Source organism: Dipodomys merriami, unplaced genomic scaffold, assembly GCF_024711535.1.
Source record: "Dipodomys merriami isolate MVZ:Mamm:240054 unplaced genomic scaffold, mDipMer1.0.p SCAF_2, whole genome shotgun sequence".
NCBI classification, from domain to species: domain Eukaryota; kingdom Metazoa; phylum Chordata; class Mammalia; order Rodentia; family Heteromyidae; genus Dipodomys; species Dipodomys merriami.
In genome coordinates this window covers 2,056,911-2,117,858 of record NW_027203381.1, presented here as the reverse complement: position 1 = coordinate 2,117,858, position 60,948 = coordinate 2,056,911, and the positions used below count along the sequence as shown (strand labels likewise).

General features: G+C 51.2%; 3 protein-coding genes across 4 annotated transcripts in view; 2 read left to right on the top strand and 1 right to left on the bottom strand.

Moving 5' to 3' along the window:
• Positions 1–1,159: 1,159 nt before the first annotated feature.
• Dipk1c (divergent protein kinase domain 1C) lies at positions 1,160–18,961 on the bottom strand. The gene is made up of 4 exons (XM_070028600.1): positions 18,779–18,961; positions 10,736–11,407; positions 5,494–5,658; positions 1,160–2,167 (listed from the first exon to the last, which is right to left on the bottom strand). Exons 1-4 carry the CDS (start codon positions 18,959–18,961, stop codon positions 1,958–1,960), a joined length of 1,230 nt encoding a protein of 409 aa, XP_069884701.1. The 3' UTR covers positions 1,160–1,957.
• Positions 18,962–31,364: 12,403 nt separating this feature from the next.
• LOC138832636 (E3 ubiquitin-protein ligase TRIM52-like) lies at positions 31,365–32,252 on the top strand. Its single transcript, XM_070030913.1, has one exon. It carries the CDS (start codon positions 31,365–31,367, stop codon positions 32,250–32,252), a length of 888 nt encoding a protein of 295 aa, XP_069887014.1.
• Positions 32,253–41,099: 8,847 nt separating this feature from the next.
• Positions 41,100–60,948, top strand: part of Cndp2 (carnosine dipeptidase 2) — a 20,028-nt gene continuing 179 nt past the window's right edge. Inside the window, exons 1-12 of one of the 2 annotated variants that reach the window (XM_070028952.1) lie at positions 41,100–41,177; positions 45,704–45,794; positions 47,079–47,222; positions 51,209–51,371; positions 53,278–53,366; positions 54,173–54,373; positions 55,279–55,363; positions 55,934–56,094; positions 56,943–57,107; positions 59,170–59,311; positions 59,547–59,694; positions 60,466–60,948. The exon at positions 60,466–60,948 is cut by the window's right edge and continues 179 nt beyond it. In XM_070028952.1, coding sequence (XP_069885053.1) covers positions 45,735–45,794; positions 47,079–47,222; positions 51,209–51,371; positions 53,278–53,366; positions 54,173–54,373; positions 55,279–55,363; positions 55,934–56,094; positions 56,943–57,107; positions 59,170–59,311; positions 59,547–59,694; positions 60,466–60,535 — 1,428 coding nt within the window. In that variant the 5' untranslated portion in view covers positions 41,100–41,177; positions 45,704–45,734 and the 3' untranslated portion in view covers positions 60,536–60,948. Of the gene's footprint in view, positions 41,178–41,205; positions 41,356–45,703; positions 45,795–47,078; positions 47,223–51,208; positions 51,372–53,277; positions 53,367–54,172; positions 54,374–55,278; positions 55,364–55,933; positions 56,095–56,942; positions 57,108–59,169; positions 59,312–59,546; positions 59,695–60,465 lie in introns of those variants that run through there. The other variant, XM_070028950.1, reaches the window with a different exon arrangement.

The following is a 60,948-nucleotide window of genomic DNA, read 5'->3' as shown; positions in this document are numbered from 1 at the left end:
CAAAAACGTTTGCTTCCAATTCTGTTGGAATGCAAACAAATGTTTTTCCTTGAAGCTGGCTTTGCTGCCTGGCCTGTGAGCTCGGCGCCACCAGTGAAGAGCTGTCACCCGGGGTCAGCCCACGAGCCACCCCTCTAACCGCCTGGTGCGAAGGCCAGGCCTGAAGGAGGTGGGCATTGAAGCCCCAACCTCCTCCCTGGGCCTCTGTTGCACACTGGTCTTCATCCAAGCCTTCCACTCGTAAGAACCTGCCCAGCAGAGACACAGACATACCAGCACCACTCTGGGGAAAAGGTAGCCTAGCTCCACAGCCCACGCCAGTCTCCTGGCTGAGAAACCCTGTGCTCTGACACTGTGCCACAGGGCTGACAGGAGCTCCTGCCAAAGCATGCGAGAGCAAAGAAGTCTTCAGCTACAGGAGGGGAGGAGACGAGGCAAAACGCAGTGTGGTTTGGCAGATAACCAGCGGGGAGGCTGACGGGAGAACAAGGCAGGTAGAGGACGAGCCCTCGAACAAGTCTTGAGCATCACAGAGCTGAGCCCTGCCCAGCACCAGCTCACAGCTGGAGAAACGCACTACCTTGGGGTGTGCTTCCTTTCCAGATTACAACAGGAGTGTTGCCGGGAGGGGAACATGTAGAATCTGTGAATTGTGCATGTTTTTAAACTTCAGGCTTAGTTGTTCTATGTGCAAGCCACCAACTGCCCTTCCTCATCTTTTAAATGTCACGCCTTTCTCACATGATTTGAGGAGAGGATTCTGTGCATGCTCACAGGTCCAACTTGAGGAGACATGGAGCGGCTCTACTGTGAAAGGCTCACAGGTTGCACGGGGTTCTCGTTTGCCGGAGCAGTCCAAAGCATGGCCTGCTTCCTGGGGGCCTGCCCATGCAGAAGAGCTGCGTTCAGGAATCCACAGATGAGAATGTGGTGCCGGAGCATGGCCTGTTGTCCACGGCTCAGTCTCCAACCAGGTGAGAGAAAGCAGCTGACCCGTCAGCACCAGGGTCAGTACCAGCCCAGCCCTCACTCTTGGTCATCTCTCTTGCGTGGAGAGACCACACTGTGCTCTGCAGGCCCAGGGCTCCATACTCAGGAGGAAGATGGATTGCGTAAGTGGCAAAGTGCATCCTAAGACACAATCTATTAAATCAGTTCTGCAAAAACAGAGAATACTAAAAGCTGCCACCTACTCTCCAATGCAAACCACACTTCCTGAAGATGCACACTTTTATTATATTTACTTCCAAGAGAAAGCTAGCTAGCCAAGCTTCTGCACAGAGCACGCCAGACAGCCCGCCTCCCAACACCCCCTTCATGTCCAACTGCTCAACTTGTCTGTGTGCGTGCACATGCACACTCATGCACTCACAAGCAGACATGCACACACATGCACACCCAGTGCACTCACAGGCAGACTCATGTACACATGCCCCCAGTGACGTGTGCACATTCATGAGCACACTCATTCTTGAGCACAATCACGCACGCATTTTCGCAGCCGTGCGCACATGTGCGTGTACACACAGGAACACACTTGTGTGCACGCATTCCCATGTGCACACACTCACTCATGCTAGTCTACATACACACACGTGCACCTCGGGAGCGTGTGTGCACCCACTCCTTTGTGAACACATCCACTCGTGTGCACACGTGGCCGTGGGCCGCTTGTCCGATGGACGCGGAGGGGACCGCGTGCTGCGGCTTGTGTTTTCTGTCTGAGCGCCTCCTACCCCAAAGTCATGGTCTGAACCTCCTGCTCGCTTCATTTCTGAGGCAAGGGGCTGACAGGGCAGAAGACAAGACCAAACAGAGGGGCTCAAACGGGGGCTGGGGGCACCCATCGCTCCAGGCGGCACCACAGACCCGGGCACTCGCGCATTCGCAGCGCCAAATGGCTGCCGAAGGAATGACTTGAAGGTCCTTCCCTGTGTGCAAGAGTCAAGGCGAAGAGCTACTTCTCTGCTTCCTGCAGCTCCTTCAGGATGGCCTGAAGAAGCCACTGAAGCTTCCAGAACACGTGAGGGGCCACTCTCCAGGCGCTGCCGCCTGCGTCTGCGCACTCCTGCACGGCCCGCAGGAGCTGCAGCTCCAGCTGGGACGAGATGACAGGGCTCCGCAGAGTGGAGGAGAACCAGGGACGAAATATCTTGTCACAGACGACCTAAGGAGAGGGGGATGGTTAATCCAGGCCTGAAAGAACCCCCACGGCCCCGCCCCCTGCGGACTCCGCCCCCGCGGCAACGCCCCCACGGCCCCGCCCCCCACTGACTCCGCCCCGCGGGCCCCGCCCCCACGGCCACGCCCCCCACGGCCTCTGCCCCCGCGGGCTCCCCCCGCGGGCTCCACCCACCGCGGGCTCCCCCCCCCCCGCGGACTCCACCCCCCGCGGGCTCCGCCCCCCGCGGACTCCGCCCCCACGGCCCCCGCCCCCCGCGGGCTCCCCCCCCCCCGCGGACTCCCCCACAGGGGCTCCACCCCCGCGGACTCCACCCCCCGCGGACTCCGCCCCCCGCGGACTCCGCCCCCACGGCCCCCGCCCCCCGCGGACTCCGCCCCCACGGCCCCCGCCCCCCGCGGACTCCACCCCCCGCGGACTCCGCCCCCCGCGGACTCCGCCCCCCGCGGGCTCCCCCCCCCCCGCGGACTCCACCCACCGCGGGCTCCGCCCCCCGCGGACTCCCCGCACGGCTGCGCCCTGCTCCTTCAGGGCGGGGCCTCCCCTTGGCTCCCAGAAGCTCCTCCCTTTCCTCCCCACGCATCACCCATGCTGTCATTTGACCAACAGATGAGTAACAATGATTTCCTTTCCATTCTTCTTGCTTTTCAGTCAGGTGAAAAGCTATGTGTTTCCTTTTCAGCCTGTTTTCTTTCCTTGTATCATTTATCCAAAACGCTGTCACGTGGACCGTCCTTTTCTATATTGGATTGCAGATGCTCTTTACATCTAAAGGCCATCGGTGCTTCCTTACAAAGGGATTCTGCATGCAGGTATTTGTTGAGGAGTCTTTTGGGGGGCAGAAGCGGAGGGGTGGGGCGCTGTACCTGTGCTCTCCTCTTCCCCCCTGACTAGAGGTCCCCACAGAGAAGTGGATGTAACCTTTGCAAAGAAGTTCTGGTGGTGAGGTACAGACACCCCCAGCCCCCCAGAACTACTGTGAGCCCATCCCCCACACTCTCGGCCTGTAAAGCAAACGACAACGATTTTAAGTTTGCTCACGTTTTTTTCTGACTTTGGCCAATAGAGACGTGTTTTTCGTAAAGACAGTGAACTCTGTCGGCTGCTCTTCCTTTAGCTTCTCAGCCGTGTTCCACAGCCTGATGCATACCAGGACAATATTTACAATTCTCCCAAGGTTGGTCTTTGATTTTTTTTTTCTTACACTTTTAGGATTTTACTTTTTGCAAGGACTTGAGCCACCCAGAATTTGGCTTGACAGAAGGAGTGAAGTGTGGAAGAAGCCTGACCCTCTTGCTACCGCCACCACACTCCATCACCCAGCTTCCCCAGGGCCACAGGGCCGCCTTTTACCATTAGGTCTATTTCTGAAATCCAGTTGTATTCTGTTTCCTTGGTTTGGGAATTTGGGCACAAAATGTAAGTTGGAAAAGTAGAAAATTTACAAGATGTAAGAAAGAGAAAGAAAATTAAAAAAAAAAAAAACTACCTGTGATCCTATTTCAAAGCAATAGCTTTCAACACTTTGGTGTCTGTCTTTCAAATAACATTCCTACTCAACAAAAACAGCATCATACTGTAATACTAAATTGTAGCCTGCATTTTCCCCCTACTGACTGCTTCACATGATTTCATAGTCTTAAAGAAAGTGTAATTATACTTCTGGGGCTTTATTTAAAAGCAGTAATCAGACAAGAAGATATGTAAAAATCTTCAGCTAGAGAGCCTAAACCCTCCTAACACCCCCATACTCTCAGAGATGCGCTCTACAATCACATTAACAGTCCAGACAACCTGCAGCTTCTGTGAGGTCTCAACCATTAATAGCATTTCAATGACTACTCCCAATTTGCAGAAGAACTGTATTGTCACTGGATGTTAATGTGCATGTCGTCAAATGGTAAGATGAGATACTTTTTCCAAGTTTTGGTCATCTGGAGTTCATCACTCTGGTATCTTGTACCTGTTGCTTCTAGCTACTTTCTTAATGAATCCACCACAGCCTTTTTCTCCTCAAGATGTAGCCTTAGCCTCTCTTTCACTCACTGCAGGGAGTAGGCCTGCTCCCATTGGGTAGAAGGGATTAGGAGGCAGTGGATGCTCAGATAAACATTACCCTGTCCCAGCCAGGCGCCGGTGGCTCACGCCTGACATCCTAGCTACTCAGGAGGCTGAGATCTGGGGATCACAGTTCAAAGCCAGCCCAGGCAGGAAAAGTCTGTGAGACTCTTATCTCCAATAAACTACTCAGAATATTGGAAATGGCACTGTGGCTTAAGTGGTAGAGCGCTAGCCTTGAGCTGAAGAGCTTAGGGACAGCTCCTAGGCTCAGAGTTCAAGCCCCAAGACCAACCAAGCCAAGGCCAGGGATTCCAAGCAGATCTATGGGGTGGGGAGTCCACAGAAAGGAGGCTGGCTGGCACCCCGATACCAGTCCTCCTTAAAGGGGAACAGCTGAAATTCTGGAGCTCAGCCCGAGAGTACCAGCAGACTCTGAGGCAGAGAAACCAAGGCTTCTGTATGGCCTGGCCTAGATGGGTCAGATGGACAGCACCCTAGTCCTGGTCTCCCAAAGCCAGTCCTCCCCACGGGGATGGCCCCGCGCCGCACTTCCCTGGGCCTCTGCTGGAATCCGCACTCCTGGGGTGCCGTGGGATCCCACCCAAGAAGGACAGGGCTCAGGGGAGGTGGGGCTGGCGGAGTGGCTGACCGCAGGCACCAGGCGCTGGGGAGGGAGACAGCCTAGCCCTCCACCCTCCCCGCAGAAGACTCACACTTCCTCCCCATTCTAACCAGGCCCTGTGAGCGCCATTCTCCCCCATCCACCAGAGAGCCTCGGGTGAGGGTGGGCAACCGAGGACATGATCTGCCACTGGTGGGCATCCTGAAGCCCAGAACCACTGGTGACTCCTCGCAGATCTGGCTGGAGCTTCTCCCCCCGGGCTCCCAGCCACACTGAGCTGTGTGTCCAGCGCTCCTGTCTGTCCACGCTTTCTAGGTGGCCCTTTTGCAGTCTCGGTGACTGCTCCGACCCGAGGAATCAGCAGGGTTCTCACTCCCTGTGTCGAGAGGCATTGCGTAGCTGCAGAGACTGGACCAGAGCAAACAGGGCGCTAGCCCCTTGGCTGAGCCCAGCTACGGGAAGAAGACATCCACCAGGCTTTGCCAGCATGTGCACCCATCAGATCCCAGTGTCAGCTGGACCAGCTTGACCCCGGGGGTGGCGGAGGCTTACCTGATGGGTACCCCCTCAACTCCGCGGGAGGATGGGCCGGCTGGGGGAAGGACAGAGGCCCCAGGGGAAAACTCACCTGTAGGTTGCTGTTGACTCGCTGAGCTCCACACTTGTTCGCTCGCAAATCACACCTTGAGAAACAGTCAAAGAAATTGCAGTCCTCATCTCTGGTGCAATTCTGCTCAAGAATCTCCCTCATTTTAGGTTCAAAAAAGGCCATGTCAACGTCGATCGCCACCACCTGCAACCAAACAGCACAGGCCGTCATCACAGGACACAGAGCTCCGGGGCGGAGCCTACGTTCCACTCCTTTCCCAGGCCTGGGCATCTGTGTCCAGGTTACAGACGATCTCAGGACTCTGACCAAGACCGAGAGCCCAGGCCGCACCCGGGGGAGTGACTGGCCTTCCCAAGGACTTCACGTATGTGTTGCTTGACACAGCAAGCTTCACAGTTTTAACTTCAAGAGAAACTTTGTTGTTCAGCACTAGAAAAAGCCTGAGATTTGGGACCACAAGTATCATTTTTCATCTGTGAACATTTTCTCAGTGTTTAAAGCTGAATCTTGGCTGGGACTCATGCCTGTAATCTTAGAGGCAGGGATGGGAAGGACGATGGTTCAAGGCCAGCCTTGTGAGACACCCCAACCTTAACCAGTAAAATGTGGGTGCAAGGGTTCATGTCTCTCATTCCAGTTATGTAAGAAATAGATAGGAGGCAAAGGGTCCAGGCAGGAGCTTCATGGTCTAGGCCCAGCCCAGGCAAAGCTCGAGAACTTATTTGAAAAATAATTAGAGCAAAAAGGGTTGGGAGTATGGCTCAAAGGGTAGAATATCTGCCTTGCAAGTGTAAAACCCTGAATACGAATCTTATTCCCACACACACAAAAAAGTACAAAGCTTTCTTGGGGTGGGAGTAGTAGCTCACACCTGTAATCTCCGCATGGAGGAGGCTAAAGCAGAAGAGAGTTTAGAGGCAGCTTGAATGACATAGTGAGCCCTCATGTTAAAAAAAGAAAAGGAATCTCTGGAATGTCGTAAAGATAAATTTTTCTTCTGTTGCTCTATCACTTTGGTCTGGTCTCTGATAACAAAACCAAAGAGAACTCCTTCAAAGAATCCTGACACCTATTTGGAGAACACAGAACGTTGCCAGGGGAATTCACGTGACGTGAGGGACGGGAGGAAGAAACGGGGAGAGAGCAAAGGAAGAAAGAAATGTACTCGTGCCCTGGCTGGTGTGACTGCACCTCGCTCATCCCCTTACAATAACAAGCTAAAATTTAAAAAAGAAAACAATGGCATATTCAGACTGTGGGGCAAGCAGCAGTGTTAAAGACAAAACTTCCGATGATGTGAAGCATTGCTGTGGTTCTTGTCAATGATCACTGCCAGGCGCGGCAGCAGTCCAAGGTTGTGTAGACTTCCTGCACAAGCAGCTTCCGGGCCCGGCTGCGGTGCCCAGGGCAGGCGTGTGTCAGTCAGGACAGGCGTGTGTCAGGGACAGAGGTGTGTCGGGGCAGAGGTGTGTCGGGGGCAGAGGTGTGTCGGGGGCAGAGGTGTGTCAGGGACAGAGGTGTGTCGGGGACAGAGGTGTGTCGGGGGCAGATGTGTGTCGGGGCAGTTTTCCCGGGCAGTTATTCACAGGCAGTTGTGTGTAAGAACTCCCTTTAGCTTCCTGGATGGATTTACTTTTTGTTGTTGCTGTTGTTAGAGTTGCACATGCTTTCCCATTTCTCATACCTTCCAGAACCAGGCTTACAAAAGGTGGGAGAGAACTCATCCCCCGGCTGCATGCAATCAAAAGAATGCCGTGATAGAAATGGGCAGTGGCTTCAGGGCTCGGCTGAGGGCACATCTGTCACCCCAGTGATGGAACAGAGAAAGGGCAGCACAGGTTAGGACGGATACAGAGAGACCCTGAACCATCAACTACCGAGTTCCACTATCAGAGCAAGAACTTGGTAACACCACCCCTCCGCCCCTGTGGAATTTCAGACTTCTCTCCCTGGCTTCAAACCAAATAGACTTCATAAGCCGAGGAAGAGTAACTTCTACATTATGCAGATTTTCCTCAACCACCACCTGGATATAACAAGGAGAGAGAGAGAGAAAGAGAGAGAAGAGTGCAAATCTGCAAGAGCCTGGAGTGTGCCCAAGCAGTTCCTAGCTCAGAGGTCTGAAGACGCGACGCGGAGATGTGATCGATGGACCAGGATGGCGGCATCCCACAGGCCTTCACAAGCCAGGGCCAGCTCCGGCTTCTCTGCCCCTGGGGGAGTCTTGCCCTCAGAAAAGGAGCAGGCTGTTCCTGTCATTCTGTGCAGTGTTGGGGGGCACAACCCCTGGCTCCTATTTTTTGTCTTTCAGTTAAGATTGATGCCTGGAAGGCATTAAGGTTTCTTAGGGATTATTTAGTAAAACAGAGCATGTGGAAACATAGTTAATTTATTCCAATAGATGTCCAGAATAATGAAAATAAAGAACAGAGAACTTTTCCCTGTTTAAAGGGTTTTGCCCAATAATGGATTCAAGGAAGACAAACAATCTGTTATTTTAATCGATCTTTTTATCTTGTTATTTTGCCAAAATAAATCACTAATTCTATTATTTAGCCTGGTGAATATACTAAAAATAAATGAGGACTATGCTGATAGGCCCATTATCCATCATTTCTTGTTGGGGCTAGAAGACCCTTCTCTTCTTAAATACTTTCTGGCAATCTTCCCAGCTTCTCCTGAGCTCCTAGATAAAATTTCAACTCCTCCGTCCCATTTCTGATGGGGTTTTTCTCCACTCCTGGAAGAAGCCAGATTTATTACTTATTACACCTCCTGGAAGCCCACCTCTACGTAACTGAATAGTCACAAAACAAAAAGAAAAGGGAAATCTGCCCGATTTCTTAGCACGTAGAATTATGATGAGCCTGCACAATCCGCCTTTCCCTACCATCTTCAGCTTCCTCCTGACGCCCCATGGAAAGCCGGGCCAGAGTCCTTTCCTATTCCTCTCCCACTTTCCTTAGCTAGAGTAGGTCCCTAGGTTCATTTGCAACCAACCACTGGAAAAATTCCTAAACCTGTAGCCAAGTGGGGGACAGGACCCCCTACCCCTGACTCTGCAGGATAGCTGGGGAGCCCAGCCTGGAGGCCAGCAGGGAGGCAGGGAACCTCCCTGGGTGAGCCTTTACCAAACCTGAGCCAGTGCCAGGAACACCCAGGCAGTAACCTTTTTTAGGTTGGTTTTAGACAGGGTCTTGCTAGGAGTCCAGGCTAACCTCAAACTCATAATCCTCCTGCCTCCCAAACTGGTCTTACAGGCTTGCGCTACCACACTTGGCTGGGAGGTAACAGGTTTTCAAGCACAGCTGGCAGAGGCTTCTGTCCAGATTCAGTTGTTCTGCAGGAGAACCTGAGAATTCGCACTGCCAACAGGGTCTCTGACCATGTGGATGCTCTGGCGTTCGTGTCACATCACAGAATTGCAGGTAACGCCATGGACTCCTTGTGCCTCAGTCTCAATGAGAAGAGTAAAGAAGGATGGGGTAGTGAGGAAGGCCCTCCCCTCCCCACCCTGCCCCTCTCCGCTCCAACAGGACTGCGGAGAGCAGGGGCCCGGCGCCGGCCCTTCCCACGCAGTCTGGGAGTGTGGTGAGGGAGGATACAGGGAGGACGTGTTCTGTGCCTCCTGGACCCCAGATGCCCAAGGCACAGCCTAGACATCTCCCCACAGCACGGTGTCATCGGAACGGTGCACCTGGGAGCGTCCCTCTTCACCCCCACAGGGGGGCCAGTCAGCCCGGACCTTCACGGGCAGTGCGGGAGCCTCATCTTCTCATCTCTCACTTTCGTCACCTGCAGAGCGCCATCCAGTGATACCCACAAGAGCCCGCTGGATGGATGTTGGGCCCAGGACTGCCCAAAGCCAGCAGCTGGAGGTGACGGTCCAGCCCTCAGCACGGTCGGAACCCGGGGACTCCGGGTGACATGCCCCCACCCCGATGGTGGTCCGAGCATTCCTCCTGCTGCTCACTTCCCGGGAGCCCGCCCCAGGGCGGCAGGGTCACCTCTGCTCTAAGAAGTAAGCTGCGGGAGCGAAGGAAGAGGTGACGTCCATGAAGCAAGGTACTCATTACCCTCTGTACACCACCTTTAGAACAACCATGACACAAAATATAAAACACTAAGCCGCAGGGTGGAATGCACACCCCGACAGCTCAGGACTTCATCTAAGAAACAAGACAGGGTTCGCTGCGAGGGCAAACGGGGCCGTGCTTCCACAGAGCTCCTTGCCCCGTGTGCAGGCCCTTCTGGAACCTCCTAGGACCTTCTGGAGCTTCCTAGAATCTTCTGGAACCTACCAGCACTTCCAAGCATGTACCCTTCTACACTGGAAGCCACCCCTGGCTTGCCACCTTCTCCAGGGCAGCTAGAGCCAAGCATGAGGACAACACAGCAAACCCCGGCAGCCCATGCGCAATAGCAAGGGTCCCTCCCTTCTCGGGGTCCCGAGCTCATCCAGCTCCGCGGCTGTTCACGGCCTGGTGCAGGCAGCCTTCGAATAAACCTGCTGCGGGTGGGTGGCGGGAACCGGAACCCAGCCCTTCCCAGCGACTTTCCATGCCAGCCCTGTCCGGGCTCCCCTGCCACCCCTTCCTGTGGATGGCCCTGCCCCCGACCAGCAGATGGCAAACCAGCCTTGGGAGAACAGCACTGAGCCAACATGTTGGGTTTAGCTCAGCAAGGAGGAGAGAGAGAATTGCTTATCGGGAGACACCGAAGCCCCTCCTGCGCTCCTCCTCCACCTTGGTGGATTTCTCAGGCAGCTTCATTGCCCGCAGTGAGGACAAAAGGCCACCACCCTCTGCAGTAGGTCAGGGTCGGGTCAGGACACGCGCTGAAGACACCCCAGAACCCCTCCCTAAGACAAGCACTGGAGACACAGCCAGGGGCTCGACACACAGCCGGGCCCGGCAGCGGGACGGGCAGCCGACGGCTCGTTTGTGTGTTGTCACTTAGCTACTATCACCTGTCCTTTGCAAGCTCCACACTCTTCAGGCCCGCCTGCTATAGATGCGGCTACGAAGCCACGGGGCTGCCACACACACGGGGAAGAGGAACCCACCTGCGGGCCGCTGCTGTGTCCCCTCTTCGCTGCCTCCTGTCCCCTCCTGGCTGGACCTGCATCACTGCATTAAGTTCTGTCAACCCCCCCCCGTCCACTGTAGCCACCCCTCCCCCGTCCACTGTAGCCATCCCCCTTCCCCCCCCCCCGTCCACTGTAGCCATCTCCGCCCCCCCCCCCCCCGCCCTGTCTTACTGTGAAGTCGCTCCTGATGGCAAAGTTCTCCGGCTTGATGTCGCAGAGGTGGAGGCGATGGGAGAAGTCATTGTCGAAATGGCTCACCATGTCCAGGAAGCTGAGGGCAATGCGGCTGGTGGCCCGAGCCTGTCCTCCCCGGGGGCCAGAGTCGTCCAGCGGAAAGAGAGCTGCGTGGTGGGGGCTGCCGGGGGCCAGGTACTCCACAGCATAGAAGTGGCCGCAGGAGCCCAGCACGGGCAGGACGTGGTGACTGAGGTCCTGCAGCAGGCTCAAGTACACATACTCCTCCTGCTGGAGCAGGGACCAGGCGCTGTCCAGCTGCCGCCGCCAGCCTGGGCCTCTCCTGGCCGGCCACAGGGGCCCCATGCTGCTGCCTGACAGCTCCAGACCTAGCGCGTTCTTCACCTCCCCGGCCACCAGCAGGAGCAGGTCCGCCTCGGAGATGCCCTGACCGCCCGGCCCGGCCTCCTCTTCCAGCAGGCCGAGGGGCGGGAAGCTGGAGAAGGCCTCCCTCTTGGACTTGAGGACGACGGGCCGGCCACGCCACTGGGCCTGCAGCACCTTCTTGCCACGCTCGTAGTACAGGCAGCGCTGGTACAGCAGCTGCCCCGCCACACACAGGTCCTCACACAGGGCACCGGTCAGCCAGCCGCCCCGGTAGTCCCGGCACTGCAAGGAAGGGAATCGGGTGTCACCATGGGCAGCCATCCGCCACGGCCACCCCACCGCCAGTGGCCGGGTGTCGGGAAAGACACAGGCTGGCCCCGGCGCTCGGGAGCCTGTGATCCAGCCTCAGATACGAACGACAGGCCATCATGGGCAGGTAGGTCGCAGCCAGACTCTGAAATACTTAAATGTCGCATCAATAGTGAACACGGACAGGCATGTTCCCCAAACAACTATTTACACAGCAGTTACACGATAATGAGAATCACAAGTAAACTAAAAACTCTAATATATGTTGACTTAAAGCAAAAGAGATCTTTAGCTATCATAGAAACAGAAAGATAACTCAGTTCTAAAAAAAAAAAAAGGAAGAGGAAAAGGAGAGGAGGAAGAGGAGGGGGAGAAGAAGAGGAGGAGGGAGAGAGGAGGAGGAGGAAGAGGAAGAGGAGGAGGAAGGAAGAAGATGCCTCCCGTCTGCCAAGCCAGAGGCACATACCAGGTCTCAGGAGGTGGCTCTCGAGCACCAGTTCCGTCATATCTTCTCCAGTGCGGGCTGGTTGTTGTGTGGGATTCAGCTCTATTAACCCTGAGTAGATTACTAGATGCTCCTTCAAGTTATAAAATGAATCTCCAATGCTTAGACACATAAAAATCCTGACACAATCACAAGGCTCTGAAAACTACCAATTTTCATGACTCATTTAGACTCGTGGTGTTGGACAAGGCTAAAAAGATGGAGTAGTCTGCCTGGAGTCTGCATCCATTTTGCTGAAGAATCACTGTTTGATGTCTAGTCCTGCCCCTAGATGCAAAATACAGTGTGTGTATGTGTGTGTGCGCGCGCAAGTGCGCGCGCGCGCGCGCGCGCGCGCGCGTGTGTGTGTGTGTGTGTGTGTGTGTGTGTGTGTGTGTGTGTGTGTATACCCTATTCTGTTTCTCTGGGGGACAGGGAGGGCTTAGGGACAGGAGCTCACTAGGCCAGGCTGGCCTAGAACTTGAGATCATCCTGCCTCAGCTTCCCAAATGCCATTTTATCTTTCTAACATCCAGAAAGTCTGATTTCCAAGCATAGACATGTGTTGGGTAAAGGATGGTGGACTGACAAAGGCTGGAGGATCATGAAATGAGCGTGGAGAGGCCACGCCCTTCCTCCCAACCACTCTGCTCTTCCCAGACGTACCTCCCTGGAAGGAAGGGAAGGCCCGGCTCCTTGAGGACCTTCAGGGCAGTCTGCAGGAGGAGGGGCTCGGAGGGGAAGGGGCTGAAGGCACTACTTCATCTCTCTACCATGAACTACAAAACAGAACTGAGAGAGAGAAGCAAGTAAAGAGCACTGATGGGGTGGGCGGCTGACCCGACCGCGGAGCACCGGGATCCCTGGAGGGGAGCCCCGCTGGGAGGGGAAGGCTCGCTTTTTCCTGGGTGCAGCTGAGCGCAGCCCCGGAGAGGAGGACGCCGCGAGGGGTGCCAGCCATGCAGTGGGGCCTCCCTCACCTATGAGCACAGCGAGGAGCCAGGAGCACAATCACTCACCGCCAGAGAACTCGCTCTTCAAATGGGGCTGTGGCAGCGCGGCCCCCCCGAGTGCCCCCCGCGGCCCCAGCAAAGTAAGGAGTGACCACAGGCCGTGTCCCCGGACTCCTGCTCCCTCCTTCTCCTTCTCCTTCTTCTTCTTTTGTCGGTCATGGGGTTTGAACTCAGGCCTGGGTGCTGTCCCTGAGCTCTTCAGCTCAAGGCTAGATCTCTACCAGTTGAGCCACAGCACCACTTCCAGCGTTTTCTGTGTATGTGGTACTGAGGAGTCGAACCTGGGGCTTCATGCATGCTAGGCAAGCACTCTACCACTAGGTCACATTCTCAGCCCTCCTGTCCCTTCTTGGCACTTAGAGTAACAGTGCCAGCTTCCAAAAGGAACCCATGGGCACTCATGGATATCTTCCCAGGCTCAGTCCACAGTTCAGATCTGACACCTTTAAACCTCCTGCATGCCATGATAGCCTGGCATACACAAGACAGGAAGACAGCCGGCTCAGCTTCGGAGCAAGCCTCCGGGCGCTGCCAGGCTGAGCAGCTCATTCCCAAGCCGCCCAGAGAGCAAGAGCACTGCCAAGGAGACCTGGCATGGTGGAACAAGGTCTCAGACGCACAGTCCCAAACATGGCGGCTTTAGCTAGCGCTAGCTCTTCTCCCGGTCTCAGACCTGGCTCTGAGACGGTAAGGGGGGTAGGGTTCTCCATGGAGCTCTGTCTGGGCTCAACTTGACAAGTGGATGAGCAGAAACTCCCAAGTGGCCAATGAGAGGAAAGGTAAACTCAGGTATAGGGGCAGCTGTGCAAAGGCCTGGCCTATACTTCATGCAGCTCCAAGTGTGTCAGGAATCAGAAAGGGTTCAGAGAGTGGAGAGCAGCTCCAGCATACACCTGAAGACAGAACGGAATGTTCCATCCCAAACACCATCCTCTGACAAACGTGCCTCCCTCCAGTCCTGCATGCGCCGAATCTGCCCCTGGTCCCTAGGGTGCCTCTGCTCCCAATTCTCACTAAACCACATCCGGGTTGTGCTGTGTGCCCTGGGTCTAGCAGCACAGTGTTGCTGTTACATTACACACACACACACACACACACACACACACACACACACACACACACACTCACACACTCATGGAGGCAGTAGAGCAATGAAATAACATAGGAAACTGAACATACATTACACTTGCCCCAGCAAACGTGGACGGCAATTCCAAACAGGATTTGCAAGACATTTTGAACAATGGTGTAACTGATGCTGGCATCGGTCTACAGGCTTTGAAGGGGAATCTTAATTTTGGCCGTTCTTTTGGAGGTCAGCAGAGTGGTTTCGAAGTGAGCCCCCCACCCAGCTGGTTTCTTGCTGGGAAACCCAGAATCAAAAAGGCCGGAAGGTGAGTGGAGTGACCAGAGCCAGGCCTCGGGCTGCCAGCTGCCACGGGTGAGGTCCCAGGCTTCTGAGCTCACTTGCTAGTGGCCCTGGCACCTCAGCTGTCAGATACTTGACATTACATCAAAGCATGCGCTGAGAACTCTATATGGGTGCGTCTATTTCAGAGCTGTCATTCTTGGGAAACTTTTGGCATTCCCACTTCTCATGCAGAAGGCAAAATGTATCCCCATCCACGGCAGGTTAGCGGGGCCACGTACGTTCTCAGACATTTCCCACTGGTCTGTGGTTGCTGGCTCTAGAAAGACCTAATCCAGCAATTTGAAATACAATAAACTTGATATATAAATTGCAACTTTAAAGGTAATTAAAACCCCTTATGCTGGACACTTGTGGCTCACGCCTGTCATCCTAGCTACTCGGGAGGCTGAGATCTGAGGATCACAGTTCAAAGCCAGCCCCAGCAGGAAAGTCCATAAGACTCTTATATCCAATGAACCACCAGAAAACTGGAAGTAGAGCAGTGGCTCAAAGTGGTAGAGTGCTAGTCTTGAGTAGAAAAGCTCAGGGACAGCGCTCAGGCCCTGCGTTGAAGCCCATAGCCTACAACATCTCATAATGTGAGACACGAGTTGCCTTATTGTATTAGCGGCATATCCTGTTGAAGCTATTTTTCTATACTGCACTTTGAACCAGGGCTTTGCACTCCCCGGGCTGGCATTCTAGCACCTCAGCCATACCTGCAACCCTTTTCACTGTGGTAATTTTTGAGAAAAGGTCTCACTTTTGGACAGTATTGGCCTAAACCTCGATCCTCCTATAAATACTTCCACCATAACTCGGATAACCAGAGCACAGCACAATATCCAGCTTTTGGTTGAGATAGGTCTCTCAAATTCCCTGCCTGGGTTGGCCTCAAATGACGATACTCTGGATCTCCACCTCTCAAGTCTCTAGGATTCCAGATGTGAGCCTCCATGCCTGGAGTTAAGTCTACTTTCATCTATCTAATTGCCAGCTACGTGAACACCCAATGGATGTGCTTTTAAGATTCACAGGCATGGAATTCACAAATCAACGGGGTGAAAAGGTCTCAATGTGGCTAACTCCAGCATAGTTTTAAATTAAATGGCAGTAGGTTTGCATTTCCGTCAATATGTGTATATGCCTACAAATGCAGACTCTGTCCAACCAGTCCTAGCTTGTGCTAGAAGTGTTCTTTGTGGCTGTTGCTCATTATCTTTCCCGTTTGTAGCACGGTTCTCAGACAAGAACAAAGCCTGTCGACTCTAGTCTCAGAAACTGTTGGCAGGTCTCAGAGATCATGCCAAAGGACCGGGTTTCCTTTTGTGTATTTGTTTTGAAGGAGCACCAAGGTCCTTGGCGCCATTCATATTTCATGAGGGGATTTTCTCCAGGCTGTGACACCATGCGCTGCAGTATGCAGCAGGTAAAGGCTCCCCGGGAAACCCCTTTCTTCTTTACCAACGTGGCCAGAGCACTCCCGGGAGGAGTACCAGGCAGAGGAGCCTTCTGCATAGCACAGGGGGATGTTTTTGCATTGCTTTGAAAATGGCACGCTATGGAAGGGCTGTCTACACCTTCAGGTACAGCTTTGAGTTCTCGCTGTGGGAGAAGCCACTTACCACCCTTGGTCTCTACCACAGGACTCAACCATGTCCAGCCTGGCCCTTGACGACTGTGAAGCAGGGAAATTTGCCTCCCTGATGCTCAGTTTTACCATCTATAAATGGGATAGTAAAAGCAAAAATACTGTAGAGTCTGTGAGGGGATTATGCAAAATGTAAGGCATAATAAAAGGAGTAACAAAAGCCCAGTGCCTGGCGAGTGGACATCAACGGAGCGGGCACCTCCAGTGCCCGTCCACAGGGAGAGAGAGCCCAACTCTAACAATCAAGCACGTCCAAACTCTCTTCCATGGGCTCAACCTCCCAGACGGCACCACAGCCCATTGGTGAGCGGTCCCAGCTCATGGATGCCGTCCTCACTGGAAAGCTCCGAAGTGGACTGGTGCGGTCTGGCAGGCTCGAATCCTTCAGAACATGTGAAGTCAGCTTTGCTAGAGACTCATTTGGTTTTATTTATGTCTTGAGCTTGGGGTTCACCATGTAGCCCAGGCTGGCCTGGAACTCAGGATCTTCCTGCCTCTGATTCTAGATGTGCAGCCACAGGCTCAGGAAATGTGCTTGGCTCCCTCAAAAGAGGACAGAGATGGTGTAGACATCTGACTTTGTCTCCTAACCGGTTCTGGGCTTTCCCAGCCAGCTGATGTACCAGGTAAGTTCTCCCTGCAGGCCGCAGTGGCCCCTGGCAGGCAAGAGCCTGGGAACCCGGCTGCTGTGGAGAATGTTCACCACAGGCCCCTGCTCTGCCAGAACCTTTGGCTCCAGTTTTCATCTGCACTCCGGTACTCAGAGTGAAAGCTAATGAGTGTCTGGAGGCCGGTCAGAAAAATAACAACCAGTTTTATTATGTAGGATGAAAGCCAGGCAGAATGAAAAGTGCTGAGAGCCGGCACAGAGGCGCAATTCAGCTGTAGTCTTTGGGAACCACAATGCCAGCCTCTGCTGGGCAGCCGGGTCAGCACAGCCAGAAAGGGGGTGGGGGTGACGTGGGGGTGGGGAGATATCACCCTGGGCCAGCCGGGTGACTCTGTCAGCAGCTCACCTGAGAACACTGCCAGACAAACTAGGAATGTCAGACTCTGAATCATTTTGGGGGCAACAGTCAAGACTGAGGGCTGTCAGAGGCAGGGCCAAGCTCCTCGGTGGTATGTCACAGGAATGCCAGCTCCGTAGGCTGTCATTGAAGACAGATGGGCGAGGCTTCTAAACAAATTGGTTTTAATTTACAACCTGGGATGCTGGGAAAGTAATGATTAGCAATTACTTAAATTCTATCAGGCTATTTACGTGCCATTAGATCTCTCCCCGCCTGAAAAGTAGTGTTCATTTTTTAAAAATTTTAATCTAAAAGATTGCTGTATGAAATTTGTAAGCAGGTCCTGCTCACTAGGAAAAGTATTTTCTCTTTAATTAATCGATCAGCTGCCCCCAAATAAAGGAAGGAAATCTTTATAGGTGAAAGAGGTTTGTAGATGGGTCAACTGAGAACTACTATGAGCTCCCACAAGTTAAACTTAGGGGAACTTCAGTGTAACGGGACTGAAAGAGGTAACTGGACAGCCGTCCAACAAGGAGGAAACATGAATTGTCTGACTTCTTTAGTTTCCCCAAATTCCACTGGACGATCATTTACTTTGGGTGTGCATGGGAGAAAGAGGGAGAGTGGGGGAGAGAGGAAGAGGAGAGTGAGAGAGGGAAGAGAGAGGAGAGAGGAGGAGAGAGGGAGAGAGACAGACAGACAGGCAGAGAGACAGACAGGCAGAGGGACAGACAGGCAGAGAGACAGACAGGCAGAGAGACAGACAGAGCAACAGAGAGACAGAGAGACAGCGACAGAGAGACAGAGCTAGTGCACTCGATGCTGGGGTCTGAACTCAGGGCTTAGCTCTTTCACCCTGGACTGGTCCTCTCTGGCTTTGCTCGGGTCCTCTGGAGATGAGGCTCGTGGACTTTCTCTCCCTGTCTGACTTGGGACCCACGCTCAGATCGCGGCCTCCGGGGTGGCTAGGACGCAGCCTGAGCCACCAGCGCCTGGCCCCAGCTCCTTTACCTTTCCATCTTTGGCTCTTGTCTCAAAACCCACCCGTGTGGAAGCAACTGGGCCGAGAACTTTCTGCGTCTTTCCTGGAAGTTTCTCAGGAAACGATCATCTCTGAAACCAGCTGGGCCGGGTCGCTATCGCAGCGAGGTCGGGAGCAGACGGCCGCGGCCCCTGCCTCGGATCTCCTGCCCAGGACGGCCCCTCCGTGCGGCCGGGCGCCGTGTCCCCGGGCAGGAGGCCGGGCGGACGGGTGTCTGCGGTTCGGTGCCCAGCAGCCCAGCCCGGCCGGGGAGCCCTGCGGAGCCTCCCCGCGTCAGCCTGGAGGCTGCAGCGCGGGCTGGGGCCGGGACGCGGGGCTGGGGCGCGAGATCGGAGCGCGGAGCCGGGGCGCGGGGCGCGGGGCGCGGGGCCGGGGCCGGGGCCGGGGCCGGGACCGGGGTCTGGCCGCGCGCTCACCTGCGTGCCTCGGCCTGCGTTCCCACGGACGCGGGGCGCGCGGGGCCGTCCGCCTCGGGCTCGGCGACGCGGGGACGGCCCGGGCGGCGGGCCCGCGCGCCGGGGAGCCCGGACCGGCTGTGAGCGCCCAGGGCCAGGAACCGAGCCGCAAACTTTGTTCCTGGGTGGGGGCGCCGTCCAGGGACAAAGAGCCAATCCCCGCGGCGCCCCGCGCCCGCGGCCGGCCCTCCCCTCGGGGGAAGCGGCGCCCAGGGCCGCGCGGGGACGGGGGACGCGGGGGGACGGGGCGGGGGAACGGGGGACGGGGCACCTACCAGCGCGTCCAGGATGCGCCGGCTCTTCGCGTCGGAGCAGCGCTCGGAGAGGGCGCCCGGGTGCGCGCGGAGCAGCAGCGCGGCCGCCAGCACCCAGCCCGCGGTCCACGCGGCCGCCGCCAGCAGCGCGCGCCGCCCGCAGCGCCCGCAGCGCCCGCGCCGCGCCGCCCGGCCCCGCGCCATGGTCCGCCCGCCCGCCTGCGGCGCCCGCCGGCCCCGCGCCCCGGGCCCTCGCGCGCCGGGCGGGGAAGGGGAGGGGCGGGGCGGGGGAGGCCGGGCCGCCCGGGGCCCCCTGGGGTCCGCGCCGCTCCCCGAGCCCAGCCCCGCTGCGGACGCGGAGCGCGGGTCGCTTCGCCTGCTCCCGCTGCCTGGACGGCCGCGGGCCCGCGCCCCGCGCCTCGGGGCGGGCTCCGGCGGGCGCGCCTCCCGGGAGTCCCCGCCGCCCGTCCCCACGGCCACGCCGCGGCGGCCCGCGCACCCCGGCCGCCCAGGGAGCGGATCCGCACGGCGGGTGCGGCGGCGTCCGGGCGGACCCCGTGCTCGCTCCAGGCCCCGCCTGCGCCCCGCTCGCGCCGAGCCGCCCCGCGCCGAACTTTGCTCCTTCAAGAGCCGGGCGGGGCGCGCGGCGAGCCCGGATCCCTGCGCCCCTCGGGTCACCGCTCGACCTCCCCCCCTCGGGTCACCGCTCGCTCCTGACCCCCTCGGGTCACTGCTGAGCCCTCTCCCCCGGGCCGTGCCTGGACCCCGGGTCCCATCTGCCCCGGCTCCCAGCTGGCTTCCTAAACCGGTCTGTTCTGCAGCCCCCTGGCCTGCTCTGCCCTGTGGTCGTCCGCGTGCGGCCCGGGGCAGTGTGGGCAGGCCCCAGCACCCCGCCGCGCCGGCCCCGGCCCCCCACCCCTCTAGCCGGCTCCACGCTCAGGCGCCTAGGCAACTCTGTCTTCACGCAGGCGTGGGCCCCCAGACATTCGCAGGCCTCTGGCGTGGTGGAGAGCGCCCAGTGGTGGCCTTTCCCAGAACCGTGGCTGGGGCTGAGGAGCCCGGAGTGTGCTCTGGAGGGGTCCGTGTCAGCGCTGCACGTGGGCCCACCTGTCATCTCCTCCCAGGCCAAGGCAGGCAGATGGTGGCCGATCTGGGTTGCACAGCCAGACCCTGTCTCCATAAAGAGTGTGATCTTTAAAAACCTGGGAGTCAGAACTGCTTGAGGGGGAGGAGAACAGAACTTGAGCTTAAAATGAACAGGATCTACACGTTCAGTTTACTCTTGGGAGTTTAAAAAAATATGCCGAGCATGGGGCATTTAAAAATATAAACGCACAGACGCAAAGAACATGATAATCCCACAAAAAGAGATGCTTTCACCCTTCAGCACTGTGTGAACACTAGAACCAAAACCAGTCCCTAGGCTGACGGCCCCAGCGGGACTGCCATCCTGTGCTGCGGTTTGCCACCGCTGCACAGACTGCGGGAGGACCCAAGGGACACCTGATTCTGTGAAATTTAGAATGACTGCAGCCATGGGGGCCCGGGGAGGAGGGAGGCCAGGCCAGGAAGAAGGATTTGGGCCACATCGCTTCATGGGAACCAACTTTGATTCCATGAAAAGAACTATGAAATCCAAGAGCTGCTTTCTTACCCCTCTCTCACCTCAAACTATGAAAAAACAAAACCATAAGAAACTGAAATGGAAGTCATTAAGAAGCTGGGCACCATGATCTCCCCAGCCAAGCTTGGTTCACACAAATTCACCAACTTCCATTTACTTGGAGGAAATGTGATCTTAGCTATGTATACCACATGAGCAGCTGAGAGGTTCTGCAAGGTACCCCCAAGATTCTACAGCACAGTCTCAAAGCACTGTTACAGACTTTCCACCACTGTGAAAATGTCTGAGAAACAATGTGAAACAATGCATTATTGCGGTGTCTCATGGTCTCAGCGGTCTCCGCAAGCAAGGCTCCCTGGTTCCATCACTTTAGGGCTCAGAGGAGACAACTTGATGGGGCCAGGAGAGTGTGGCCCAAGAGGCTGCTCACCCCATGGCAGTCAGGAAATGAAGGGCACACAGGAGGAGCCAGGGACAAGGTGTGCCCCAGCTGTCCTCCCAAGAGTTCCCTCCACTTCCCACTAATGTCACCAGACTATGAACCCATAGAAGGCTTGCTCCATTGATGATCCAGTTACCTCTCAAGCCACCACTGAGGACCCAGGCTTTGGCACATGAGCCTTTTGGAGGGAGGACATTTCCTATCCAAGCCACAACTATCACTCACTGATAGAGCAATTGCGTACACATTCTGTAATTAGGAGCAGTTAATTTCAATTAAGAATTTCTACCTCTGATCCTCATATCAAATATTCATTTATTTCTTCCAAAGGAATAGAGGTCCTGTTAGAATAGGGATGTGCCTTACAGTATTCAAGAGTCCCAGCACAAAACACAGTGCCAGCTACAAAGTAGTCCCTTACATGTGTGCTAAATAGATGGCTGAATATGGGAATGTTTCCTCTGAAAGATCAGAAACTTGCAGCAAGGACCCTATGGAATTTTTCTTGAGAAAGTGCTTCTAACACATAAATATTTCCTTCTGATTTCTAGAGGCCAAGTTGAGCGATGCAGATACAGCACTGCACGAGGAATATGTTTGAATATATCCCCTGGGTTCTAAACTCATCCGCTGGCAGTGGAACTTGTCACACAGGGCAGAATACGACTATGTTGTTGTGTGTAGGACATTATTGGAAGAAAATTTAAATTCTGTAGTTTCCTAGACAAATGAAATTATTACTGTTCAATCTGTTACATTTTTTGTGAGAGTAGAAATATATTTTGCTTCCTAAAAGATTTTGACAAGAGTTAGCCCTCCTAGTTTTATAGTACTTGATACAGTTATTTAGTTCATATACTTCTGTCAGTGGCCCCAGTGTGTAGACTGAGGAAATGTTCTTATCTAACTTCGCATAAAAAAAGAATACTGAGGGCAGGGAAGGTGGCTCAGTGGTACAGCGCTTGCCTTGCATGCCTGAGGCCCTGGGTTCGGTTCCTCAGCACCATATAAGCAAAAAGAAAAAAGCCGGAAGTGGCGCTGTGGCTCAAGTGGTAGAGACCTAGCCTTGAGCTGAAGAGCTGAGGGACAGCGCCCAGGTCCAAAGTTCAGACCCCATGACCAGACCCCCCCAAAAAAAGAATACTGAAGCCCAGATGTGGTGGCTTAGGCCTGTAACCCCAAATACATGGATGGATAAGAGGGAAAAGTTAGAGAGACCCTGTCTTAATCAGTAAACCAAGCATTGTGGCACATATCTTCAACTACACAGATGACTTTACATAAGATCATGGTTTGAACCTCCCCCACAAAATAACTAAAGCAAAATGGGCATAACAATATTGGGAGGAGCCTGATGTTGCTTCAATAAACCGCAGTCATCCATCAATATCAAAGGTTGAGAGATGAACTTCATGTTGCTAAGAAAACATTGCAGGAGACATCTAACATTGCTTCTTGTTCTGTACCCCACATTTCCTGGGGGACTTACACCTCACCATCCTATGGTTTGTCCCGACCTGCACATCTGACAGAGCCGCCCCCTAGCTTCACAGGCCTCGGCCTCAGGGACCGGCCCAGGCAGCCTCAGCCTAACCTGCCACAGGCACCAGAGAGACACCTGAGAACGAGATGAGGAAGACAAGCATTGTGTTGGGTTTTGGTGGTGGTTGTTGTTTTGCTTGGGCTTGAACTCTGGGCCTGAGCACTGTCCCTGAGCTTCTTTTTGCTCCAGGCTAGTGCTCTACCACTTGAGCCACAGCACCACTTCCAGCTTTTTCTGAGTAGTTTACTGGAGATAAGAGTCTCATGGACTTTCCTGGCAGGGCTGGCTTCGAACCTCAGACGGCCTCCTGACTAGCTAGGATTACAGGCATAAGCCACTAGCGCCTGGTGACAAGCATTGATTGTTTTATCTAGGTATTTCCATTGAGTAGAATCATATCCTCTGTCTTTTACACCAGTCCTTTTCACAGGGTGTCATTGTGATGTGTGTCACCATTCCTTTCAATGTATTACAGTGTTCCACTGCACAAACACATCCCACAAGGCTTAGCCACTCATTGGTTGTGGCTATCTGAACTGTTTCCCCATTTTGGTGATTGCGTGTGGAGCTGCTGTGAGCCTTTGTGTGTGTCTTTAGGTCAACATATGTTTTTTGTTTATCTTTAACTCCGGACATTCCTGAGTCTTAGGGAAAATTTATTTTAACATTGAAAGTGCCATGCTGTTTTTCAAAATGGTTGCCCATTTGCCATTCAGATGGGGCACTTCCAAGGACCCCACTTTCTCAGTAGTCCTGCCAAGATGGCAGGCTTATCCAGAGGGTGTGATGTGGCGAAGTGCGCCGTTCTGGGTCCCTGTGGATAACTGTATTTCAGAGGCAAGATATGGCCTTGCAGCTTACACTGCCGTGTCTTCCTGTCCCATACACAGGTCCTGCTATGACAGGACAGCAGCTCAGGAGTCTCAGTTCCGCCTCTCTTCCTTCCAGGCAGGACCTGACTCGTCAGAGTGGAAGACCGCGTGCAAGGGAAGGAAAGAGCTGGTGGTTCACACAAACGTTAGGGGAGTTGAACACACCACATATGCATGTGCACATACGAAGACATGCATAGTCACATTCGTGCACAGATACATGCATGCACACAAACACAAGCAGATACACACTCATGCACACATGTAACAGCACAGACACATATACACAAACACACACATACATTCATATACATAAACACAAGACACATCTACAAACACACAAGAGACAGATACATACACACATATAAACACAAGTAGAGATACACACATACATACACACACACATAACCCCCTACACTCTCACATATAAGCTCAGGATCTCCCTTTGAACTCCAGTGATATTGATGAAGCCCACTGACTAAAATCTGTAAGTAATTTCTATTATTGTCTATAAAGACCCGTGCACTGAAAACTTGCAAACACTTTCTATTACGGCCCCTCCTATGTGGAAGAAACACATTCAGAGCTGCACACTGAAGTCTTCACTGGTGTGTTTCATGGGTCCTTTGTTGTTTGTTGAGACGGGTCCAAGAAAATCACTCTGAGTTTCACAGGGCTTCTCTTGGGTTCTAAGCCTCTAGGGTCTCCTAACCACCCACACATAGTTATGCTGCCCCATTTTTTTCCTTTTGGTCTAAACCCTAGGAAATGGATCGCCTCTCCTAGCCTCCCCTTTGCAAATTCAACTTGTGGCTGTCAATGGCCAGTTTTCAGTTCACCTCCAAGTCTCCTGACCCGTGGCACTCCTACACGCGGGGCGTCTTCGTGTGGGTGCTTGTCAGGGGCGTGTATCTGGTCTATTCCGTCAGTGCGTGCAGAGCCTTGCACAGGGAACAAACATATCACGTCATTTGGCTTGGAAACCTCTTATACAAGCGTCCTTAGGAAAAAGTGACATCCTGGCGTCTGTCACTCCCTGTTTGGCAAATGGCATGCAAGTTCTTGCAAGAGCTGCGCTCAGCCATAAAGCTGAGTCTGAAACGCTGACTGATTGCATAGTGCAGAATGAGGGTGAGCCCTGCGGTCCTGGCCATCAGCACACGTTTTCTGAGGCACCTGGGAGGTGAAAACGGGAGCAGCCTCAATACTGCAGCTGCTTTGCCAAAACACCTTGGAAAACTCAAGAGAGTTTCAGAGTTAGGTTCTCTTCGCCACGTTCTTCTTGGCTCCCCAAACATGGTTGAAAGATGGTGGAGGCTTTGTTAATCCACAGGTCACTTTGGTTTTCAGAAAGGGTTCAACTGCCTAGCTCTGGCTCCCAGGAACACAGAAGAGCACAGAAAGCCAAAAGATATGTTGAAAGAATTTTAAAGAATTTGGTTTTGTGCATTTCATGAAGAGCAATGAAGTAATAAACCTGGGAAAGCAAAATTAGTTCAATTCCCTTCTACTTGATTCAGGGTTGAGAATTACTTTATGTGGACTCGTTCCCAGAGAGTACCACCATCATTCAGAGTTCGGGGCCACAGAGGAAATTCCCTGGCCCTCTCAGACCTCACATCCAGTTAACAGGTCCTGACCGGGCCACAGTGCCGGTGCCTCACCTCCTCCCAGGAGTTACCATGTGCTTGGCTCCTGTGGAGTTTCTGTAGACTCCGGCCTGGGCCTCCAGTCTGGGCTGTTTTCTTGGAAAAGGAAGCCAAGGATCCTGACCTACATGAAGTTCTCCTATCCAAGGCAATTCCCACCCCTGCCTGCACCAAGCATGCCCTGCCTCAAAGTCGTCTTCTGTCCCTCAGGCTTGGGCACTGTGGAAGCCCTGAGGTTCCTGCAGACCACACCCCCAGGTGTACTCTGAGGGCACTTATCCCCAGTGGGGAAGGCGTGGCTGTGGCTGTAGGTGGACTGGTTCTTCCCATAAGCTGAGGACTCCCAAGGGTAAGAGCCGTGTGTCCTTCCTCTTCACCCCAGCAACTCGTGCCTGTTGCAGGGACTAGGTGTGCGATTCAGCGGGAAGATGGTCCTGCCTGCCCTTCTCATACACCAGCCTGAGACTCCGGTGAGTTGAGTGTCCCCCAGGAGACCACTTGCCCCTGCAGAGTAAACTTCCAGAAGACGTCACCCCAAAAGATGAAAAGAGGTAAAATTTGCTTTAGGAGAAGTTGGAAAAAGAATTTACGACTGCATGGGTTTAAAAGTCCTCCACAGATACCTCTTCTGTGACGACCCAGGGGCCTTGGGCTCCTCTGGAGCTCTCCTCCTCCCTACCTATCCTGCCATAGGCTCCACCTAAAGAATGCTCTGTGCTAGCCAGCTCAAGCAGTCACGAGATGATCTTCTCCATCTGGCCATACTCTGCTAAACTTCTTTAGTTATACTGGTACTGACTGAAACCATGAGCAAAGGAACAACGTCAGTAAAGGATAGACTATGAAAGTGGCTCATAACCAGAGTAATGATAGCACACAATTTTCTTTCTCGACATTAATTTTTAATGATAAAACAAGTGCCTGAAAGAGAAATGATTCCTTGATACCAAACACAAATTTCTTTGTGGTAAAATACGCAGAACAGAGCATTTATCGCTTTATCATTTCTAAGTGTTCCGTGGCAGTAAGTGCATTCGCATTCGGCACCCCGTCTCCTCCATCTATCTCCAGAACTTTCTCAGCTTCCCAAATTCACATTCAATCCTCATTAAACACGAGCCCCCAGCCCTTGCCCAACGAGCCCTGGTAACTTCTATTCTTCCTGCCTTTCCTCTATGACTTTTGACTTCTAAAAGTAAGGTACAGGTTAGATCTTAAGTGTCCCCAGAGACCCAGGTACTAAAGCCTTAGTCTTCAGTTCAGCAACTTGAAATGCTAAGGTCTAATGGGCTGTCTTTAGTCATCAAGGGGCACATCACTAAAGTGAGTAGTAGGACTCTGGCCTCTTCCTTTCTTGTGCTCCAAGCCAAGAGGTAAGCGAATGCTCTTTTCCTCTGATGTGCCACAGCAGAACCTAAGCCATCCACAGGGATGGCGGACGGATCACAGACTTAAACCTCCACAGCGTGAGCCAAGCCAGCTGTTTCCTCTCTGGTACTTGTACAGCAATGCCAAGGTACCTCATATGAATTATAACGCACGCATAGAGTTGCATCACCATCACCACCGTCAAAACACAGAAGAGTTCCATTACCCAAAAACCTCCCTGCTATTCTTTTACAGCCACTCTAATCCTTGCTTTAGCAACATCCCAAAGTTTTTCCATGATGTATATTTTTTTAAATTCATCTCAAAGTATTTCATTGCCCCTGTGGTTTTAAAATTTTTCTATTGAGGGCTGGGAAGGTGGCTCAGTGGTAGAGCGCTTGCCTTGCATGCATGAGGCCCTGGGTTCGATTCCTCAGCACCACATAAGCAAAAAGAAAAAAGCCGGAAGTGGTGCTGTGGCTCAAGTGGTAGAGCGCTAGCCTTGAGCTGAAGAGCTGAGGGACAGCACCCAGGCCCAGAGTTCTGGCCCCATGACTGGACCAAAAAAACAAAAACAAAAACAAAAAACCAACAACAACAAAAATTTCTATTGAATAGTGTATTTTTAAATTTCTACCTGGTTGTGAATTTCCCAGATTTTTTCCATTTATTGAGTTCTAAGACAATTCCCAAGTGTGTTTTGTGTGTTTTTAAACTTGTTGAGGTAGGGGCTGGGAAGGTGGCTCAGTGGTAGAGTGCTTGCCTTGCATGCATGAGGCCCTGGGTTCAATTCCTCAGCACCACATGAGCAGAAAAAGCTGGAAGTGGGTGCTATGGCTCAAATGGTAGAGTGCTAGCCTTGATCTGAAGAGCTCAGAACAGTGCCCAGGCCCAGAGTTCAAGCTCCACAACCAGCAAAAAAAAAAAAAAAAAGACTGTTTAAACTTGTTGAGGCTTGTTTAATGGCCCAGATATAGCATATTTTGGAAGATGTACTGAAGAAAAATATGTACCCTGCTGTTGTTGAATGACATGTCCATTGGTTTCACCTGATGCTCAAAACCTCTGTTTCCTTGTTTATCCTCTATCTAGTTGTTCTAGCCATGTGGAAAGTGGAAAATGGAAGACTCTGTTACTATTACATTGCCTATTCTCCCTTCAGTTCTATCAATTTTGCTTTATGGATCTTGCAGCCCTTTGTCAGGCACAAATTTGTTTATGATTGTTGTGTCTTAGTGATTATTTATCTTGTTAACATTATCTCATGCTACTCCATCTCCAGTAGAAGTTCAGTTATAAAGTCTTATTTTCTCTCATATTAGTTTTTGTACTTGATCTCTCTTTTGGTATTCTTTGTGTGTTATCTTTTTTCTATTCTTTCACTTCATGCCTTTTTGGCTTGAATTTAACCTATGTCTTATAGTTAAGTTTTATAGTTGATTAATATTTACCTAGTCTTACTGAAATCTCTGTACTCTCCTTAATTATAAGGCTGATTCATTCATTTACGTTTAATGTAATTACTGAGAAGGCAGGGCTTCCACCTGCTATTTGACCACTTGTTTTCTGTATGTATTGTAGGTTGTTTTTCTGTTTTATCACTACTGGAATTTTGGTGTTAATCATTTTAGAGTATTGTTTTAACTTTGTTAGTGTTATCCGTCATCCTACCCTTTGTGTGTGTGTGTGTGCGCGCGCGTGGGCGTCTGTGCGCATCTGTGCATCCATGCTTAAGTTATTTTTCTGGAGGTGTCCTGGGACCATAAATAAAAATCTTAATACAAGTGAGTCTGTGTTAATACCAACTTAATTTCAATTGTATGTTTAAAAAAATGTTTGCTCTAATATAGCTTACTCTTTCACCATTTTTGTGCTACTATCATCACAAAAATAGCATCACTGTAAGTCTATCAACACGGTTTTATAATGATGGCTTTATGCATTTGTCTTTTAAAACAGGAGAATAAATGAGTTGTAAATCAAAAATACAATATTACTGCTATAATCATATATTTAGATGCTGCACCACTGTTTTTTGTTCAAACACTTTTGAGTTACTCTCTAGGGTTCTTTCATCTCAGTTTGAAGGACTCCTTTATCATTTCTTGTAAGACATTTTTTTTGGGGGGGGGTCCGGTTGTGGGGCCTGAACTCTGGGCCTGGGCGCTGTCCCTCAGCTCTTCAGCTCAAGGCTAGCGCTCTACCACTTGAGCCACAGCACCACTTCCGGGTTTTTTCTTTTTGCTTATGTGGTGCTGGGGAATCGACCCAGGGCCTCAGGCATGCAAGGCAAGCGCTCTACCACTGAGCCACCTTCCCAGTCCCTTGTAGGACATTTTTTTATCCTGGTATATCTATTTCTCTTCTACTTGCTCTACAGTGTTCTACTTGCTCTACAGAATTTGAAGTATTTCATCCCAATATCTCACATCCTTTACGTTTCTGAGAAGAAACTGGAAGTCTGTCTTTCTGAGGATGACTTGTCCATGGCAAGTTGCTTCTCTTTGATGCTTTCAGGATCTCTTCTTCTCCCTTCAGTAATTTCATGGTTAAAATGTTATTCCAGGTTCTGTAGAGGAACAGAATGTGTTCCTAATAGAAGGTGTGTGTGTAGATTTTTTTTAAAGATAAGTTTACATAATTAAAAGCTAAAGATAGCCTGCGCAGAAATGGCTATCTGCATGTGGAAAGCTAAATAACATGGTAGCTGCTCAATTTAAAAAAGAAAGAAAGAAAGCAAGCCTCAGAACTGAGGGCAGGGGGTAATGGTGCAGCATATGAGGTTGATGCCTACAAAGCTCCATGGAAGGTTACTCCTGTGAGTCTGTATTTAAAGGATAAAGATGCTAGAGTCTGAGATTCTGGCGTGGCTGCAGGAGCAGCCATTCATAAGTGATGGAAACTTGTCCATCTCCTTTTCTCCATCCAAGACCGCAGTGCATTGAGCCTCGCTGCCCATGTATTCAAAGTGTGTTCCTAACCTTAGTTACTGGCCCTGCAAGTCCATCAGCTCTGACCAAAGGTGTGCATTCACTTCTAGTATCCCAGCCTTTTTCAACCCAATCAGTTTGACAAGATTCACTTAACCTTTACATGCATCTAGATGAGGCTCTGAGCTTCTCCAACCTGTAATTTGTCGAGGTTTTTTTTTTTTTTTTTTTTTTTTTTTGGTCCAGTCGTGGGGCCTGAGCTCTGGCCTGGGCACTGTCCCTCAGCTCTTCAGCTCAAGGCTGTGCTCTACCACTAGAGCCACAGTGCCACTTCCGGCTTTTTTCTTTTTGCTTATGTGGTGCTGAGGAATCGAACCCAGGGCCTCATGCATGCAAGGCAAGCGCTCTACCACTGAACCACCTTCCCAGCCCCTTGTCGAGGTTTTAAATGCATACCTTTACTGCGGTGGGGTGGAGCTGAAGGCCTTGGATGTCACACATGTTCAGTCATTATTTCCCCAAACACTCGCGCCATTTTCTTTCTCCTCTCTTTTTGATCCTCTGAGTATGAAGTTTGTGTTCGCTGGCATCCAAAGGGCCTCTAAGGCTGTTTTTCTTCCCTTTTGTTTCTTCTCATCCTAGGACCAGATAATCTCAGTGTCTCAGGGACTTGTATTCAAGTTTCATTGATGCTTTGTGCGTGTGTGTGTGCTTGCGTGTATGTGTGTGCATGTGAGTGTGTGCGTGTGCGCGTGTGCATGTGCATGCGTGCGTGCATGTGTGTGGGCACATACACGTGTGTGTGCATTGCGTGTGCGCGTGCATGTGTGTGGGCACATACACGTGTGTGTGCATTGCGTGTGCGCGTGCATGTGTGTGGGCACGCGCCTGTCCTGGCACTTGAACCCAGTGCCTGGGCCTAAGGCCAGCAGCACTTGGCCATTTGGGTCAGAGCGCCAATCCTAGAGGATGACGGCCTTTCCTGCCCGGCTGGCCTCGAACCGCCATCCTCAGACCTCAGCCTCCTGCGTTTCGTTTCCAACGGCGGTCTGTGGCCGCCGCGCTCCGGGCCTGCCCGCCCGGGGCGGTGGGACGCGCCCGGGGCGGTGGGACGCGGGGGAACCCGCCCGGCGGCCGCAGCACCGAGACGCCGTCCTCCACGGCGGCCCGCCCAGCCCCCACCGGAAGAGGGAGGTGGGAGGGCAGAGCGGTCACGTCACTTCCGTCACTTCCGGAAGCATCGCCTACAAGAGACGCAAAAAGCGGATTCTGAGGACGCGGCCGCCACGCCTGAAGCTGCGCACCGCTACGTTGGGCCCGGGGGCCCGGGTGTGGTCTGCGCCGGAGCGGAGCCCGAGTCCGGCCTGCGCACCCGGCCGCCCGAGCACGGTTCTGGCCTGCACGCTCGTGAGGCCTGCGCCCGGTGGGCCCGAGCACGGTTCCGGCCCGCACGTTCGTGAGGCCTACGCCCGGCCACACTGGGAGGAAGGCTGCGCCCGGCCCGCACGCTCGTGAGGCCTGCGATCGGCCCGGTTCCGGCCCGCACGCCCGGCGGGCCCGAGCACGGTTCCGGCCCGCACTGAGAGGAAGGCTGCGCCCGGCCCGCACGCTGGTGAGGCCTGCGCCCGGCCACACTGGGAGGAAGGCTGCGCCCAGCCCGCACGCTGGTGAGGCCTGCGATTGGCCCGGTTCCGGCCCGCACGCTGGTGAGGCCTGCGCCCGGCCACCCTGGGAGGAAGGCTGCGCCCAGCCCGCACGCTCGTGAGGCCTGCGTGAGGCCTGCACCCGGCCCGGTTCCGGCCTGCACCGGGAGGAAGGCTGCGCCCGGCCCGCACGCTCGTGAGGCCTGCGTGAGGTCTGCGCCCGGCGGGCCCGAGCACGGTTCCGGCCCGCACGCTCGTGAGGCCTACGCCCGGCCCACACTGGGAGGAAGGCTGCGCCCGGCCCGCACGCTCGTGAGGCCTGCGTGAGGCCTGCGCCCGGCCCGGTTCCGGCCCGCACCGGGAGGAAGGCTGCGCCCGGCCCGCACACCCGCGAGGAGGGCCGCTGCGAGTCTGAGGCCCGTGGCCGGGCCTGGGGTCCGCGGCCTGCGAGCCCGAGCCGCCCCGAGCAGCGGCGCAGCCCCGAGGCCGGCCCGCAGGCGCCCCCGGCTCGCTCCGGCTGTCCACCGAGCTGCAACATGGCCGCACCGGACTCGGCTCCCGGCCCCGTGCAGATGCTTCAGGAGGAAGCCATGTGCGCCATCTGCCTGGATTACCTCAGCGACCCCGTGTCCATAGGCTGCGGGCACAACTTCTGCCGCGCATGCGTGACCCGGCTGTGGGGTGAGGAGGGCGATGACGAGTGGGAGGACTCGGAGTCGGAGGAGGACTCGGAGTCCGAGTCCGAGGGGGACGAGAATGAGGGGGACTCGGAGGAGGAGGAAGTGGTGGTGGAGGAGGAGGAAGTGGTGGTGGAGGAAGAGGAGAGGGGGGCCGTTGGAGGGGTGGATGGCTCCCTTCGCGAGGTGTTCTACCTGGAGGATTCTCGAGAAGGCGCCCTCCAGAACCAGGCCGGTGCCCGGGCGCAGGTCGGCGGGAACGAGGGCGACGCCGCCCCGGCTGCGGCGGACAGACGCCAGCCTGGAGGCCCCAGCAGTGACAGCAGCGGCGGTGGCGGCGACGCCCTGGGACGCGACCTGAGAATCACCATCTATCCTGAAGAGTTCATGGATGCCTTGGACGCTATGGAGTACGAGGAGGAATACCTGAGCTCTGACAGCGACCTGTCTTCTTCCCCGCCCTCTGCTCGCAAGTTCACCTGTCCTCAGTGCCAGCAGACCTTCACGCGCCGCAACCTCCGTCCTAACCTGCAGCTAGGCAACATGGTGCAGATAATCCGCCAGATGTGCCCTGGCGATCATCTCGTCCACAGGGGGAGAGAGCAGGAGATGTGTTCCAGACACCAGGAAGCCATGAAGCTCTTCTTCGAGGCATTTAGAGAGCCCTCCTGCACCATGTGCCGAGCAAACAGTAATTGCGAGAGGGGTGCGGGTGGCAAAGGCGGTGCGGAAGAAAACAGCCAGTGACCTTGGTATTTTGCCGGTGTGATACTTTCTGAGTGCTGCCACACCTTTGAGAGTAAATGAAGAACCTCCTGCAGTCTTGACTGAATGAGTGAGTACATCGAACTGGAGATTTAAGGAACGTCAGCTTCCCTTTTGTTTTATTAGTTGAAGTTAATCTACTGACGAAACAAACTGCTTAGGTTCAAGATTAAGTTTTTCCAACCATGTATGTGCTGTTTTCACAGGTCTCTTACTTGACCAAAACATTTTGGTTGGGGAGTGGGCATGTTTAACCTAGGCTGTCTTCAAATTTATAGGAATAATTTTGTCAGCCTCCCAAGTGCCGAGATTGCACCATGCTTGGATTAAAGGCTGTATCAAATAAATTGACTTGGGGACAGTTTTATAAAAATCTTATGTTGATAGTGCTTAGAGGAGTGCCATTTTAGAGCTGTTGTTTTGGCTAAGATTGAAGAGGTTGGTGTTTAAGGTCTACTGCAGCAGTCACCAGTCATCAAAAGAATCTGCACATCATTTAGAAATCTTTAGCTGTGCTGTCAACATATTGTAAAGAACAATGTATTCGATCCCAGTTTGCTTTTGAAGATTTGAATGTCATTCAATGTTTTGTGTTACATATTGTTGCTTCCATATTATCATAGAGAACTGTATTCAGTTCATGGATACACTAACTCCGACATTGGAACGCTGAAGAAAAAGGATTTGTATTTTATAAATTAAGGTTTTCAACAGACCTGGAACTTAAAATACATTGACCCTGAAGTGTTAGTGGGCAAATACCAACATAATTGTTTATTAAGCAAAACTTAGAAAAATATGCGTTGAGTATATATGTAAACAAATTCTCATAAAAGCAAAGTTTTTTGGGGTCATGGACCAAATTCATGAATGTTTTTTTCAAGAGAAGAAATGACATGTTTTTAATTTTGTGTAGTGTGTTATGATCTTTCTTTAATATCTATCTCTGGCAGTTTGGGAAAGAAATATTTTTCACAATTATGTTCAATCCTCACTGTAAGAATTCAAGAGGTGTGTGTGGTTGTTTTGACTGGGAGATGAAAAAAAAAAGAACAAAACTAAGGTCTGTAAACACAGGGAAAGACTATTGTTTTCATTGTTTCTTTTTTCTCTTGTTTTTAAATCTCTATTCTTCTTTGGGGTATCTTAAGTGTAAGAAAATAGTGTCACAGTGTTGAAAGCAACTTCTGTCTTGTTTTATTTGCTATATCAGTAAAGGTTAGACTTAACAGTGATAGGGTTATCATATGGCCCAAATAAATTTTTCTAAAGTTCAGAGAAATCTGAAGTCATATTCCTCTTCTCCAAGTGATGTTTGTGTTCTTAATCATATTTGACCACTGCTGAGACTGGTCTACCAGCCAGTTAACAACTTGACTTTGATCCTCAGTTGCTGTGTACTCTAAGCCCCTTGACCAGCCAGAGTGAGACACCAGAGCCTTCCTAGGTCTTTCCTGGATGTGCACACAGTCTTGAATTCGTGTGTGGCCTTCCAGTTCCCAGAATTATTTGAAGCCATCCAAAGTGCCTTCTTCGCATCTTATTTACTAATTAAAAATGTCTTTGTTCATTCATGTGTTCCAATAACTACTACAGTACCAGATAGATGCAATGCAAAACAAATTTTGACCAACTGTCCGGAGATAGGCAGTTCATAGCAAGCTGGAGTCAACAATCTTGGTCAAGTAAACAAGTAAGTATTTTCCAGGAGGGCTGGGAAGGTGGCTCAGTGGTAGAGTGCCTTGCATGTCTGAGGCCCTGGGTTCGATTCCTCAGCACCACATAAGCAAAAAGCCTGAAGTGGCGCTGTGGCTCAAGTGGTAGAGCGCTAGCCTTGAGCTGAAGAGCTGAGGGACAGCGCCCAGGCCCAGAGTTCAGGCCCCATGACCGGACCAAAAAAAAAAAATTTTTTTTCCAGGAAATTTTCAGGTAAGTCATATGAGGACAATTTCCTGAGGATGGTATTTTTTTTTCCTCAAGCTTAAAAATCATTCTGATCCCACAGTGGCTTCCAGGCTGAGATGCTTTCAATACCAGTAGAGAGAGCTGTGGGAATAGCTCAAGTTAAAATTCCACAAAGCCCACTGTTCACACTGATGCCCAGCTTTTTTTCCTTCAGTAAGTGCTTGTAGGATTATTGTAGCCTTTGGTTATGTTCTTAAAAAAAAAAAAAAAACCCACCTAATTTTTTTTTCAGTCTGTTCTTGGTTTCATGGGTCTGGGAATCTTTACTCTTCTTTCCAAGAAAGCTTTTCTCTATCATAATGGTTCCTTTGTCCTGCACCATTGGTTTCTCAATATTGAGTTGGTTTCATCCAAATGCAAACATGCTCCCCCCCTTTTTTTGGCAGTACACTTGTACCTTGCTAGATGAACCTCTCCTCAGGATGCCACGAGCTGAGCCATTCCTCCAGCCTTGTTTGTCACTGGTTCATTTGAGGATAAGTTGCACATAGGTTACCACCCACCTACTTTTAGGCTCCCTGTTGCTGGGATCACAGGCATATGCCACCACATCCAATCTCCCTGTATGGAGAGGGAATCTCTTGGACTTTTCTGCCTAGGCTGGCCTGGTTCTATGTTCCTCCCCATTCCAGTCTCCCCTATAGCTGGAGATGAAAGCTCACTACCATGCCCAGCTATCATCAGAAGGGGTTTCCTGAAGTTTTCTGCCCAACCCAGCTTTGAACCATGGTCCTCCCATTCTCAACTTATTGAAGACTTAGAATTACAGGCATGAGTTACTAATGGCCAGCTATTTCTTCTTTCTTTAAAAAAAAAAAAAACAGTGACAAAAACTCTGCATCATCTGTCTCATCTCCTTCAATGTCCAGCATAATTTTAGTCATCTGTAGTCTCAGTGTTGCCTCTAGAACTCACCCAAATTACACTTCCACCCATCCCCTACCCTCTACCAGCAAAGCTTCTGTCCCAAGTCACCCTCACCTCCACACTGGTATGTTTCAGTTTGTATCATCCACCACACTAACCACATGAATCTTCTAGAATCTCTTTTCCCCTTGTCTTCCAGAATAATAAGGCTTTTGCTTGTTGATTGGAGTCTCACAGATTTTTCTGTCCAAGCTGACTTCAAACCATGATCCACAGATCTCTATCTCCGGAGTAGCTAGAATTACAGGCATAAGCCTCTGGCACCTAGCATGGGAAAAAAAATGCTTTTCAGTGTTCCCAACATCATTTAACAACTGAACTCCATGTATTCAATGATCTTTTATTGAAAACTTGCCTTTGGTATTGAGAGTTGCTAGGTCTAAATGAGTTTGATAATACTTAGTGGCTTAATTTGGGCTGGTGTATGCTGCATCTTTCAATGGTTTGGACCCAGGGGGCCACCTAGTTAGGTTTTGGTAGGATCTTTCTGGTTTACAGACCGTCACTTTTGTTCTTTTATTTCTTTTATTTATTTATTTTTTGGGTCCGGTCGTGGGGCCTGAACTCGGCCTGGGCGCTGTCCCTCAGCTCTTCAGCTCAAGGCTAGCGCTCTACCACTTGAGCCACAGCGCACTTCCGGCTTTTTTCTTTTTTCTTTTTTTGCTTATGTGGTGTTGAGGAATCGAACCCAGGGCCTCAGGCATGCAAGGCAAGCGCTCTACCACTGAGGCACCTTCCCAGCCCCACTTTTGTTCTTTTATTATTATAAAGGTGTTGTACAGAGGGGTTACAGTTCCATAAGTTTGGTAAAGATTACATTTATTTTTGGACAATACACCTTTTTCCTCACTGTCTTCATTTTTCCCTCCCATCTCCACCCACAAATTACATAGCTCATTTTCAACATACTGTCTAGTGAGCACCACTGCTGTATTTGCTTACCCTTTGTTGTTTTTTCCTTGTTTTTTGTTTCCGAAGTAAGCACCAGTGGAGTGCCTCTTAGCTTCAACTAATATGGGTCTCCTGACCCTGCCCTCACGTCCAGCACCTGAGGATACCAATGTTCCCACGAGGCTGATGCTGGAGCTTAGTCCTGGACATCAGGGTGCTGCTGGTACAGGAGTCCCGGTCCAAAGAGAAGCCTTCCTACACATCTCATGAGCAGACCTTGACCCTGTGCTGGCAGGAAGATCACCAGTTCAGGTAGGGAGACCCTGTCTTAAGCAGAAAAAAGAGAAAGGAAAGGGGGAGAAAGAAAGGGAGGGAAGAGCATCAGAGGGGGCCAATTGTTTTAGACATTCTTTTGTCAGGGTATGTGTTTGTGTAACTCTCAGTAGAATGAGTGAGATACAGTAGAGATGAGAGCCATTGGAGAATAAAGTCAAACATGGCCTCCTTGAGGTGAGGAACATAGAATTCATTTTTAACAGCATGATGTTTTTGAAATGCACTGGTATTCATCGTGCCTCCACCCCAATGTATTTCTGCCTGCAATCTCAGATCAGGGCTTCATTTGGACACAGAGTCTATAGGATGTAATCAGTTAAAAGGAAGTTGTAATGAATTAGGATGGGTCCTAAATCCAAAGACCAGTGCCCTTATAAAAAGGAAAGGAGGGTACTCCAATATTCACGGTGAAGAAGGAGGTCTGAAGGCAGAGCAGAGCAAGTGCTGTGGCCATGAACCCAGGGACAAGGACCCCTGGAAGCCATGAAGCTGTGAAAGAAAGAAGAGAAGCCTCCCTTAGATACAGACATCAGAGGGCATGTGGCCCTGCCTGGCCCTTCATTTCAGACTTTTTACCACCTCCAGATCTGGAAGACAGCACATTTCTACTATGTGTGATCCTCCCCAAGTGTGGGAATTTGTTCCTAGCAGCTCAAAGAATCTAAAACAGATGTATATAAAAAGAATAGTCTGACTATACGATCCTTGGAAAGGGGGAAAAAACCCTTTCAATTGCCTGAACTTTTTGATAATTGTTTTTGTTTCTCAATTTAAAGGCAGAGCATAAAAGTGAATGGGTCTGGGAGAGGTAGGATTGATTTTTGCTGGAGTAGCTGTACATGATACTTCTGAATCAATTACCATTTTGAAAAGCCCACTTGGGGTGCTGAGGGTGCCATATATCTGAAAACACAAAAATAGATCTAGTCACATAACTGCACTTTGCACTCTGAATTTGGTTATTTTGCTAGGCCCCAAGACACTAAAATCTCAGTGTGTGGTAACTAGTGAACAGGACTTGGGCTCTGCACTTGGCCTTCTTCCCTAGTTTCTTCTTTTCCTAGAGTTGGCTAGATTGCTATCAACTCTGACACACAGAACCTTTGGTATTTGCAGAACATTAGGTGGTTTCAATTTCTCTTTGTTTATCAAGACTTTTAAAGCTATTTATATTCTGAAATAGGAGAGTGGTGTTTTCTCCACATTCTCTCCCATGAAATCAAGCTGAAAAAATAGTTTTGAACTGCCAATAAAAAGTATACAAATGATGATGAATTTGTTTTAAAACCCTTAAATACTATTCACTTCTCAAGCAAAAGAATGAAAGGTAACTATTGAATAGTCACTCAAAAGAAAAAAAAAAAGGAAAATTGAAACTACCGTGTCCTAACTGCGTTTCCCTGGATTAGAAATATGTGAAGATGTAAAAACCATGGAGAACCATATGCAGCATAGCAGAATTGAATTGGCAAAAATCCAATGTAAGTTGGCTAAGTAGTATATTAGTGAGCACATACTTAATTCCCTGTATTTCCAATCTGAAGTAAGTCACAGCAAATGCTGTGATTGAACTCAGCATGTTTCCTGTTGATACAATCAATGCAAAATGAGAAGTCAAAATAAGACAGCTTCAATAAAATAAAAGTTTTTTCCAGATCAGGCAACCTAAAGGTAAAATGTTTGGATTTTTTTTTTACAGTAGAGGGTTTTTTCCAGCTATTTGTACAGGGAGTTACATTTGGATATGTCCATGTATGCATACAGGCAGTGCGCCTTGATCAGACTCGCCTCCTTCATCTTTCTCATCCCTTGTCCCATTTCCTAAGCCAATCTCAACAAGTTTCACCGCTCCATTTTCACACATGTGCATAAAATATTTTAACATGTCTTCAATATGAAGGAAAAATTGACAAAATTCTTTCAGCATCAAGAGTTGATACAAACCATGAGTGATGGTTCACGCCTATAATCTCAGCCAGGGCAGGGGCAGAGGCAGGAGGATTGTGAGTTCAATGCCAGCCCGGGCTACATAGCTACACCTTGTCTCAAAAAAAAAAAAAAGTTGAGGCAGACTGGGAGGACAGATGCCAAGCTCCTGGGTGAGCCCTCACACTTTATCTGAGATGAGGAGTCAACTGTTTAATCTCATCATGAAATGAGGAGACTGGGTCTAACTAACACGCCTTGTCCTCAGGCCACTTGGTGCTTTGCTGGGTGGAGGGGCGTTCCACCCAGCTCCAGAAGGCCTACTGCAATTATTTGAATTGCAGCTATCTGGTTGTTTAGCGCAGGAATGCTTTGCTGGAAAGAATGCTTGCCCTTGAGTATTTCCCTATTTGATGTGTTTTGCTTGCCCCTAAATATTTCCCTATGTGGTCTGCTTTTGTTGGGTGTGGGTCTCCACCCCAAACATGTGGCTTTTGTCTTTAAAACCTTTGTGCATGCTGGATTCTGGGCTGCAGGTCTTTGAGACAGTGGCCTGCAGTGGCCTGCTTTCTAATATAGACTCCCAATTTGACCTCTCAAGATGTGGCTTCTCTGTTTCTCATGACTGAATTCCTATACAACAATCACTCTGATTAACAGCTTAAGGGATGTTTATTGTGGCTCATGGTTACAGAGATTTTCTTCATGCCCCTGATGCTGGTCCATGGTGCAATAGAGCATCAGGCAGATAGAGCCTAGAGAGGAGGAGGCTGTTTACCTCAGGAAGAACAGGAAGCAGAGAGCACTAAAGACGGTCCCAGGACAAAATACAGCCAAATTATAGCAGGTGATTTATAGCCCACTTAGTATTGTTTATTGTGAGGTTCCAAATTAGTTTGAAAAATTTTACATCAACATGGAAATTCAAAGATATTAGTAGAATAGAATAGAGGCAATATTATATTAAAAAAAAAAGTAGAGACTTGAGCAGAATCTGGTCCCCTCCCTTCATCTTTTATCTGAAAGCCACCAGAGCCCAGATGCTGAGACCCAGCTCCCCACCCAAGCTTTGCAGTGGGCTGGTCCTGGGCAGGGCTCTCTCTTACTTCCTTCCAAGTCACAGGTGTCATGTGACTTCAGGTCATATAGATTTATTTATACTCTAACTACAAATGAACTGCCACCATTTCTCTTCTTTTTTGAGCAAGAAATTAACATTTTTCTCTTTTAAACAGAAAGACGGACAGGCTTTGTAAAGCTGTACCTTCGAAATATCAAACAAGAACAAAATGACATTTTGGAAATTCTACAAATTTAACTTTTTTGCACTCTCCCACCCCAGAAAAAGACAAAAATTCATGGACCCACTTGTTTGTAAGGACTTGAGAGCTTGAATTGAGGGCCTGAGTGCTGTCCTTGAGCTTTTGCTCAAGGCTGGCATTTTAGCCCTTGAGCCACAGCTCTACTTCTGGATTTTTCAGTAGTTAATTGGTGATGAGTCCACATACCTGTCTCTTTGTGTTCTCTGTAATAACCTCCTCCCCAAAGTTGCAGGGAAACTGAAGAACATTCTTCTAGTTCTTTGAGATTTACTGCCATCCTGTCCAACCTGCCATGCACCCTTTACCAGAGAAGAAATGTGCATGCAGTGCCACTTGCTGGACACTCAGGGCTTCACACTCAAGGATTCCTTCATTTACTGAGAAGCTGGGGATGAAGGGCAGAGGTCTTCAGACTGAGGCACAGGCTTTCTGAGGTCTGCGTTTTAAGGACTGCAGTTTCCAGCTGTGTCAATTCCACAGGGGCTCTCTTCTAGAACAGCGAGGCCTGGGAACTAAGAGCCAGGGCAGGCCTTCCCTCATAGCCTGCTCCCTCATGAGTAAGAGGGGTCACATTTAAGGAGTCTTGCTCAAAGCCCAGACTTGCTTGTAAGTTCAGTACTGTGTTTCTTTTAAAGCTTTGGGTGTTCCAGAGTCTACATGATTTTAGTGGAGGAGACCTGCTCAATCAGAATCAGGTGCCCATTTTGCATGATTTCAAGGGATGGGACCTAGAAAATTCTGGAAATGTAACGTATTTCCAGGTAAAGTTTAACATATTTCCAGATACAGCATCCTCCACTTAGCATTTAGTCAGATTTACTGGGAAGTATCTTCACTAACTTTTTATCAGATGATTATGGAAAATGCATATTCATTTTTTTAAACTTGGGCCCAAGTTCCTGCTTTCTTTTATACTATCCCCAGGTACTTATTAAACTTTGACAAACCCAACAGTGGTGTGCCATGGGTCTTATGATTGGGATTATGATTATTAGTTTATTTTTGTTAGTCACGGGGCTTGAACTCAGGGCCTGGTCGCTGTCTCTGAGCTCTTTTGCTCAAGGCTAGTGCTCTGCCACTTTGAGCCACAGCTCCACTTCCCGTTTCTGCTCTTGGCAGAAGTGCTGAATGCTTGGTCATCAAGTACAACAAACTGGAACGCAGGTAGCCCCGGATTCTTCAGGAACAGGGACACAGTGGGCAACGACGCGCGCGCGATCCCATTATTCCGGACACAAGACCCAGGGCCCCAGGAGCATGCCGGACACGCCTCTGGGCGAATCCCAGCCGGGGAACGCCCCGCCCGTGTGGGGGGGAGGGCGGGGCTGCCGATGGAAGGGAGGAGCCAGCCCTTCTGTGGACGGAGCTATTAGGGGCGGGGATTATCGACGTCACCCGCCCCGAGGAGGTCGTGCATTGGTGGGTAGCGCGGGGCGGTGTCAGCCCTCCGGCCCCGGCTGAGGACTGGTAGGCGGGGCGAGCCCAGGGCTGGGGGCGTGGCCCAGGACACGTGGTGCGGAACCGGCGTGCGCTCGCGGCGGTAAGCGGGGCTGTCCCGCGGGGCTCCCCTTGGCGGCGGCCGCCCGGCCTGCACCCCGCGCCGGCGGGGCCTGCAGGTTCCCGGCTAGGCGGGAGCCATGGAGGCCGGCTGGCCCCGAGTGCGCGGCCGGCTTCGGAGGCCCTGAGTCCCCGGAGGCCTTGGACAGGCCCGAGCCTCCGTAAGGGCCTCCGGGCTGCCGGGGGGGGGGTGGGAGGGGGAGAGGACGACGCCACGCAGGCCCCGCGGGTCCCGGAGGGGAGGGCGGGTCAGCGAGGCCGCGTCTGTGAGGGGAGGGAGGGAAGGAGGGTCAGCGAGGCCGCGTCTGTGAGGGGGGGGGAGGGAGGGTCAGCGAGGCCGCGTCTGTGAGGGGAGGGAGGGCGGGTCAGCGAGGCCGCGTCTGTGAGGGGAGGGAGGGGAGGGCGGGTCAGCGAGGCCGCGTCTGTGAGGGGAGGGAGGGAGGGTCAGCGAGGCCGCGTCTGTGAGGGGAGGGAGGGGAGGGAGGGTCAGCAAGGCCGCGTCTGTGAGGGGAGGGAGGGCGGGTCAGCGAGGCCGCGTCTGTGAGGGGAGGGGAGGGAGGGTCAGCGAGGCCGCGTCTGTGAGGGGAGGGAGGGAGGGTCAGCGAGGCCGCGTCTGTGAGGGGAGGGAGGGCGGGTCAGCGAGGCCGCGTCTGTGAGGGGAGGGAGGGAAGGAGGGTCAGCGAGGCCGCGTCTGTGAGGGGAGGGGAGGGAGGGTCAGCGAGGCCGCGTCTGTGAGGGGAGGGAGGGAGGGTCAGCGAGGCCGCGTCTGTGAGGGGAGGGAGGGCGGGTCAGCGAGGCCGCGTCTGTGAGGGGAGGGAGGGAAGGAGGGTCAGCGAGGCCGCGTCTGTGAGGGGGGGAGGGAGGGAGGGTCAGCGAGGCCGCGTCTGTGAGGGGAGGGAGGGCGGGTCAGCGAGGCCGCGTCTGTGAGGGGAGGGAGGGGAGGGAGGGTCAGCGAGGCCGCGTCTGTGAGGGGAGGGGGGAAGGGAGGGTCAGCGAGGCCGCGTCTGTGAGGGGGGGAGGGAGGGTCAGCGAGGCCGCGTCTGTGAGGGGAGGGAGGGCGGGTCAGCGAGGCCGCGTCTGTGAGGGGAGGGAGGGCGGGTCAGCGAGGCCGCGTCTGTGAGGGGAGGGGAGGGAGGGTCAGCGAGGCCGCGTCTGTGAGGGGGGGGGAGGGAGGGAGGGTCAGCGAGGCCGCGTCTGTGAGGGGAGGGGAGAAGGGCGGGTCAGCGAGGCCGCGTCTGTGAGGGGAGGGAGGGGAGGGAGAGTCAGCGAGGCCATGTCTGGGAGGGGAGGGGGGAGAGAGGGTCAGCGAAGCCGAGTCTGGGAGGGGAGGGAGAGTCAGCCAGGCCAGGTCTGTGAGGGGAGGAGAAGGGAGGAGGGTCAGGGAGGCAGGGTCTGGGAGGCCAGGTCTATGAGGGGAGGGGGGGGGTCAGTGAGGCCGGGTCTGTGAGGGGAGGGCAGGGAGGTCATCAAGGCTCCTTCTTCGCTCTGGGGGTGGGGTGGGTAACATAGCCCCCTGCACTGTCCTTCAAATCCTCACAGAGGCCCCCACCTTCCTGGGGACCACTCATCTGGCGCCTCTCAGAGGGAGACCAAAGAGCCTGGAGCCGGTCCTGTAACCTACCCGATGTGGACAGTGGCTCACACCTGCCATGGTAGAGGGACAGCCTTGAGCCGAAAAAGCCAGGGGACAGCACCCAGGCCCTGAGTTCAAGATTGAGTACAGGCACAAACACACACACACTAAAATCCTTATTTGTAATTTTTGCATATATATACACACACACACTAAAACCCATTTGTAAAATTTGTTTTGTTTTGTTTTGGTCTGGTTGTGGGGCCTGAACTCTGGGCCTGGGCGCTGTCCCTCAGCTCTTCAACTCAAGGCTAGCGCTCTACCACTTGAGTCACAGCACCACTTCCAGCTTTTTTTCTCCTGCTTATGTGGTGCTGAGGAATCGAACCCAGGGCCTCATGCATGCAAGGCAAGCACTCTACACACTGAGCCACCTTCCCAGCTCCCATTTGTAAAATTTGTATACGCACACATGCACACACTAAAACTTGACCCTGTTTGTAATGTTTGTAGAGAGGAGTTGCAGAAAGTGATTCCTTGGTATGTTTAGGAAGAAGTTCTAGAACAGACAAATGGATCCTGTTTGCCCTAGCTTTGATGCTTTTTACTCAGTTAAAGTCACATTAATGCATACCTTGAACTATCAAGAGACAAAGATTGATACTCATACTGCACATACAGTTTCTCCTTCCTCTCTCCCTGACCTCTTTAAATTTGAGATTTCAAAAGGCAGTGAAACTGTCTTATCTGAAAGAATGTATGCGTGTAACACACACACATACATACATAGTGCTTGGGCTGGCTTTGAACTACCATTTTCAGATCTAAGTCTCTTGAGTAGTTAGGATTACTGATGTGAGCCACCAGCAACAGACTAAAGTTTGCTTTTGTTCATTTCACCCAAACTGTTTTTACCTTAATAAATCAGGCTCATCCCAAAGCACACAGGGTGCTCTCCTTAGAGGCTTTGGTGCAGGCAGAGGTAAAACTGGAATCAGAACTGAGTGGGAGGGAGAAAATGAAACCTGGCTGGACCTGCTTTGCCTGGAGGGGGAGTGGGTTTGAGCTCAGCTCTGGAGACTTTGCAGGGAAGCAGAACATGCTGGTCAGTATTTATACTATTCTTAACAAAAATGCAGCTTCCATGATTGTATCTTTGTGTGGTTTTAGCTAAAAGAGCCTGGGCTAATGTAAGCATGAAGATCAGAAAGGCTGTGCTGCAGGGAGTTTGAGATTTGTAAGTAGTGGCAGGAACAGAAGAAAGCTCCAAGTGATGTATGTGGTCTGCTAGGAAACAGAGTTTCATGTCGTGTAAACAGATAGCTTCCCTGTATACCTTTCTGGTGACAGGTGAAATGTGACTTACTAAAAGCCTCACTGGCATTCATGGGCTTCCGGTGAGGCTGAGCTGGCCCCAGATGTGGCTATGACCTCGTGTTTGCAGAGGAGGCAGCAGGACAAGGGCACCAAGAACGTGCTAGTTTCATCTTCCACCCATAGAGAAATGAGATTTGCTACTCATTGTTCTGTGATTTTCTCACACTGTGCATCTCAGGAAACTTCTGGATCTCCTGCCTAGCTGCCAGCTTCTTGTCATAGGTTCCTTTATTCAGGGGGGAAAAAAGTTCTTTACTTATCAGTGTATTCTTTACTTATCAGTGCATTTATCTGATACCTGCTTCTGATCTGTACTGCAGTGTGGGGCCATGTGGTCTCATGCCTACACCTTCATTCCATTCATTCTTGCATTGTGCCTTTATTTACTCTGCCATTCCAAGTGTCCAGGAATCCTTTTCATGAAAGCTAGGTGTTTGTTAGACAATGTGCCAGGAGTCTGTAGACAATGAAGTTTAGTTTTAAGTTTGTTTCTAAAAGCATAAACACTATACATAGTCCTGGGGCACATACATATTCATGGTGTCTCAATACATAGGCACTGTAGTATTCCAATTGGTAGAAACATTTGTCTCATATACTAGTCATTTCTCTCTTTTCCTCCCTCCTTCCCTCCCTCCCTCCCTCCCTCCCTCCCTCCTCCCTCCCTCCCTCCCTCCCTCCCTCCCTCCCTCCCTCCCTCCCTCCCTTCCTTCCTTCCTTCCTTCCTTCCTTCCTTCCTTCCTTCCTTCCTTCCTTCCTTCCTTCCTTCCTTCCCAGTCCTGGGGCTTGAACTCAGCGCCTGGGCATTGTCCCTGAGCTTCTTTTGCTCAAGGCTAGCACAACTTGAGCCACAGTACTCTGTCTGGCTTTTTCTGTTTATGTGGTGCTAAGGACTGAATGCAGGGCTTCATGCCTGCTAGACAAGTACTCTACCACTAAGCTACATTCCCAGCCCACTAATCACTCTTTTATCGTAGAAAGATTTCAAATCCTCTTCTAGCTTTCTGAACATACAGTGCATTATTACAATCCTCAGTTACCCCACTGTGCGGAGCAGACAAAGACTCTTCCTCACAGAGTGCAGTACATGGCCCTTGGGCATTCCTTCTAAGATTGTCAGCTCGCCTAAGCTGACTTCATCCAGTTTATCTGGCTGACTTGTGGCTTTGTGGATGTAGAGACTCAGCACATGACTTTTTTTTTTTTATTTTTAAAGTAACTTGTTCCGCTGTGGTAACAAGGTAGAAAGTTCTCTGTGTGCTTTAAGAGTATAAAGTTAAAAGTTCCTGATAAATTAGTGTTCCTTTGGTTTTTATCAGATTGTCCATGATTCAGGCCTTGCGACTGGATGCAGTTTTGTGTAAGCCTTTTGCAGAGCTAAAGGAAGATGAGTCTTAAGCCTCTGTCTGGGTTCCAAAGGGTACTTACTTCCTGGACTGTCTTGTGATGGGTGTTGCAATGCTGACACGAGGGTGGAGCCATACTTAGAGCTCTGACGAGTCACTGTTGACCTCAGTCCCTTCCTGCAGGCAGGACTGACCCATTGTTCTCCCTTCCAGGAACCTCCAAAGTGTGCAGCCTACTTGAAGGATGTCGGCCCTCACTCCTGTGTTTCAGTATATTGATGAAAACCAGGATCGCTACATTAAGGTAAGGAGATCCCTGTGCTAGTGAGCAGTGAAACTTGGCTTAAGCTGTGGGGTCAGAGAAACTTGGAAGTCAGTTTGGATTTTGCCATTTAAACAAGTACTCAAGGGCTGGGAAGGTGGCTCAGTGGTAGAGCGCTTGCCTTGCATGCCTGAGGCCGTGGGTTCGATTCCTCAGCACCACATAAGCAAAAAGAAAAAAGCTGGAAGTGGCGCTGTGGCTCAAGTGGTAGAGCGCTAGCCTTGAGCTGAAGAGCTAAGGGACAGTGCCCAGGCCCAGAGTTCAGGCCCCACGTATGGACCCAAAAAAAAAAAAAAGAAAAAAAGAACAAGTACTCAGAATCTTACCTAGGGATCTGTTTCTCTACGTTCTCAGTACAATATAGCTTCACCTCTGGAATTTCACAGAAAGTGTTAATATCTGTTTCTAGAAATGATAAGCTACCATGTGATTTTTCTTTAATCTGCATCTGTGATTTCTTGAGATAGTTACACATTAAAGAACTAGTTTGTATTTAGCATCATCTGAGTAACTCTAATGTTTTATGCTTATTTGTTTCTCGATTTTAAAGTATCATGCTCTTAAGTTATTTATGTTTTTACTTACTAGTGCCAGTTCTGGGGCTTGAACTCAGGGCCTGGGTACTATCCCTGAGCTTCTTTTTGATCAAGGCTAGCACTTTACCACTTAGCCATAGCTCCACTTCTGACTTTTTGGTAATGTATTGGAGGTAAGAATCTCACAGACTTGCCTGCCCAGGCTGACTTCAAACCATGATCTTCAGATCTCTGCCTCTTGAGTAGCTAGTATTATACATGTGAGGTACCTACACCTAGTTCTTTAGTTATTTTTTGATAGACATACTTCAGGAAAAAAAAATTCTTTAGATTTCTTATTCTAAAAATGATAAAACATGAATATTTTGGGGGAGGATAAATAAACTAATTTGATTTATAAGAGTGCTGGTATTTACGGTATCTTTCAGTTAAATTTTGTAAGGCTCAGATATTTATGGAACTTAGTACATTTTATATTCATATCACCTTAGTGGTTAAAAATACATATCCTGCTGTCTTGTGTTTTGTTCTAGACGTTGGGCAGGGTTAGTGCACAGTTCTTAAAATCTAGAACACAAGCCAGTAAAATGGGTCTTGTTCTGTCTGCCTAGTCTGTGTCAGCAAGTGAGTGGGACTGATGTCCTTGAAAAACCGCACAGTTAGAAACCTTGTTCTACCTGGAAGGAAATCCTTTTCCAACTAATTCCTTTTGCTTGCTCTCTACCTACAGAAACTTGCTGAATGGGTAGCCATCCAGAGCGTGTCTGCATGGCCTGAGAAGAGAGGGGAAATCAAAAGGATGATGGAGACTGCAGCTGGAGACATCCAGAAGCTGGGGGGCTCTGTGGAGCTGATGGACATTGGGAAACAGAAGGTAGGGGCTGCAGAGCCCAGCAGCGGGTTGGGCCAGGGTTGAGAGCACTCCACCCAGTCTTGGGTGAGCTTTTGCTGTAGTTGCTCGGCCCATCTTCAGAACAAGCCAGGGCCCTTGCAATGACCATTCAGTGATTGCATTAGTTGGATTAGAGCAGAGATTTTGTGATACCCATCATTTTTCTTCAGGAAGGAGAAAGGTAGACAGTTGCACAAGAATAAATTACTGTATTGGTCATTGTTAGAGAATAGCTGAAATACTTGTCCCAGAAATTAAAAAGCTTTAAACCGGCAAATTAAACTATTACCTTGTCACTAAAGATAGTGGTGACTTCTGCTCCACGGCTTATGTCCTGAGCACTGTCCTCAGCACTTCACGAGGGAGATGGTGGTGGTGTCTGCTGCCGTTTAATGTCGGATCCGGACAGAGAAGAACGGCTCTTTTCCTTCTTATTTAAGTAAACAGTCTCACTTTATGATACATGATTATGCAAATCTAGTTTCCAATAATTTCAGCCCTTGTATTTTCAGAGTTTGAAGACTCATATTGTAGGACATGACATGATGTTGTTCATCTTGCTCCTTTGCTTTGTCGAGTTTGATGTGGGTAGAAAACTACAGTCCTGGAGTGTCGGATGTGGACATTTGGTTGTGGGCATACTTTATTCCAGTGGACTGGGCCACCAGGAGCCAGGGAAATGGAAATGCCAGAATTCAGTATTCACTCAATACGGTTCTTCTGATATTTTCTTCTGACAGTAGATTTAATTGTTGACTTAGATGTATTACATCTTGCAAACAATTGTACTTTTTGCTTACTCTTGGGAGAATAACCAAGTTTTTCATCTTGTTTTCTCTTGGGTATGCACTTTACTTGCTCTCTTCTCCATCTTTTCCCAATATATGAGAAAACTAGATGTGATAAATAATTTAAGAGTTGTTTCATTACAATAGACCTATTCACTTTACCACTGACTTTACAGGGTAGTGTTTTAGGTACGGCCCTTCATTGAAGAATAAGATGACTATTCTACCACTTCAGGCCATGTAACATCTGTTTTTAACAAGGAATTGAAAGTTTTCATCACCACAGGGATGTATCTCAGTGGTAGAATTTTTAGTCAGGGCCCTGTGTTCCATCTCCAGCACTGGTAGGGAGAGAAAGGGAGAGAACTTCTCCAGACGTTTGCAGGGCATCAGCTCTGCATCTTCTCTCTTTGTTTATTCATTTGAGCTGGGCTCTATGTCCAGGGGGAAGGATGGCTGGAGCAGGTCTGAAGGTGAAGCTGGGGTTATCACAGCTAGAGGAAAGGTGAGACTGGGATGTCAAGCCCAAGTAAATTTCAAAGCCAACTTATGTATGGGTCCTAACAGCTTGTTAGAAAATGCTAAACTAGTTCAGGTTTTTTTTTGTTTTTTGTTTTGTTTTTAATTTATTTAGGGGAAGTCTGTCTGAGATCTTCAGATCTCAGCCTCCTGAGTAGCTAGGATTACAGGCGTGAGCCACTGGCGCCTGGCCAGCCTCAGGAGATCTCATGTAGAAAATCCAGCCCTCACTGTGTGTAGCTCAAGTAGTGCTGGGCATCTAGTCTGCACACTGAGTACAGATGGGTCTGGATTACCAGAGTCACTTAGGTATTAATAGGTAACCTATAATGAGGAAACACGTCTTTCTGACAAGAATTCTGAACACCTGCTGAGTTCCCAGCAGTGCTCACAAGCTCAGAGTGTGGAGTGTTCTCAGCCCCGCACCATGTTGTCTTCTGCTTTCAGTTGCTCATTTTGCCTCTAAATCTAAGTTGTTAGTCCAGCTTCACTAAGAACATGGTTTGCTCATTATAACCAGGGTTGGAGTGGGGCAGGGCAAGGTGTTGACACCTAGGGCCTAGTGCATTCTAGGCAAGCACTTGACCACTGAGCTACATTCCCAGCCCTTGTTTCTAGCCACACATGTAAAATCCTCCCATCCTTCAGCTTCTCAAGTGTCAGACTACACATGTGTATCACCACACCTGGCATGTGTTGTTTATATTACTGTAACTAGAATATCCTGGTGTCTGGATCAATGCACGTATGTGACATGCTGGTTGGACAGTCCCTGCCTCCTCCTTTTGAATCAGGTATACACGCTCACATCCTCCTCTGCCATGGCTTGTGGAGTTCTGCTGTGGTCACAGGGTTTTCTGTGAGAATGTGGGGACTGGTAGAGGAGGCACTCGGGCTGCAAGGCTTGTGTACAGCCTGCTAGAGCCACAGTGTAAGTCCAGGTGGGGACCCTGGAGCTGATGGGAAGGTTAGAGGAGACCTGGCTGACTTGCTCTCTTGTCCTGTCCCTGAATTTCTCCTCTGCACACAGAAGTCTGCCATTCATGTCCTGTGCCCATCCTTACAGGAGGACAAATGACTGACACCAATACCTACAGTCATCACTTCATCTACTATGGCTCTGTGTGGATTGTATTTCTTTACATCTGTGCATGGTGGTAGTCTTCATACAGAGTTTCAAAAAAATGTATCTTTCCATTTAATCTTTTTTTTTTTTTTTGCTGGTCATGGGGCTTGAACTCTGGGCCTGTGCGCTGTCCCTTGGCTCTTCAGCTCAAGGCTAGCACTCTACCACTTAAGCCACAATGCCATTTCTGGCATTTTCTGCATATATGATGCTGAGGAATTAAACCCAGGGCCTCATGGATGCAAGGCAAATACTCTACCACTGAGCCACCTTCCCAGCCCTCCATTTAATCTTTTTTTTTTTTTTTTTTTTTTTTGGGTCCGGTCGTGGGGCCTGAACTCTGGGTCTGGGTGCTGTCCCTCAGCTCTTCAGCTCAAGGCTAGCGCTCTACCACTTGAGCCACAGCGCCACTTCCGGCTTTTTTCTTTTTGCTTACGTGGTGCTGAGGAATCGAACCCAGGGCCTCAGGCATGCAAGGCAAGCTCTCTACCACTGAGCCACCTTCCCAGCCCCCCTCCATTTAATCTTAATTCTTTTTTGGGGGGATCCAGTCGAGGGGCCTGAACTCTGGGTCTGGGCGCTGTCCCTCAGCTCTTCAGCTCAAGGCTAGTGCTCAAACATTTGAGCTACAGCGCCACTTCCAGCTTTTTTTTCTTTTTGTTTATGTGGTGCTGAGGAATTGAACCCAGGGCCTCATGCATGCAAGGCAAGCGCTCTACCACTGAGCCACCTTCCCAGCCCTCCATTTAATCTTAATTCTTTTCAGCTATCATTTCAAGAAGTGATGAAGTTATATCCCAAACTCAGGCTGTGGAATTTTTTTGTGGGTTTTGTAGTTGTTGTTGTTTGTACTAGGACCAAGGCTTGCATTCAAGCAATGTCTCACGTTCTCACTTAGCCTGCTTGCTTGTGATTAGCACTCTACCACTTGAGTCATATCTCCAGTCCTCTTTTTTTTTTTTTTTTTTTTTTGGGTCCGGTCCTGGGGCCTGAACTCTGGGCCTGGGCGCTGTCACTCAGCTCTTCTGCTCAAGACTAGCGCTCTACCACTTGAGCCACAGCGCCACTTCCGGCTTTTTTCATTTTGCTTTATGTGGTGCTGAGGAATCAAACCCAGGGCCTCAGGCATGCAAGGCAAGTGCTCTACCACTGAGCCATCTTCCCAGCCGTCCAGTCCTCTTTTTGTAGGGTAATTGAAGATGGAGTCTCACAGACTTTTCTTCCCCACCATGATCCTCCAGGTCTGGGTTTCCTGAGAGCAGCTGTGAGGCCCTGGACACTCAGCCTGCAGAGTTTTATTCTGTCAATGTTACTGAAGAATCAAGTCTTTGAAAATGTGTAGATGTAATTCAGTACGCTCTTTGGATTACAGGAAAGTAAATTCTCGTTAATTAATGACTGCTGAGCAGTACGATCATAAAGTTTTCAGCCGAAGTTGATGGATAAGAGCAGATAAGAAAGCCCAGGTATGTTTAATAACAGAGCCAGTAAATCCCAAGTTTTTTAATGAGCTGTTCTTGGTTTTTCTGTCTTAGCTCCCTGATGGCTCAGAGATTCCACTCCCTCCCATTTTGCTTGGCAAGCTGGGCAATGACCCCCAGAAGAAAACAGTGTGCATTTATGGGCACCTGGACGTGCAGCCTGCGGCCCTGGAGGATGGCTGGGACAGCGAGCCCTTCACTCTGGTGGAGCGAGATGGTGAGGGGCGGTGTCTCCCAGTGTCCTCTGCTCTCCCAAGGAGGCGGGCTCCCCATTCACACCGGCGTTGCTGCATTTTCTGCGATGGGAAAATCGCTGATCATCTCAGGTTTTCCTCTTTTAGCTACAGTTTGGGTTTTTGTCTTTGTTGGTTTTAGACAGTCTTGCTAGATAGTCTAGACTGGTCTGGAACTTTGGCTCTTCATGATTCAGCCTCCTGAATGCTAGTGTTATAGGCAGGTGATGCCACACCTGGCCAATAGGGATTGTTCTTATCTAGAGAATGGGTTCTGGAGTTTTTTTACATGTGTCTCAGTCAGTGAAAACACGGAAAAACCTACCTTTTCTTGTGCACGTAACTTCATCCTATCTTGGGCTTTAGTATATCCTGATGTCTCTTCCAGATACATTTTCTGAACTGAGGCCACGTAATCCTCAAAGGCCTGTTGCCTAGTGCCTCTCCCTGAGGTCCAGCTACTGCTTTGTGTGTCACTCTAGGACAGTAGGAGGCAGTAGTCTGTCCTTCGCGCCTGCCTTCGGGCACCAGCAGGCTCGTGAGACACAGGACCCATAGAAGCTAGACTTCTTCCCAGCCCCTCTTGAGGGGTACTCTGCTCTCACTTCTCTCTGCTTTTGTCCATGGTAGTCCCTGACCAGAAAGAAACAGAGGCCCTTGCATTTGAGCCTTGCCCGTCAGGGCTGCTTTCCAGAATTCTTTTCTAACTGGTGCAGTCTGTCTTTAGACCTCTCCTGGCCAAGTATGAACTATGTTCATGACTGCAAGATTGAAGAGACATGCCACTTAAAATGACAGTTTTCCTCAAACTTAATCCCATGCCATCATCCTCTGTGTGATGCTGACGTGTGAACAGTGGTTAGTCATCAGGGTTAGTCTTCTACGCACCTCTACATGATGCTGTGTGTGCACACTAGTTAGTATGGGAGTTAGTCTTCTACGCACCTCCATGTGATGCTGTGTGTGAACACTAGTTAGTTATCAGAGTTAGTCTTCTGTGCACCTCCATGTGATGCTGTGTGTACATCCTAGTTAGTTATCAGAGTTAGTCTTCTGTGTACCTCTACATGATGCTGTGTGTGCACACTGGTTAGTATGGGAGTTAGTCTTCTGTGTGTACCTGGAGTAAACTCCTCCTGGAGTGCAGATGCTCAAGTCTTAGTGGCGTTTCCTTACCATGTAAACTCCACCAGTCTGTAGCAGGACTTACAGCTATCTTCCTTCCTCAGACTTCTTGGTCTCTGTGACAGACCCTGTGTTGCTCTACACCAGGAGTTGTCCCTTGCCAGTCCCTGTCCTGATTTTCCAGACCCTTACTCCTCCGTACCTCTCCAGACTGTTCCCAAAGTAACCCTGACACCTCCTGGAAGTCCCAGATCCAATAATGGTTGGAAGTAGTGTTCTGTCCTGCAGTTTTCAAAATGATAACTGAAAAAAGAATGGAGAAGTAAAAAATTTAAAATGCAAGCTCTGTTTATGTATCAGCTTTAGTGTCAACATTGGGGTGGGGTGAAGTCTGTGGTGCTTTTGCAGTACGAGTGACCGAGCTTCCCACCTACGCCGCTGCTGACTGCCCGTGGTGACCAGCTTTGATGACCTGGAATGGACTGTGTGTCCCTGCCCTGGTCAGGAGGAATGCTCGCTCACCACTGCTGTAGAAGGGAAGGAGGGGCATGGTGGGACACGTACATGACTGCTTCTGGGATCATGGTGAATTCTCTGAATTCTGCCACTAGGACTGGGTGGAGACTCTGGGCTTCTGGAGTGAAAAGAAAGCCTTCCTCCCTCCCCAAGTGTGGTTGTGCTAGCTAAGACATTGCCAAATGGATATTTCAGGTATATACTCCTTTCGATTTCATTGTAACCAGGACTGAATTGTTGCTGTTCTAGGCAAGTTATATGGGAGAGGCTCGACTGATGATAAGGGGCCAGTGGCCGGCTGGATGAATGCCCTGGAAGCTTATCAGAAGACCGGTCAGGTATGTTCACCGCAGGGCCTGCCAGATCCGATCTGAGCAGTGCCGTAAAGATCACCAGGCAGGAGAAAGCAAGTGTCCCCAAGCTTCGTCAGCACAGGTGACTCAGATCTAAGATTGTGTAGCTGTTGCCAGCTCTAGAAAACATTAGAAGAGTGATCACTGTGCCGGTGCTCAAAGGTTACCCTGGTGACTTCTCAGCAAGATGTCTGCCCTGCTCTTCTGTGCTGTCTGTGGACTCTGGCTAGTCGTCTGGCTGTGTCCATGGGTGGGTCACCTGTCTTGCTCTTGAAGCTAGAAGAGTACCTAGAAAATCATCCAGAACACATAGTCTAGACTGGCTTCTCAGGCAAGGGCACCACTTCCATGCAGAGCTGTGTGGGTGGGTGGTGCCAGTGGCCGGGGTGGCCTCGGAGGAAAGGGCTTGCTGGCTTGTCCTCGCATTGGTAGTTCTGTCTGCCTCCGTGAGGACTGGGTAATGCTCATCATGCTAAGGTTTTTGCTCTCTGTTAGAGGAGTGGCTCTGGCTCCTGTCTTCTCTTTGCTCACTCTGAATGCAGAAATCCCTTGATGGACACCTCTTCCCCACAGGTTTCCCCAAACCTCCCTAAGCCCCACTGGGCCTCCGTTAGCCTCCCCGTCCTCCCTTAGAGGGGTATGGAGGGCCACCCTCTGAACCTAATCCCTCCCTGCCCCTGGTCTGGAGGAGACTAAAACTTGAAATTCAGTTTGAAAGCACTCTGCTTCCTCATGTGGTGCTTTGGGATGGAAAGCCACGAAGCCTAGTCCTCTGCCACTCTCTCTCACAGGAGGTTCCTGTCAACGTGCGGTTTTGCCTGGAAGGTATGGAGGAATCTGGCTCTGAAGGCCTGGACGAGCTGATTTTTGCCCAGAAAGACACGTTCTTTAAAGATGTGGACTACGTCTGCATTTCTGACAATTACTGGCTGGGGAAGAAGAAGCCATGCGTCACCTATGGCCTCCGGGGAATCTGCTACTTTTTCATTGAGGTGTGGGGCTGGGTTCTTCAGGCTTCCTTGCCTTCTTGGATTAACAACTAAGCCTCCTTGTTCTTCCCTACCTACAATAGGCAAGTGCCAAGAAGTTAGTCATGTGTGGAGAGGAGCTTTCGGCTTAGAGCTTTATGACTTAGGTTCTGTAAGCCCTCCTAATATCCCAGGCATGGACAGTGGTTCTTGGGGTCAGAAGTTAATTTCATAGTGTTGTCAAGCTAGAGCTGTTACTTGTAATATTTCTTTGGAGAAAGTAAGAGGAGACTAAATGCTAGTCTATCTCAGGAGACTGAGACATACACAAAACATTTGAGGAACCCTTCTTTTGCATATCAATACTGGAGCTTGCATCCCATAACTGAGTTTTCTTGAGGGCGGGGACCCCCAAGCCCCTCCCTCCCTGCTGCACTCTGCGGTCACTGGCGGAAATCACCCGGGGCTGGTCTTCCTGCACACATCCTGGGTGGTGAGAGTGGAGCCTGTGACCTTTACCCCCAAGCGGCAGAAATGACAGCCATCGCTGCACTGAGCAGTCACTAGGCATGACCCATCCGAGTGTTAGAAGTGACCTGGGACTGTGGGAGAGTGTGTGGTCTGTCCCCTTTAGAGATTGGGACTGGCACATGGGTTAGTTGCTCACCTGGTTATAAGACTGATCAGTGAAGGAATGAGCCTGAACCCATGTTCTCAGGCTCCAGACCCACACCGGTCATGGTGCTTGTCGCAGGCTCTTGGGTCTTCATGAAAGGATGGGGAGGGGCAGTCCTTAGTCCCTGGGGGAGCAGATTTTGATTTAGAAAATGATCAGGTCTTATAAATGTTCTTTGTTCAATGTGCTGTCACATGATAAAAAGTAAGCTCCCACTTAGTCGCCACATAAAGTGCCCTTTGTTCCTGCCCAGGTGGAATGCAGTGACAAGGACCTCCATTCTGGGGTGTACGGCGGCTCGGTGCACGAGGCCATGACGGATCTCATTTCCCTGATGGGTGAGCTGGGGTGGGCTGTCCCTGGTCAATTGTGAGGCTTGGGGAAGGGGCCGGTGCTAGTTCTAGGCTGATGGCCACAGCAGGTGATGTATCCAAGGATCCCAGGTCCCTTCTTCAGTTTCATTCAAAAGACCCTTGTGTTTCATTTCTGCCTCTGCATCATCTGCTCTGCCTAGAATGGTCCCATACCTGATGAAGTCTGGCCTTGCCTCCCACACCCCCTGGTCTCCCCCAGGTCCCGTCCAGCATGTGCCCTAAAGCTCAGGATGCTTTCCCCAGCCACTGGGAAGACACTCCTGCTCTGTTACAATGGGCCACCAATCTGCTGCCGTTCCTGGTTTCCCCTTGGTGTGTGGCCAAAGGGAGCCAAGTCCCCCTGTGTCTGTCAGCTCCCTTTTCTTCCCCTGGGAGCGAAGCTGCCATTAGAGTTGTTCTAGGGCTGGAGTCTGCCCCGCCCCTCTCCCAGGCTCCCCTCAGCTCAGGAGCAGGTTTCCACCCAGTCACTTGCTATTTCACAGTTCCTCTTGTGCTGCCTCCTTCAAATGTTTCAACCCTCTCCACTTGCCTCAGGTTCCCTGATAGATAAGAAAGGGCAAATCCTTATCCCTGGCATTAATGAGGCCGTGGCCCCTGTGACGGAGGAGGAGTGTGCGCTGTATGACCACATTGACTTCGACATGGAGGAGTTTGCCAAGGACGTGGGAGTCAGCACCCTCCTGCATGGTTGCAAGGTACTGTCCAGGACCCTGGCCTGTGCCAGCCCGCTGGGCCTCGTGCCTGTCCAGATTCAGGCTCTTCCCATCAGGAGTGGGGCCACCTGAGCCAGCACTGGCACAGCTATCTACAAAGCGGGGTGTGGCTGGTTTGGGGACAATTAGGGGTTCTAAATGTCAGACTTCATATTTGGCCAACTCGACTTTATTTGGGTTTGTAGAGAAACCTCTCTAGCCCAGGGATGAGTTAAGCTGCACCCAGTGGCCAGATGTGAAGGTGAACACTTAACCAGTGGTAGAAGTCATGTGTTGATTTTTGTTACATTGTTTACTTCTGATCTTCTCAGTGTGCTTCACCAGTCACCACCTTCCATGTGGTCCAGTCTGCTTCTGGGCCTTGGGGTCTTTCCTTCCCCAGAGACAAGCAGCAAAGGACTGCAGAAGGACCCAGCCCATAGGCCGGACTCTGTAGTGTGGGCTTGCCTGCAGGGAGGGCTGGCAGGTCTGGGACAGGTTGGGCCTTGTCCTAGAGTCCTGCAGAAGCCACTGGTAGACCAGCAGAGACAGGCCAATGCACACTGGCAGAAGGGCGGAGAAGGTGGGGTGGGGTGGCCTGCAGGCTTAGAGTGGATCTGACGACCTGCACAGTTAGCACCAGCTCTGGGGACTACTGAGGCAGCATGACCCTCCTTCGGGAGTGTGCAGCCGTTGTGACCCATTGGGTGAGTTCTAAGCAGCCCTCTTGCGTGGGGTCCCCACATCCCAGCCTCCTTTCTGGAGCTGTCAGGACTCAGCCTGGCCCTAAGGAACGGCAGCTGCCCAATTGACATCATGTCTCCTCATGGACCCTCCCTGTGATTCTGCAGAAAGACATCCTGATGCACCGATGGCGGTTCCCCTCCCTCTCCCTCCACGGCATTGAAGGTGCCTTCTCTGGGGCAGGGGCGAAGACTGTGATTCCTAGGAAGGTGATCGGCAAGTTTTCCATCAGGCTCGTGCCGAACATGACCCCGGAAGTTGTCAGTGAGCAGGTATGTGGGGTGTGGATGGGGGTGAAGGGTACAGGTGTGGGCCAAGGACTTTTGTGTTCTTAGAGCCTTAGGGGAAAAAGGCTTTTACTAGGCAGAAACCTCATGCCCACACACTTGTACCTCATGGCTTTGGCCTACTCGGTACTTGTTATAATGATCAGTGCAGAAGTGTGTCATCAGCATAGGTCACACAAGCAAGCATTGCTTGTAAGTGACCTTCATTACTGCTGAGGTGTGCCAAGGGCTTCTCTGACCTCTTCCCAATGGATTTGTGTCAAATGTCATCTTTGGGTGAGAGTCTTGAGAGTCCATCTATTAAAGGAATAGAGTAGAAGGAGTGGAAGGGAGAGTTCCAGTACCAGCCAGTGTGTGTGTGTGTGTGTGTGTGTGTTTGCACTCTCGCATAGGTACATGCATGTGCCAGCCCTGGGGCTTGAAATCGGAGCCTCGGTGCTATCCTTGAGCTGTTTTGCTCAAGGCTAGCTCTCTGCCACTTGAACCATAGAGCCACTTGTGGCTTTTTTTAGTTTATTGGAGATAAGAGTCTTCTAAACTTTGCTGCCCAAGCTGGATTCCAACCACGATCCTCGGATCTCAGCCTCCTGAGTAGTTAGGATCACAGGAGTGAACCACCAGCATCCGGCAGTTGCTCTTCCTTATGGGGAGACTTCATGGGGAGATGGAATCAGCATTTTCCCTTGGGAAGAAAACCCCGAGGCCTGCTCTCCACACGAGAACTTAGATGTCATCCAGGCATGTCCATGGTTGGATCTTGGATTCCTTTATGTCTCAATGAAATTTAGCCAGTCATCACTATAAAGCGTAGGGCTAGATGTCATGACTCATGCCTGTGATGCCAGCTACGCAAAAAGTGGAGATGAGAGGAGACAGCCCAGGCAAAAAGTTAGGGCAGCTCTATCAAAAACAAGCTGGGTGTGGTAGCACACTTCTGTGATCCCAGCTTTTCAGGAGGCAGGGAATCAAGGTCCAAGACTGCCCCATACACCAAGAGCAAGAGACTGAAAAGTAAACCAGAAAGGGCGGAGTGGTGTGGCTCAAGTAGTACAGTGTTTATTTGTCTGCTAGAGCTGCCTTAACAGAAGCTCGCATCATGGGTGGTTTTTCTTTTCTGAGGCTGGGAAGCCCAAGATGAAGGTGGCAGCACTGCATGTGGCATCTGCTCCCAATCACAGAAGGCACAGGCTCTCTGGTGCCCCTCTTACAGGATACCAGTCCTGTCTAGTTAGAGACCCACCTCATCTCCAAAGAGGCTTAGCAGAGTTTAGAGGGCTAACATCCAGCAGGTCAGAGAACATTGTTTTATTCCCTTTTTTTTTTTTGGTCGGTCGTGGGGCTTGAACTCTGGGCTTGAGTGCTGTTCCTCAGCTCTTCAGCTCAAGGCTAGCGCTCTGCCACTTGAGCTACAGTGCCACTTCCGGTTTTCTGGTGGTTTATTAGAGATAAGAGTTTTAGGGACTTTCCTGCCCGGGCTGGCTTTGAACCGAGATCCTCAGATCTCAGCCTCCTGAGTCACTAGGATTACAGGCATGAGCCACTGGCACCCGGCTGTTTTTATACTTAATATTAAAATGTGATCACACATTAAACTGTGTGAAAAGTGAATTGCTTTGAATTACAACATTGCATTGTAAGCCAGGTACTGGTGCTCACACCCTTACTCCTAGCTACTCAGGAAGATGAGACCTAGAGGATTGCAGTTCAGAGCCAGCTTGGGCAGAGAAGTATGTGAGGCTCCTCCAATTAACAGCAAAAAGCTGAGCCAGAAGCATGGCTCAAGTGGTAGAGTGCCAGCTGTGAGCAAGAATGCTGAGAGAGAGCCTCCTGAGCTAAAGTCCTAGTCCTTTTACCTTCCAGAACAAGATGTTTAACTCCCTTTCCTGGTGTTATGCTATGCAGGCCAGTCTTCAGCAGCAAGACTCTGTAGACTCACTGTGGACCTGGAGTAGACCTGTCTGCCTGAACCTTGTAGCCCCATTGTAAGTTGCCAGCATTGGCTCAGAACCAAACAGAAACATGATGTGTGTTTCTGTTTATGGTTTAGGTTACAAGCTACCTGACCAAGAAGTTTGCTGAACTACACAGTCCCAATAAGTTCAAGGTGTACATGGGCCACGGTGGGAAGCCCTGGGTGGCCGACTTCAATCACCCGCATTACGTGGCTGGGAGAAGAGCCCTGAAAGCAGGTTGGACTTGCTTGCCTTGGGGGCGGAAGCCAGGCTCCTGAGCGCGCGCCCAGGGCCTTGCTGTATCATGTGATACACGAGGCTTATCTGTGGTGCTCAGAGGAAGGCTGGCCGTGGGCTGGGACCTGGGATGCCAGCTGATGGTTTGGGGCTCAGTATTGCTGGGTGATGGCTCTGTGAAGGTCTCTGGGCTCCAGGCCCCAATGTTCACCCTTTCTTTTGTTCTGTCCCCCAGTTTTTGGCGTTGAACCAGACTTGACCAGAGAAGGTGGCAGCATTCCTGTGACCTTGACCTTTCAGGAAGCCACGGGCAAGAACGTCATGCTGTTGCCAGTAGGGTCAGCAGATGACGGTGCCCACTCCCAGAATGAGAAGCTCAACAGGTGAGACTCCTCCCCTGCTTCTAAAGAACAGCAGGTGGGCGGCGGCACCTGTCAGGATCCCCTGGGTGGATTGGGCGCGGCCAGAACTTCTCACGGGGGAGGGGTGGGAATGAGTCCTACTGCAGGTGGTTTATGGAGACAAAGGTAAGTCGGTGCCCTGTGTGCATTGCACACCTACCACGCCCCTCAGTCCCTCAACTTGGCCTGTTTGAAAATTCAGCATGTCATGGCTGTGGCCATGCCAGGGAGCCCCCAGCTCCCGGGAGAGAGGCAGCCTCTGGTCGGCAGCAGGAAGGAGAGGGCTGGGCAGGTGGGCCCCAGCAGGTGGAGGGAGTGGCAGCCGAGACCTGGAGCTGCTGAGGACAGAAATCCCAGGCTCCTCCTGGGCAAGCAGGGTGAGCAGTTCTAACGCAGCAAGGACCCTGCACCGCCTGAGGGAGTGGGAGAGACAGACTGGTCCCTGGGGTATGAGGTGGAGGCCTGCTCTTCAGAAACAATTCTGGGCCCTGGATCTGGGTGAGCAATTGACAACCAGGGAGCCAGGTGAGACAGACCTTTCCATCCCTACCCCGGCACCAGGCTTGGCAGGAGGAGTGGGCTGCACCTGCTCAGAGAGAGAGGCGCACGAGTTCTAGAAGCAAGAGGGACTCCAAGCCAGGGCAGGGGATGCTCCCTAGAGGAATGCAGCCTCCCTCCCTCCCTCCCAGGGAAGCCACACACGTGTGTTGACCCCCAGGCAGTCGGCAGCAGCCTGCATGTTCTCTCCTCTAGGCATAACTATGTGGAAGGAACCAAGATGCTGGCCGCGTACCTGTATGAGGTGTCTCAGCTGCAGGACTGAGAAGTCTGCTCCCCGCAGAGGGCTGCACCCGACCAGAAGGAATCCTACCCTCTCCCTCTCCTGGCTTTTTCGGGAAAGTGGAAGTTCCTCTCCCCTTCTTCCTTGAGCCAACTTCCAAGAATGGACACCAGCAGGTCCAGCCGTCAGGTGGGTGGAGTTAGCTGTACCAGGCCACTGTTAATGTTCCAGTGCTGGGGCTCATTAAGGCCAGCTGACCGACCCTCTGGGCAGGTTCTCAGTGGTGGCAGTGTGACCTCGGCGTTAAAAAGGATTCAGCATCGCAGAACAGCAGCTCTGTTAGGGTGTGGTAGCCATCACTGGATTGGTGCCTGGAGCTGGTTGTCTCTGCCTTCTGGGTCAGGGGATGACAGTGGGATATTCAGAAAGGGAGAAAAGTCAGGGGCTCTTGTGCC

Bases quoted from the DNA above. Each gene is read 5' to 3' on its own strand.
- Dipk1c (XM_070028600.1), bottom strand. From the start codon at position 18,961: ATGGCGCGGGGCCGGGCGGCGCGGCGCGGGCGCTGCGGGCGCTGCGGG. The intron at 11,408-18,778 runs GTAGGTGCCCCG...CCTTCCTTGCAG, and splicing joins GGCGCATCCTGGACGCGCTG to TGCCGGGACTACCGGGGCGG. The intron at 2,168-5,493 runs GTGAGTTTTCCC...CCCTCTCCTTAG, and splicing joins GAGTCAACAGCAACCTACAG to GTCGTCTGTGACAAGATATT.
- LOC138832636 (XM_070030913.1), top strand. From the start codon at position 31,365: ATGGCCGCACCGGACTCGGCTCCCGGCCCCGTGCAGATGCTTCAGGAG.